At 37.1% G+C, this 72,089-nt stretch overlaps 1 protein-coding gene across 1 annotated transcript; it reads right to left on the reverse strand.

Annotated features, from left to right (window-relative positions):
- Window positions 1–43,951: 43,951 nt before the first annotated feature.
- On the reverse strand, window positions 43,952–53,559 carry SYT4 (synaptotagmin 4). Its single transcript, XM_041469635.1, has 4 exons — window positions 53,126–53,559; window positions 49,578–50,392; window positions 47,892–48,012; window positions 43,952–44,892 (listed from the first exon to the last, which is right to left on the reverse strand). The coding sequence occupies exons 1-4, from the start codon at window positions 53,157–53,159 to the stop codon at window positions 44,585–44,587; spliced, it is 1,278 nt and encodes a 425-aa protein (XP_041325569.1). The 5' UTR covers window positions 53,160–53,559; the 3' UTR covers window positions 43,952–44,584.
- Window positions 53,560–72,089: the final 18,530 nt, after the last annotated feature.

Genomic DNA, 72,089 nt, shown 5'->3' on the forward strand with positions numbered 1-72,089 from the left:
GAGCTCTTCTTCCTGTGATATGGCATGTGGGATTACAGCTGGACCAGGGAGATTTAGATCAGACATCAGGAGACTTTTCCTCACCAAGGTGGTTGTCAAACAGTGGGGCAGCCTGCCCAGAAAAGTGGTCAATGTGCCAAACCTGTCAATGTTTAAGGGTGTTTGGACTCTGCTCTTAACTACCCACTTTAACATTTGGTCAGCACTGAATTGGTCAGACAGTTGGACTGGATGACCTCTTTAGACTCCTTACAACTGAAATAATCTATTTTAATCTAAAGTATTTAAAGGTGAATCCAGACTAACATGTAAGCTGGGACGAGGAATGTGTTTTTGAATAAAATTTCCTGACTAGCCTTAGTGACACATTTAGCAAAGATGTTTGGAGTGATTCACTCTGAAGATCCATTCTTTTGGGACGCATGCTCATTAGCAATGTTACTGTCTAGTGTCATTTCTGGCTGCTGAGAAACAAGGAGTAGGGAAGGTCAGGGAAGTGCAGTGAGTTTTCTGAAGGTAAACAATAATTGGCAGTTTAGGTTTGTTTTTGTTTATTTTTCTCACAGCAACTTTTGCATTGTCTGACTTCATAAATTTCTAAGAATTAGCAGACTCAAATATTGAACAAAACAGGAAAAAGTGTTAAGATATAACTGAGTCTATGTGTAGGAATGTCATTCTCAGGGTACAAGACTTTCACCAGGGCTTTGAAAAATGATGATAAACATCTCCAGAAAAAGAAGAAAAATGTTTTAATTTTCTACCAAAAAAAAAGAAAAATTTAGTAATTGCAAAAATACTTTCTGTAATATTGGCTTAAAACATGAAGCATTAAAAGAATTCTTCCTGAAAGAGGAGGGGTAGAGAACTGCAAGGGGACTGATGATACCAAACACAAAATTTTTAAAAAGCTTTCTTTTTGCTTCCCATTAAGATTTTAATACCTGGTTTCCCATGTTCCGTGTTGAGTGCAAAAGGAAAGACCCTTTCTACTTCACAAAAACGTCACATGGCCTATTTGAGTAACACCATTTTCCATGTGTTTTGAGACTAAACCTGTAATGCACCTTTTTTCTTGATAGCTCATCCAAAGCTGTCCAAATCCAAATAAAACCAAAAAACCAACCCAGTGGAATATCTCTTACCAATAAAATTTTACCAATAAATTGGTTGTGAGTCCACTAGTAATACCTATATTTTTTTGGTCTCTAGGAGAGTAAAAACCTTGACTCTTGCCTTGATTCATGGCTGCCTGACCTTGTGTCAGAAGTCTTTAAGAAGTATTGTATTTTAGTAAAACCCTCAGAGTATAGAAAACTACTTCAGAAAAGCAGTCAGAAAAGCTCAGAGAAATCTGGACAGATCTTAAGCTAGCATAATACCACTTTTACCCTTTAATCTTGTTTTGGAATATGACCAGAAAAAAACAATACAAGCCACTGACTATTACAGGAGGAAATTATAATTACTTTGCAGTTGTATCCTGCTTCTGGAACTACCTCACAGTTTCCACACACACTTAGTTCCAAATTTATGCCATGTTTACATCATGTAATTAAAAACTTATAATAAAGACAAGAGTCAGACAAGTCCATAAATCACATGCCCATGTAGTCCTTTCAAAGTCTGAGCAGTTTTTAAGAATTTCTAGCCAACAGGTGTCTCTGGAATTACCTGAAGTGCTCAGGGACCCAAAAAATATGAGAACATGGCAGGTATAGATTTCAGACAGGAGTTTCATTTTGCATCTGACACTGGAGGCTATGCACCAGTGCTGAGCAGAACCCACAGAGCAGCCAGAGCATATGGGCCTAACATAATGTATGATAAGCCCTGATTTTAAATAACATTCCTCCAGGGTCTAGAAGAGAGCCCTACGGCAACACTCCTATAATGTTTCACTGCCACTTTGGTTTGGCATACAAGGCTGTGTTTATGTCTATTAATCAACACAACAGCAGTAGCAATAATAACTAGAATTTGCAATGGAATTTGGGAGCTCCTTGTGGAAGAAACATCATAGTAAAAGATATCAGAGTTAACTGTGCTTCCTAACCTGCTGCAGTGTGAATGGCAACAGCTATTCCAAATGTCTCAGAAGTGGCAGAAGAAATCTCACTATTCCAACTTTACCTGGCAGAAGGAGTGTGTAGGTTTATTAAGGAAAATATGAAAAAAGTAATTTCTGCCATGGCCTGTGCAGATGTTTCCCACAGTACTTATGCTCATAAATGCTATGGCATGGACAACAAGGTAATCTGAAACTCAACATTTTTGCTTCACCAGGTATTTCTCTTCAGTTTCTTAATTCAATCAGTGTGCTTAAAATCGGCCTATAACACTCAAGAAAGTGTGAAAAATGTCATTATTACTATAACTCATTTTATACAAAGAATGAGTTTTTCCACTATGATTTCAAACCTTTCTGAAATCACATTTCCCATACCATAGAAGAAACACTTCACTCTCAGTTCATTTCATAGAAAAGAGAGGCCCTTCCACCTATTTTGCCAGCACTCTATACCACCCAAAAACACAGAACAAGAAGAGCCAGGGGTGCTATTCCAGGTCCATAGGTCTCCTTAAAGAATGAGGATCATAATTGTGTAACACATATCTTGCAGTGGAACATATTAAAATACTGATTAGTGGCTGCCAAGAGTGGTTCCATTTGTCTTATTGTGACTTCACCACTGCGCAGACAAATGGCACTATTAGGACAGAACTCTGGAGAACACACTTTCATCTTGTTTGTAGGGACCTTAAGCTAAAGATGAGCCCCGGATTCCAGCAAATGGTTTCTAAAGAATTCACATTAGTACTATTAGAAGTTACAGTACCTTACCATAAACTGGCAGAATGAGAAAGAGGATGTCTACCAAAATGGGATAATACTTCAGCCATCTGCCATCTATCCTTGTCAGCATGTAAAATCATTCTCATTTCAGCAAACCTCCAAAAACTTCACCCAGTAATAATACTGCATGCACTTGGAATATTTCTGTAACTTCTGTAGAAATAATTGCCACTCCAGATACAATATTCTACTGGGTCTACATAGCTTTAGTTACAGATTCATGTCTTTCTACCTGCACTGCATCAAAAACCACATTTACACTTACTATAAGCATTTCAGATATGCATAAAAATACTGAACTTCTTAAATCCTCTGTATACTCCTCTCCAGCTTCTCATCCCTTATTTTCCTGAGATAACATGCATTTGTCAGGAAGTTTAGATTTTTATTATCACTAGTAGCATGGATATGAGTGATACAGATGTGATAAGCTGGACATCATGTTCAGCATCATTTCCTTGAGTAGATAACATACATTAAATAACATGATGATAGAAGGCACAAAATGCAACGTGCAGTTGTGGCAAAAATGGTTCAGTGATTGGCATTCCAGCAAAATAAATGCATTACACTTAACCCTCTGAGAGAGAGAACATTCTTACAACCATGAAAGAAACAGGCTCTTCTATGGTTACTGAATCACTATAGTTATTTAAGAAAATAAAATTCTTTCTTAACAAATTATGTTCTAGGCCAGGTTGAGCTTTGAGCAGCCTGGTGTAGTGGAAGATGTCACTCACCATGGCAGGGGGTTGGAAATAGGTGATCCTTAAGGTCCCTTCCAACCCAACCCAATCTCTGATTTTATGAAATATGAAGTGAATATTCAGTAGGTTACTATCCTTCATCTAATGCTTTGTGATTTGGTACAAAAACCTTTTCAAAATTCTGGTCTCAGGTCAGGCTTAAAATATCAAAAATCATGAGATCCCAGATTGTTGGTACCCACTGATGCCTGGGTCAGCATTCATTCCTGTGACTTCCAGTTCTCCCTATGTATCATTTTTAGTAACATCAAACTAAAACAACAAGCCAAGACAGCAACATGCACTTCAGCAGATACTTAGGCAATAAATTCTGAGTGCAGCTCTGAGCAAATAACAGAATCAATAACATGATGGGCTCTTCTCCCATCTCCTACTCTTCTCCAAATTTACTCTGTTAGTGAATTGGTATTTCAGCACATCAGATTCTTGCCTGAGTATTCACACAAGACAACCACCACAATCTAAGCTAGACAATGCAAAAAGGTTTGCAGGATGCATAACTCCTGCCTTTGTATTCCCAGTTCTACTTGCATGCTCTTACTGTGTCCTTTCATGCTTGCTCTGGGCATTTTCATTCCATTGTGTCTTAAACTAAGCCTATAAAACTGTCTTTAGGATGCAGGTATATAAATGTGCTCCCATGCACTTCCCAATCCTTCCAAGCACAGATCTCTTTTTTTTGTGCCTTTGTGCTTAAAGAATTGCAAATGGTAAAGAATGCACATAGGGAAATGATCACTGCAAAATTCTCAGTTCAGTGCCACACAGGTATTCTAGCATCCTTAGATTATCTAGCCCAAAAATCTAAACAACAGAAATGGAACACAAAATGCTTTACAAGACTTTTAAGTGGTTGCTCACTATTGTTGTAGCATTTAATACACTTGGAAAAGTACATCTGCAAGAAATGTGAGATGTATAAAGGATCCAGCTGCTTAAAAGATAAGAATAAAATACTGCTCCATGTATAGGTGGAAAGCTGATGGATTACCATGGGAATTGTAGAGAGAATTAGCTTCAAAGTGTACAAATGAAGAAAAATGTCCCATAGCAAAGCACAACAATATGCACATAAAGCAAGTACCAACTGTTATTGCCCAAGAGACACAACTGGTACTAAATGTTAGTGGAAATGGATCTTTACTTTCTCCTGTAAATCTGAATTCCTAATTAATACAAACTAAAAGCCCAGCAGAATCTTGAGGCTGTGCTTGTAAAGCATCACGGCAGCATCTTTCAGTGCCTGACAAACACACTTATTTTCTGTACAGCACCTTCCACTACAAACAATAACTGCACAGATTTAGAGACCTAATTTCATTTACAGGTGAGAGAGCTTCACATCCTTTTGTTCCAGAAGAGACAAAGCAGGAAAAGCAAAGCTGAGAAGTAACAGAGGACGTGCATTTACTTACACTTTTGTGCTGTTTTCCACAACAGAATTTAGAGATGCTTGCCACATGGACAGCCGTGCTCTAAAACATGACCTTAGGAAGAAGACATGATGCCTCTTTACTAATTCTAGATTACAAAAGGGGATCAGAAGACTAACTCCTTGAGATATTTACACAGCAAAAGAAACATCTCCCTATGCCTTATTTTAAGATTCATAGTATTCTTTTTTTTGTTTTCCCTGTGACCTTAAATGCAACTTTTCCAAATTGATCCTAATACATGTCTAGTGGTGAATACTTAATCTTATTTGAGAATTTATTCACTGCTAACAATAAGCACTGTCTGAGAGTGTCCTTAATTTTCAAATTGCTTCCTGCTATTTTAGTGGAATCTGTACCTGTTTCGATTAGAAGGAATAAATCTACAAAGGTTACAAATGCTGGTGGAGAAAACTGTTACCTATATATTGATGATGTTGCATTCAATTTATTGAACAATCCTGGTGATGTTTGGTAGGGCAATAATTGATCAATGAAAAATAAATCAGCCACGTTCACTAAACTACATGCTCAGGTGTTTCGTGATTGGGCAGCTGATTTTGATTTTCATTTTTGAACACTGACTTAGGAATTGCAAATCTACAGAACTGGGGTTAGTTGCGATCATGATATATGTAGGACAAGCACAGAAGCATGGCAAACTTTTTGTCTTGTCAGCTTCCCTGAGTAATGTTTACAGAGGCATCCTTCACATACACTACCTTCCTACTAACTCTACCAGGGAATAATCCAATAAGCTATGAAAAATCTGCCATTCTGTAAAGGGAGTCAAAACCCATTAAACACCTGTAAGAATAATGTATTTTCATGTAAATTTGGTGGGGGGACAGTGTTGATTTGGGTGTTTTAGTGTTCTCTTGAATTTTGTTTTGTTTTATGGGTTTTTTTAAACAGGAAACTCAAGGTACAGGAAAAAAAATTGAAATATTGTGGGTGGGTTTTTTTTTTTTTTCCTTAGAATAACAAAAGGAAAAAAACCAAAAACAAAACAAAACAAAACAAAAAACAAACAAACAAACAAACAAAAACAAAACGAACAAACAAAAAAAACAAACCACATAAGGGAATTTTGCATTGTCATAAATGGAAATCATTAGTTCTCTTTCTTGATATTTAATAAAGAAAATAAGTTTTTAAAAATATAGTAATTATTATGTAATTATAAAGTTGCCTAATGTATTGTACTTGTTACTAGCAAATGTTCATTACAACTTTTGCATTGGCTGAGCAAACACATTTTAATCTACACAGCTCTTCCTTGTTTGTCAAGAAGAAGCACCCGTCTCTTTGCTTTTAAACTTTCTAATCCTTCTTTTCTTGCTAAAATGCCTTTGTGGTTGTCCTAAAATGGATTTTTCAGGGGTGCTGCCTGGATAAGATATGCTCTTTACAAATGGCCTATTCACTGCGTGGTGAAATCAAGAGGAATTTTTTTTCTCCCATCAGCTTCAGACTTCTGGATAAGAACTGCATTCTCAAAGCACAGTTTGGAGATATATGGAAATCTTATTGACTGCTAGGATTCATGTGACTAATACCCATACACACTGACTTCAACACTTAGGACTAAATCATTGATTTTTTTGCAGCATGCTTGGATTATAAACTGCTGTAGGATTTCAGCACCCCATGTCAAGCCTTATGCCTTAGTATTAGCATATTTTTCTGTCCTTTGTTAAATTAAATAGATTTTTTTTTCTGGCTCTCCAGCTGCTTCAAATTAAAGCTATGATTCCCTCATGGACTTCAGCTTGGTATAGATTTTTTAAAAAATGTCAACAACCTCTTTGCCCTGAAAAGATGAGCTTAGGCAAGATAACCTTTGCACAGACAAAACACCTGTATTTGCTGTGCCTCAGTCCAGAATCATCTGTAAACTGCGCTTAGGAAACCTCACACGTTTTTCTTTTGTTCTAGACCAAAAAAAAACAAAAAAAAACCCAAAAAAAAAACCAAAAAAAACCCAAAAAAAAAACCAAAAAAAACCCAAAAAAAAAACCAAAAAAAACCCAAAAAAAAAACCAAAAAAAACCCAAAAAAAAAACCAAAAAAAACAAACCAAAAAAAACCAACCAAAAACAAACAAAAAAAACCCCAGGAAACACTGTATTTTATTTAAACTGTATAGGAATTTTTAGAGTTTGAAATGATCAATCATTTCCTTTTTATTTTTTTTCCTCTGTTTCTCTATGTAAGAAAAACATAGAGAAAAGTATGATGAAAACAGCCCAAATTTCACCCAAGTTCAGATTGTTAAGTCTCTGAAACCTGGAACATTTTTAACAAATAATAGTTGGCATACTTAAATCTGATATTCAGTCGAATGTTCCCTACTGCCTAGGTATACTCCTCACAGAGAGGTTAATAATAATATAAACCATGAGGGGAATAATCTCATACATTTTTTAAACACTGAAGCAACTGAAGTCTAGCAGCTGTGGATGTTGCAGAAAAAAACATAGTCCGCTCATCCCAAATATTACAACAGAGAAAGCTGTGGCACTGAGGGAAACATGTTCTCATGCACAGACAAATTTTTCTAAATAAAAAAAACTGTCATTAACAGAGAAATAAATTTGGAAAATACTGCCCACACTTACAGTGCTTCCTTAGTTTACAACATCTGCCTCTCAGCAGTGTCAAAAAATAGGTCTGTATGAATAACTTGGGTTTTTTAATTTGGTGGCCAAATCTACAAAGCACAGGAACAGTACTCATATCAGAATAGTTGAATTGTGTTAGAACTGGAAACACTTTCAGGTTGTCCAAAACTAATGTTTTTTTTCCATGATAAATGACACAGTCACAAAGATTTTTAGCACCTGCTAGAAGCAACATGTGTCCCAAAGTCATGCATTCAGCCTTAGTTAACCTCTTTATGATAATCTTGTATGACTTCATCCCATTATCACTGCATCTGACATTAGGGATTTAATTTTTTTGTTTGTTTAGCTTCTTGTTAGGGACATTATCAGTTAGCTTTGCTTTAAAATACCTATTTGACAAAGCTGAAGTATGGATTGCTTTTGATGTCTGCTGGATATGGAAGGAAAATCTTTACAAAATGCTGACGTGCATCTCTGATAACATTGACAAACACAATTTATGTATAAAGATATTCTAAGGAAAACAGACAGGATAAATCACAGGTCATGAATTCTTTTCAGTTTATTTAAAAAGTATACAAAAATAGAAAAAAAAGAAAGGCTATGGAAGGAGTAAGTGCCCAAGCAGTGATTTTAGCCTTCTATCACTTACCTTGTGTTCATGTATATTCCCCCAGGCCACTATAAATAATTAAAATCTAAGAAGTAAATATTAATTCCAGACTTTTTTGCTTTTTTAAGTTTAGCTGAGATTTTAAAAATAAAAAATGAAACTGTAAAGCATCAGTTCAAAGTAAGCTGAGCATCAAAACCTGAATTTTACTACTGGTTTAAGTTGAGGGAGAAAGGAGTCATATTTTACTCTAGTGAATCACTAATACAAAACTTAACTACTAACTATAATAACATTGATGGAAGTATCAAGCATATTTGTGCAATGTTTTACAATTATGAAATAACATTGTACTTACTGAACTTTGATAATAAAACTCCTCCTTTCTGAAAGAAAAGTTCTGGTTCACAAGGCAGCTAGTATTTGCATTCTGTTCTTAAGAATTATATAAAACTATGTCTTTTTGACAAGTGGAACATTTACAAAATATAGTTATAATTTCTTCATGTCCTATATGAAATTACGACTTGAAAGTACCCTGAAAGAGGTTATTAATAATATGCTATGTGAAACTGGATAGGCAAAGAAATCTCTGGATATAATTTTTTGCAAGTAAGAGCCCTAGCCATAAGGTAATTTGTCCTGGATTCAAAATCCACTTGTAACAAGATAAACTAAAGCCAATGGCACTACTTGTGCCCAAAAATACAGTTATCATCCTCTGGTTAAAAATAAAAATATATAACTTAGATGTCAAAATGATTTTCAGCATTTTACATGAACAGCAGAGAACTGTGTGTGAGGGGTTCTGACACAGCATTGATGAAAATAGATAGATAGATGGATAGATAGACAGATGGATAGATAGATAAGTAGATAGATAGACAGATAGATTAAAAATCCTGTGGAGAACAAGTCTAACTTGGTAGTTATAGATCAGAAAGCTCTATTTTGACAATCTGTGAAAATTGCTGCCTTCTAATAAGCAAAGCCCTTTGATCTTCCATGGATCAAGTTTGACCCCAGGAAACAGAGAAGGACAACTATAAACTTTGATCAATATTCCTATCCAGACATTTTGTTTAGATGACCTTATAATCTGTGACACCCCACCCTTAAGGGGAAGGGAACAGGCAAGATTTGTGGATGCTCATGGTTAAAAGGAATGATAAAAGTCAAAGGATTTGTGAAACCTTAAAAATCTTAAAAATATTTTTAAAAAAATCTTAAATAGGTTTTATGAGTAAATTCCACAATTGGCATGGAAATTGGTGTGGTAGTCCCTGACCTCCAGAATAAGTGCACAGCAGTGGGTTTGGATAAAGGGATAGGGTGAAAGGATACAGGGAGGGGGATGAATTAAAGAGGGGGAGAGAGAGAGAATGGAAAGGAAGAGGTCACAACTCCTGGCTCCAGCATCAGTCCAGCTGATGGGATACCCAGAGTCTTTGGGCACATGAACCAGGTTTTGGTGGGACACCTTTCACAGAAAGGTTTCCCTATCCTGAAGATAATGTTCTTGATTTCTAGGCAAATAATTTATCCTGCACAATCCATTGCTACAGACCTTTCTGGAAATGGGTCAGTGGGGTTTGGGGCCTTTGCTGGCCTTGATCCCTACATCACATGCCTTCTTCTTGATTTCATTCCTGCACTGGCATTGCACATGCTGTGCTTATCTCCAGGAGCCAGAACAAGGATGTTTATACCAAAGAAATTATGTCCTCCTCCTGCATGGCTCCTTCTGCAGCATGTTGTTACCAACCATCCGTAGTTGGCTCAACATCCATCTGGCTACTGCTGTTTGAGACACAAAATAACCCCTTCATCCTTTCTAGGCTTCTATATAATTTTTCTGCCTTAGAAGAGAGATGACAATAATGAATAATTTCATACCAGCTCCAGTTGGCTCATGATCACGTGGTTGTCAAAAACAGATTTAGCTACAATACCCTCTGTAGGTGGCTGAAGACAAAAATACAGACCAAATTGTTACAACATGCTGAAATTAGAAGAATCAAGGCTTGATTTTTGTGAGGTATTTTTTGTTTTCAGTTTTCTGTTTAACTTTTGCAATCATTTGGAAATTGTTTCTCTGATAAGCATATTTTTTGCATTTGTATTTGTCAGCTGTATGGGAGCCTGCTGTTACCAAATTATCAAATTAAAGTTTGGAAGAATCCCTGATCCCAGTCTACTTCTGTGAGTTGAAAGTATCCCAGTAAATACTCATGGCCATTAATTTGTAATTTTGGGTAGAAAGACTGTTACTTCAAGCAACAGAAGCAGAACTGACAGATTATTATCTGTCATAAACACAGTAACCTTGGGAAGTTGTAGAGCCATCACAAAGACAACTCAGGATGAAAAAGGATTTGGTATTAATGAGCAGCAGAACACCATCAGTCTTCCTCAGGGATGGACACAGATTAATCTGCTGTTCAGTGGTTCATAGCAACACAGGGAATGTCTACCTTTCTTTACAATAAGAATGCTATCCCTCTACTTTTTAGTAAACACAGATTAACCTCTTCTTTCCTGCAGTGGCAAACTCAGTCTACCCTTCCTAAACTCCAATTACTTCCTTCTAATTTTATTCTATTGTATTTTGTGGCAAAAAAAAAAAAAAAATCACTAAATATGAAAATATGATATTGGATTAATGTTTTACTGTTTCTTTTAAATAGACTAAGCTAATAAATAGAGAACTTATTTTATTTTGATATGAAGAAATGGCAGTTAAATTTTTAAAAATAATTCTCATACAGCTTTTTTTTAAAAGACAAATCTTCCGTTGAACTATTTAACTTATGTCTTCCATGTATCACTTCAAACAGATCCCTTTTGAACACTACTTAATAAGTAACCACATAAAAGTTCATATCATATTTTAAAGTCCAGGAGTATGACTGAAACTCTAAAACTGTTCTTTATCAGTTTTATCTTAAGTTCTTACAATGTTGCTGGCTCAGAGTGGAATTTGGATTTGTCCAAAACTTTCATTAATTTTCCACTGGCAAATAAACCTGGAGCCCTGAGATGTTTCCACGTTATTTCATTGTCATACAAACTTTGTAACATTTAAATTTCCTAAATTTTATTTGACTAATTTTATTTTTATGTTTCTTTCTACCTAAGTAGCCCAGCACTTTTGCTGGCTATTCTAAACTATGTGCATGAGCACAACTCTTTTGCAGAGTTTTCTCAAAAAAGTGTGAATACACTGAATAATTAGCTTTCCCAAGGTGCAAGATGAAACTGAGCTCATGTCTTATTCAGCAGTTATTGTTACTTATTAACACTCAGCTATTTTTTCCATGGTTTCTTTGCTTCTGTACATTTAATTCTAAGAATGCTCTCTATTAAGTAAGCTTCATTTATCCAGTAAATGCAATAACTATGCTTTGTCCGTATTTTTTTAAATATTTTTGCCTATGCAATGCAATAATTTGGAAATTATCATAAAAGAGATAAAAGAAGAAAAGAATAAAAAGAATAAAGAAAAGAAAAGAACAACATCTTAGCAAAAAATGGCACCTATTGCAACTTACAGACTGGGTTCAAAAACACATGGTCTGAACTGAGGATTAACTTTCCTTCATGTTTCCTTCATACATTTCCTTGCATGTTTGGTTTTGGGGATTTTTTTGTTTTGTTTCATTTTGTTCTAGACTTGGGGGTTTTGCTGGTGTTGATGAGATTTTCGTAAGTAAAAATTGTTTTTTACGTTATTTTTTTTAAGGGGAAATATATCTCCCATCCAAATAGACTTAAATATTTAAAGAAAGTACTTCAAAAATTGAACAGTTCTAAGGTGACAAATATGTTTAATAAAAGAAGAAGAAAGGAAATGTGGAGGTGGGATTTATTAAAAATACAAGAAATAATTTTTTTTATTCCAGATTCCCAATTTTAGTCAACATATTGAATAATTTTCCTATTTTTCCTGGTTTTCCTTTATTTTCAAAAGTAAAGTAGGGCTTCAGTGATAATGTGGAAGTTGATTAACTATCAATTGCAGGATTGTTCTTCCATCACAATTTTTTTCTTGATTTAATCTACATTAGACATTTTTGAGAAAGCTCATTTTCTCTGTATAAGATCCTACTATGCCTGGAAGATTTTTTATTTTAACAACTTATGTCTTCCATTTTATATCATCTCTTGAAGGACTACTATGATAAAATAATGTTGTATAATTTAAGTATAAAAATTGCCTTAGAAAGGATGTGTTTTGTACTTTAATAGTCCCTGTGAGTGTCTATAATCATAAATATCCAGCTGAGGTTGAGACCTGTGAGCCTTTGCTATCAGCACAACTGAACAGCATTTATGGTACCCACTGAAGGATGTTTGAAGCACTGACACTCAGAATCTGTGTTCCTGTCACAGACCTCCTGCATAGCATCTTAATATCACTGCTGCTCTTCTCCAACATTAAATGTAGCATTAGATATCACACCCACAAAACAAAAATTATGTCTTTTTTCAAATGTTTGACTTTAATCAAACCTACAATAATTTCATATTTGCTACATGACTACCTGAGGTCTTTAATCTCAGTACCATGTTTATATGCCAATATGATAGAGTAACTAAACTCGTTTAAGCCATTTAAAGCTGTTGAATTGTCAAAATTTAGCTATGTGATGTCATGAGCTCCAACAGCTCCCATAAGGCTCTTAGAGCCTTACAAATCCTTGCACATTATATCTCTACACATAAAATTCTAATAAACATTCCTTTGTCGAGTAGCTCTACAGCAAGTCAGAGTGAAAAACTGCTTAAAGCTGTATTTTCACCTCTTAGAAAAGCTCTACCAAACTTTTATTGTTTCTTACTCTTGTGAGTCAAACCACTATGTGTTATATTCAGTTTGATGGACTCCCCACGAGTTCACTTTAAGCATTTCAATCAGCAATTTCTCCAGGCATAACAGAAATGCCTGTTAAAATATTTATATAACTTTACCACCTCAGTGATAGAGGCAAGAATCTGACTGTAACTGTTAATACAAGAGGAGATTTAACAGACCAGTGTTTCACATCCATGGAGTCTTGTAATGCTTTCTTACAATGGGCTAGAATTATGTCCTGTTTTATTTATAATCTGAAGTAAAATATGCTTCACACTGATAGCACAACTAGAGTTCTAACAGTCAAGGGCTCTTTCTAGTAATTTAACCCTAAAAACAATCCTTTTCTAGGCTTTATTGCCAAAGCTCATGAATGGACTATTCTTTGCTCGCATGGATAACAATCCTGCTAAGAATCACAAAATTCTGACTGTAGTATTAAAATGCTCCTGACATCAGCCACTGGAGCAGCAAATAACCTGAAATTTGCCAAACCCTCTAGACCTGAAAACCTTTTCAGGAATCACTTAGCCATCTATATGCTTGTGGATGACAAGTAATTATTCAGAAATGCATTGTATTTTTGCTTAGAAGTAGCTGAGAGTCAAGGATTTCAGAGCTGCCTGCCAATACTCTTCAACCTTACAAATATCAGTAAATGCAAGAGAAATAAGCTTGTCTTTTTATCTAAATAAAAAAAATAGTCTCAGATGTTGATCTTCTGTTTTGCTTTTCAAAAACTATTTTATTTTTATATTACACAAAGATATCTGTCTCTTCTTCCTTCCTCCTCACCTCTCTTAACAGGAGCATCTTGTCAAAATTCACATCAAGGCATGAGATGAGTGGCTGCTGTATCATATTTCTGTAATCAAAACAGGACTTTGGATGTTGAAATCTCTAAGTTTGCTGTCAGCCCCCTCCTCCAGTCAGCTGAACTCCCTTTGAGCATCCTCCTGATCCTCATTTCCTGAGCAATGTTACTCCCATCCAACAGCCAGTTAAACTCAATCAGTGACCTACCCCCTTAGGCTCCACAGCCCTGCCAGTCCCCACCCCAGCTCCTAACTCACCAGTCCACATCTTGACATTCCAAGTAGAAAGATACTGTGCCAGACTGCCAGAAGCCGTGCTGGTGTCAAGGTGAGCCAGTTTCTTCATCCATCTGCTGTCAACAGATCTAAAAATTTCTACTACACGGGTCTAGCACAATTTGACCCTGGTAAATCCATGGTAGCTGTTCTCAGTCACTTTCCTGTACTTCATGTGCCTAGAAATTAGTTTCCAGAGTCTGAGATGAAACCAATCAACCTCTAGCTCCCTGACTAGGAACTAGACAAGGAATCATTTTTTGTCTTTTTTGGGACATGGCACAAGTCAATGGGCAATTGCTGATGTCTCATCCCTCCCACTTCAAGACTGAATGGATCAGACAGATCAGATATCCACCTGTGCTCACTGACCACAGTGATCATTATTCAGACAGCACAAAATTCACTATTCAGACTGCCCAATTTGATCAACCTGGATTCCAGCTCTTACTCTGGAACCTCAGTCTATGAGGCAGACTTTATAGCAGTCAAAGCTTTTCCTACTGATTAACATATAAACAGATCAGAACTTAACTTTCAGGGAAATTCTGTATTTCTGTGAAATAAAAAAAAAAAAAAAAAAAAAAAAAAAAAAAAAAATTTTTTTCCTTTTTCCCAGGGTTTTCCCAATTCAACATTCAAGGATTCAGTTTTCTGGTTTTCCCCTCCCTAACCTTTTTTTTTTTCTTTGTTGGGGCTGAGTGGTTGCTTCTAAGGAAAGCTAGATGGTTTAGGGGAATTTTTTTTTTTTTTGAAAAAAAAAAAAAAAAAAAAAAAAAAAAGAGAAAAATAACTTCTGTACCTGTATCCAGAGTCTTCACCAGTCTTGTGTACTTCCTCACACTGACAGATCAATGCTATCATTGTCACATTGTCATCACACAATTCTTATACTTTTTTCCCTGCTGTCTATTGAGAGGTTTGGTTTTTTTTCTGTCTCACACAAACCCATTTAATATGCAATCTAAATTTTCAAGATGCAATCTAAATGTTTTGGCCTGTAGTTTCAAATGTCTTCAAATCCTCTTGGGCACATTCATTTGTTTAGAAAATTATAAAACTGCAGTAGACATTTATAAGACTATAGTTCCCATTCATATAATGCCACAATTAACATTTTGGCTAAAAATACACTAGTTCTTTTCTGATGACAAACTCAAATAAATGTCTTCAAGAATGAGAAGAAGAAAAACTCCTTCAAAAATTTTTTTGTTCATTTTTTTTTTCCTCTTTTCTGTGGTTTTACTTAGGTACAGAAGTTTTGATAATCATTATATTTTATCTATTTCATATCATGCCTTTTGCTGTCTTTTAAATTGTACCAGTGACCTGGGACAGCACACAAACTCCAGGAATGTAGATCCTTTTAGATTGATTTGTTCTGTGCTCTCTTTAAATATTGTACCTAAAGAAGCAGTTTTTGTAGTCAAGCCTTATTGGTAAGATACCCAAAAGCTCAGTTTCTTTAGTCATGACACTCTGAATGGTTTATGTGTCTAAGTTTAGGAATTTCCACCAGGACGGTGCTGCTTGTTGGCAAAAGGCACACATATGAATCCTGCCAGTGTCACTACTGCATTAGAAACCAGATGTTGAAAAAAAAACTGTGTTATGGGAGAGGAGGAGTTAATAAGCTTCTGATAATAGGAAGGTAAGTCCTTAGAATTTTCCCACAATAATGGATGCAAGACATAAAAATCTCTGAAAAGATAGGTTGTAGTCTAATTTTTTTTTCAAAGCAAGGGATATGTCAAAGACTTTGGGGGATATATTTTGGACTGTTTTTTTTCTGACGTCACTTTGTTAAATCTTTTAGTATTATTCACATCTTTGCTTGTCACATGTACAAGGATGTTCAACAAAAAAAAGTTGTATGTCCCAAATATGACATCAACTGTAAAATAAGGCTTGTAGGTGTTTTCTGATATCAGAAACACATCTTCCTTTTGATTTGGAAAAAAAACCCAGCTGTATATTTTTCTCCCTGTCACTCTTTTAAGTGAAATAAAATTTTCTGTATGTCTCCCTGATTGCTCAGAATTGATCAAGGTAGGATAAAACAATGACTTTATAAATGGCAATAGGGAAGAAAATGTTGTGAGAGGGATAGAAAGCAGCGTTTGTCTTCTTTATTTTGCATCTCAGCAGTCTTTTTACCTTTTGGATAATCTCAGGTTTTTTTCCATCTTCAGACTTTAAGGAAAAGCTGGGAACATTTGGTTTTAATACACGCTTTTCTGGTTTTCTCCACTCAACAGAAGATCCAAAAAAAAAGGTATTTTTAGCCCTCTGATCATGCATAGCTGGAGTCAGACCCTACCTGGTGGTTAGGTCATGATGCTTCTTGCAATAACACTGGCAGAAAGAAATCAGAATTAATCTACCTGCTAAGCAATGGTTGAACCTCTATTGAAAGTCTGTTTTTCAGAAGATCAACTGAGCTCCACAATCCAAGGAGAAGTGGCAAAGTCCTATTCAGAAATCATGTTACTAAGGCTCATCAAAAATCCAGAATGGGAAACACAGGGAAAATAGTTAATTTCTTGAATACTGTTTGTTTGTAAGGGAAAAATGTGACAACTTATTTCAGACCATGAAAAAAAAAAGCCATGAGGAATCTGACCCATACTTTGCAGAATGATTGAAGTTGTCTTGCTAAAAGTAGCACTTTCAAAACTTATCCAAACCCACAAATATTTCCTGGTGTGATACCATTTATGTGAAGATATAAAACCAAATGTACCCTTTGATTAATACACAGTAAACACAATATCCATTTGTAAATTCATATCTTAATTATAATAAATAATATTTAGTTTATCTAGGAAAAATAAATCCTTAATTTCAGAATAAAACTAAGAAAACTGTATCCAAGTGCAATACCTGAGAAAATTACTTTTTACTAGATTTTCAAAGTTATTTAAACAGGTATTTTGAAAGAAAATGCAGAAACAGACTTACTTGATGCCCTCCTAGAGTACAATGCAAAAAGTATTATTTCCTTAATTGTCTAAATTTCAGAATTACACAGAAATGTGGAAGGCAGGAAAGAAAGGAAAATATCAGGGGGAAAGAAAGCTGTATGGCTTGAGGAAAAAATGCAGAGAAATCTGGAAAGGGATAAGAATGTGTTCCCATTTTGCACCAGCTTTCTTCTGGTCATCCCTAAGGGTTTGATTTTAAAGTGGGATACTTAAAACAGCCTCATCTATACCCTTGTAGGCTTGTAGGTGTCTTTGTGGGTGTAAGTGGACTTAAGAGGGACAAAAATTTCAAAAAACCTGGTTTTGTACTGCAAAGAGATATTAATTCCTGTTGAGTAGAGCCTACTTCACTTAGCCTGATAACATTGTGTTCCTTGGTTGCTAGGAAAAGGGAGAAAAAGAGCTGTCATAAACAAGAAAGCAAGCACCTAGCTTGGTAAGTCAAGATATCATCTCACTTTATGAAGTTACACTGACATCCTGTTCTGGAGTAAAGAAAAAACAATGTCTCTTTCAAACTATGCAGCAATACTGATTTTTTTCCTTTTTTTTTTTTTTTTTTTTTTTAATTTTTAATGGGGTCTTGGCTCTTAAAAATGTAACAACATAGAATATCATTCATTTCAAACAGCTACAGAGTTTAATCATCTGGAATAAACCCAAATAATTTGAAACAAATCCAGTTTATTTAATTCAACCAACAAGATTATTTTGAGTGAAAAGATATGTAGTCATACCAACCAAATCCTTGAGTATTTATCTTTGCTATAGAATCTATACAACTTCTGGTTTATCCTCTAAACTGTGCCTCTAAGAGTATCTTTTTCTTCGTCTTCATTTCTGCCTTTAGGAAAAGACAAAAAATCTGCAAGTTCCAGGTCACACCCAAACACTTCTAAATGCCCTGATACTTGCAGTCACTTCCTTCTTCCTAGCGAGTTTCTCATAGACAGAGATGTGACCTCAAAATCTCCACAGGACACTTAAAAAAATATCCTTAAAATATTTATATAGTTTTTATACATGGACCCAATAATAAAAAGTCAGTTTATGGAAAGTCTTTGCCAAATCTAGAGTGGCCCTGCCAATCTTTGCCTCTGATCACTTCAATTTCATAAAATTTGTCATCTGCAGAAAAACCTTTCAAATGAAGACCATCAAAAGTAGTTATTTTTTGAAATACAAGCCAAAACCTCAATTCTGTTTCGTGAAGTCATTGTATTATGCTGGTCCTTGGCGTGCTAGGTGGTCTTCTAAGCAATCCACTGAGAATCATCCTCTGGTGATTCAATGCCTTTTATATGCAGGATGACTTAAACAGTCCAGTCCAACAATACAGTTTAACTCCCACCAAAAAAAATCACATCTTTCCTGGCAGGCTGGGCAGCTCTCAATGGTACCCCAGCTCCTATTCTCGGTTAAACAGTCAGCAGCCAAGGGTCACAGGATCCAGTAATGCAGCAGGGAACAGGACCACACAGCACTGGAAAGTCAGGAAAACCTGACTTTTTGACTCTCTAATTGACTGGCAGGCTGTATAGAGCAATTCCTAGGAGTTATTGAGTTGTAAGAGTTGAAAGTGCAGTGGGGAAAGATTGGGTACTGCTGTCAGAAGAGAAAATATGTCTTGGGCTGGAGGGAATACTGTATAGAAAAAGGAAAAGGGACGTTTTGGAGGTCTGCCAGTGTGGAGAGCACTGAGTTTAGAAAGCAGAGGAATATTGGCATCAAGGAACCTGTAAGAGAGAGGGGCATACCAAACTGGGTTCTTTTGACTGGTTCTCACCATTCTTTCACAGAAGTTATAGCACAAGCGTCCTACAATAATGGATGGGTGAGATATTAATGCATGTCAGAAAAAAACTCACTTCAAAACAGCAACACTTCAAGTGTTGCTGCATTGGTTGCATTCATCTTACTCATCTCTGAGGGATTTCTGCCAGTGCAACTGTGGAGGCATCTCAAAACTCAGTGAGTGACACCTTGAAAATGTGCAATACACTGTGATTTTTGTTCAAGATAGTGGCCTCTTCAACAGGAAGTTCTTCCATACTCCAGGGGGTGGGTGCAGACTTCTGTATCCCTGTGAACTGTGTCTCTCCCAATCCTTTTTGCATGGCCTCAATAATTTTCCTTGTTCACAAATCTCAGTGTGTTCATCCCTCAGCAGGAGGTTGCTCTTTTTGAGTGAGAAGAGGAAGAAAGCTGAAATCATCAGTGACTCTGACCCTGACAACTACAGCACTCAGTTAACCAGCTTGTTAAGGCTTGTGTGTAATATGGATTGACTGCAAGGGGAATTTCTTCAAGGCTTTTGCCTCAAGGCTTCTTTCTACCAAACAATCACAAAAAAACTCCCCAACAAAACAACAACAACAACAACAACCCACCCAAAAAACAGCAGTTGACAAAAAAAACCCCAACAAACTCTAAGTTTATCGTTAGAATGGAAAAAAAAAGTGGAGAAAAACCCGTGCATAAAGTTACTTTTTCAGGTCCTCTCTTGATAATAGGATATTCCTACCACTTGGGTAGTCAGATCTGTTGACTTTCTGTACATACTAAAAAATGTTGTGACATTTTATATCTCACACTCTGAATGATGGCTGTTTCAAACCAAGGCATCCCACAAGATGAGTCTGAAGCACGCAGCATTTTGTAATATGTTTGCTGCTGCTGTGGCTGCTGTTGCTGAACACATCACATAATTTTACTCACCAAAAGATGTCTCTTTTATTTAGCTGGATTCATGAAGAAGTTGAAAAAGGTTATATGTACAAAATTAAAGAAAATTAAACAAATCTCACCCTGATAATGCAAATCACAATAGGACAGTCAGAAATCAAACCTTTCTCCTTGTCCAGTGGATATCCACTTTGCTCAGGTCTTTGAGACATTTTTCTTCTATGAACAAATAAAGGATATGGAAGCTGCAATTACAGGCTACTTAAAATCATTATATAATTTAATTTCCACTGATTTTTGCCCCCCCAGTGGGTGTTAGTCATGAGAATGTGCATTTCCAATAATTTTCAAGTTCTTTTCTGCCTGCTGAGAGGTCAAAAATGTGTTCTGAGATAATAATACAAAAAAGGAATGGTTTTGTAGTCCACAAGAACATTTTTATCCTCAAGATATGAGACCTCAGAAAGAAAAAAGTAGCATGAGATTGTTATATTTTTATACTATTTTTACACTGTGTTCTATTTATCAAGACAGATGAATTGAAGATCTATATTCATGTGTTAAAACAAAAGACAAATATATCTATTTCTCATAATTGTTGACCATTCTTGGGCTGAAATTATGCATAATAAGCAGAGAATTATGAAAATCCCCACCCAATTTCATGTAAAATATTTCATATGTAATAGATATTTCCTCTCTACTGTACCCTTACAAAATATTACAACAAACATGTATTAAATAATATTAGCTCTTATCCTGAATATGGAAATAAATTTATGGTCTAGTTTTTTGGGGTTTTTTTGGATTGTTTGTTTGGTTTGGTTTGGTTTGGTTTAGGTTTTTTGGTTGGCCTGTTGATTGGTTGCTTTTTTGGTTTTGTTTGTTTGGGGTTTTTTTTTGTTTATTTTTGGTTTTTTTCCAATAAGATAAAGAACTTCTGCAGGATTTAATCTTCAGTTCTGATAAATAGATTGGATATTTTCCATTACTAGAGTTTGAATTTGAATGTTTTGAAAGGCAAATTACTTCTAGGTTTCAGTAGCACTTTGTGCTCCAATATTTATATAAAGGCCATTCACTTAGATGAACACAATTATATTATCAGTGCATAAGAGTATTTAAATTTTCCACCTTAATAACACTTTTGAAACTTCTGTGCCAATACTTTGATTGGGATTTGTGTGGTATTCCTGGTAAATGAGACACAGGTTACATAGAGGTGAAGTACATACAGACTCTTTTATTTACCACATATTTTGGCAAAAAATGAAGAGAAAATTATTTAGAAACTGTTGTCATTTACAGCTTTTGTGCAACACTGAGATTTAGGAAATGTGAGTTCCATATTTAAACCCTTAAATTTCCTCTAAACTTTGTCAGGGGAAGGGTTGGAGTTTATTTGTTATTATTTTTAAATAACTTAAATAATTAATAATTTAATTTCCAAAGCCAGGGAAAAAAAGCAGTTGAGGTCTTTTACAGGAATGATCAGTATTCCTCTTTTCACACAGTTTCCTGGAATAGGTTTCAAAGATAATTTTGCTACATTTTGAGAATTCTGCTGAGAATATACAGCTCCACAATTCAAAGAAATACTCCTCTCAGAAAATGTAGATTTGAGGTGTGCTCCTATCTCCATTGTTTCCCTAGAATGCAGTTAAACAACCAACCCTCAGTACCCACTGCTGTGTGTTTGATTTCCTTTCCTCAAGTAATGACTTTAAAGATTACTTCAGGTCTGTAATTCAACTTGAAAGTGTTTATCTACCTGCATATGAACACGTGGATAAAATAGGAAAGGGCAGCAGAACTTTCTGATCTTTCAGAGGCCGTGAAAACCATGCACTTCTTCCCTTTTGCTCTGGCATTTCATGCTCTCTCTTCCCAAGGATGATGGCATTCACAAGCAAGGATTCATTAGAAGCACATATGTGAATCTGAGTACTCAAATTTACCAGCGGTATAAGATGTAAGAGTCCAGTAGATCTTTATCACTTTCTATTATTCTGACAAATTTCCCTGAGCAACATGAACAGATGTGGAGCAGTTTTGGCATGACAGGGCCAGGTAACGGAACAGCCAAAAATCCGTGTACTGAAATGAGTTGAAATACGGATATCATCTCAAAATGGGGAAACCTCTTACCATTGTCTAAGCTCTTCCAGAATTTATTACAATAATTCCCACTGACTTCAGAGATACCTAGCTGATTAAGGAAGAGCTGATGAATTGAAGGTTTCCCAGCTGCTAAGCTCAGACACAAAGTCACTGATGACTTCAACAGATGGTCCTGCATTTAGGCCATTGAGAACTTTATGAGCCATTTATCCTCCTTCAGGCAGCTCATCATGTGAAATAAGGAACAGAATGATGTACTAATGTGTTTTGTAACCAAATGCTTTGGTCCATGTCTTTCCTGAGTGGCATCCAAATCTCCTCCATCTGAGCAATAGCTATAGATGAAAAATTAGCAGAGTTAAATAAAAAAAAAAAATCAGTGAAACACTTAGAAAAGTATCACAGATGCAGCCTTTTCTCACCTGAAGTAAAGCTAAGTTTGGATGATTTTTATAAAAGGGATGTTATAAAGCTTATGAAGACAACAACTTTCTTTTTCAACTCTATGTTTGTTAAATTACATACTTGCAACAAAGTGATTCACTAAACACCACCTAACTTCAAAATCAGTCCTTGGGTTTGAGCCTGACTACTTTTGTTCTGGCCTAGAGTCAATCAAGGCAAAAGCGTCCAATGCAATTTTCAGAGCATGGGTTTCTTGCTGACATAAGACAAAGCTACTGAGAAAAACTCCAAAACAGTGTGTACCGTTAAAAAAAAAAAAAAAAAAAAAAAAAAAAAAAAAAGTTCCATTTGGAAGGATTTAAGGATTTTATTTATTTCTTAAAGAAAAAAAAATCAATCAAAGTCACTCTCTTTTTGCTCTAAATATACTTAAATCTATATGTGTGTGTCATATGAATATGGGATGTGTTCTAGAAAAATCTGTTGGATCACATCTAGTCTCAGTTCTACCAAAGTGTTCAGTGGGGTTCCCCAAACAGGAAATTTAAATCAGTGACTTGTTTTTCCAAAATACATTTTAGTGTTTATGAGTGGCAGGTCTCTTTGGTATGCAGAAAGGAGGCCTCTGGGTGTCCTGGGACCAGAGAAATTAGAGAGTGTAAACGAAGTCTTCTAAAGCGTTACTAAAAGAGAACTGAAAGAAGGAAGTAAAAATCTTTCTTTTAATTAGTTGATTCTTTATTTGCCACTGTTAATCCAATCATAGTCTGAAATTGTAGTGAGAAATGCAGTGAATTTTTGTCTTCACACCCACCCTTTCCAGGCCAACTCCCTGGGGAAATGAACTATAAAAGTGCACCACATGTAAGGTACTAATTTCCTTCTCATTTTCAGATAAAGTTGAATTTCATCCTCCCTATTTATTTAAAGTTTATTCTTCTAAGCATATATCACAAGCTTACAGACCTGCACCTTTGGACCTAATTTCTGATCTATGGTTTTTTTCAGGCACTTAAGAATGCATTATTATTACAACAATGACAATTTTAGTTCAGAATGACTGTACTGTAATCCTATTGCAATCATATGTGTTGAAAATGTTCAGTTCTGTATAATCACTTGTTGAGCTTATTGTTATTGTTATGGCCTCTGCTGAACCCACTGCAGTGGCTAAGGTTTGATGATACAGAGGCATGAACAACTCTCAGAAACACAACTCTGTGACTTTCAGTGAAACCACAAGAGCTTGTTGGTTGTAGGCAGTAAAATCGTTGGTTTTTAATGCTACATTGAAGTTGCAGGTCAGCATTTCAAGTCTGTATTTTCATAAATAATTCATTTCCTATTATTAAGCGTTTGCAAAGAAAGAAAGAACAATGAAATCAACAGGAGCAGCAACATGTTCCAGTCTTGGATGAAAAAATCCCAGATATTATTCTCTGTCCCTAGAGTATGTCAGTAACAGCGTAACCCTAATCAAAGTTGCTGTGGGATTTCCGACAAACTATTTATTGCTTAATTCTTTTTCCTTTCTGCACCAATAAAATTGTTATTCTAAACATTTGCTATCAAACAATAGAAGCCTGCTGTGAGATCATTCCCACTGATTTAAGGCTGATTATTTTCAATAGCAGCTGTCACTAGGTATTCCACATTCTTAAGCTCTATCATTAGAGAGGAATCACAGCCCCATTTCTGACTGCAGATCATGGCATTCTGGTGACTCAGAGCCTGCTGTGCTAATTTCTACAGAGGCAAAGCAGGAGCTCAGCTTAACAAATAAAAAATCTGTCCAAGTTCTGCTGGTATTTAAGTGAATAGGTGAAGATTATATTTCCCATCATTGTGGGAATGCTGTAATAAAGACTTCCTTGTGGGATCAGGCCCTTGGAAAGAGAGTGATAAAGGTATTAAGTCATAAGTACAAGGAAAGCCCAGTGTCATTCCATTTAGTTAATTTGACTGGGCAACATTAATAGGCCTTGCATTCTACACTCATCATTTCATGGCTTGGACTATATCTCCTGTGCTTGTTCAGAATGCTAAACCTTCTGGTATTCAAATGATCACTAATAATTACATATTCATTAAATGTATGACTTATTTCTTACCACTGTTGTTGAATACAATAATAAATATCTTAACAGTCTACAAGGGGCGCCAGCAGATTACAGGTTGTTATAGCTCCTAGAGTAAAGAATTTATAGTTCAATATAAGTACACACCTTATAAATCCTCACGTAAGTGGGGGAGGAAAGTGCTTTAGTGAAATCATTATGTTTCTGGAATGTAGGAAAGAGTCATTATGCTTCTTGGAAATGTTAATGACCTTATATAGACAATTTTAAAATCACAGAATCTGAAATAAAAGTATGGTTTAGATTGGAAAGGACCTTAAATATCATCTAGTTCCCGTTCCCCTGCCCTGGGCACTTCATTTTAATTATGACAAATAGGTGCATATGCATTATGAAAAAATTCTGAGAAACCATGAAGAAGTAAAAGAAGAAGAAAAATCTGAGTTTTTCCTGAGCCAAAAAGTTTTATAGGACTTTATTTTGCATTAATTACACCTTGTCAGTTGCAAATATACTTTTTCATTTAAAAAATGGCAATACATGACTTTCAGAGAGAAAATTATCATTAGGAGTCAGAGAAGGAATCAAAGACATACATGTCCTGCTATATGAAGCTGTTTGGTTGTGTGGCTGGTGTGGGATATGTACATGCACAATGGATTTTTGTTTTTAGGGAATAGGTAAGATGCAGATCACCTCTGTGATCCATCAACATAACTCTCCTTCTAATGATGAATGCGTTCACTGTGTCCTGGGGGCCCTCATAATGCCAAAATAATGAAAGTGGGAGAAGAGTTTTTTTCACTACGTTTAGCTTTTGATATAAAATCCATAAGGGTTAAGCTAAGGCTATAAAATTGTAGCCTGAAGCCTGAAAGTTTCATGAAGTTACAAACAACTGAGTAAGTGTAGCTTTTGCTGGCTCTCCAGCTGCAATGCTTACCTGGAACAGTATGTTTGTATTTCTTCCTCTGGAAAAAGTTATTGCAGGAACTAAGATGAAGGAAAGAATCAGAAAGTAACTTGCACCCCTTTCTTATTTAGTGTTGTCCATTTCTCCCCAACACACTTATATGTCGAAAGCCAGTAAATTGCTAAATTTGGTGCTGGTTTTTTTGCTTGTCTATTAAAGCCTGTAGGCTGTGAGCAGTGATTTTCAGTCATTTAGTTGTGTATCTCTTTTCTTTGACTTCTAAACAAGAAGCTTGTCAAAACAGTCTCTCTTTCTCATACTTTTTATTATTTCTAGACCATTTCTAGATATTGAGGATGTCTGAGGATTCAATAGGAAAAAAATTAAGTTTTAATATTAAAATTAAAATTTAAGTTTTAATCCTGACTACTCAGAAACTGGGAAGTCATTTGAGTTTACAAGAGTGAATGTTGATTTTTTGTACAAAGGGTGGAACTGCCAAAGGTTTCTCTGCACCAGCTCCTCTGCTACAGCTGATGTGTGATGAAGAGGAAAAATGACCTAATTCCTTGTAAAGAAGAGAAGAATCCCATACAAACTTTTTGAACACTAATTTTTATTTTGTGGAAAAAATAAATGTTATTGCAATGAGATAGGTAAGACCACAATGCGAGTCCTAAGAGAATTAAAAAGTGTGTACTCAACATTCTCCCACTGATTCAAAATAAAAATGGGGAAAAATAAATGGAATACCTTTAAGGGGAATGATGGACCAAAGGAACACTAAGAAATATTCAGATGCATTCTCTCTAGTGAGAGGTTTGAGTGCAACTAAACTGACTGAACTTGGACTATTGATTGATTCCATAGAGAAAACAGTGATTTGACTCAGAAACTGCTGGAATCTCTGAATCACTGTTTTCTCCAGAGACATGTTTATTCTGTGCAGTTCGACACACAATTAGAGAAAACATCAAACACTTAAATGAAACTGCACTAAAGCAGGAAAATAATACTACCTTGCTTAGCCAATATATGAGACACTGCATTGGGAATCTCTTAGGAGTCTCCTGAGCTCTTTGTTGATTCAGCCTAAGTGAGACAAGCAGCAAAGACATAACCTCTCAGCCAAAACTCTGGATTTGGGGCTGTTTACTCAGAAAGTTACAGTGGAATTGTTAACAGCTATGGCAGCAGTGTCTATCCAGCTACAAGGAACACATTTGTGTAATGTTTTTCCCAATCAATTATATAGGATTGTAACCTTCATAGCTCTTTATTTACAAGCATTAAAACCATTCAGAAATATCCTCCACTGAAAGAATTCCTGTGTTTGTTCATCTATCCAAGTGGAGAGGATGGCATGGGGCCAAACACATAATCCGTAATGGGCTCATTTGATGCCAGGCACAGTTTAAGTCATTTTGCAGTTTATATTTCCATTTGAATTTAACATAGCTCCTCTTTGCCATTCCCATGATTTGCTTGGCTGTTATGCAGAGAACATTATAGCTCCGTGAGAATTAAAACCAAAAATGTTACTCTCAACGTAATTAATTAGGAGAGAAAATATTTCTCTGTACAATTTTGATATTCACCTCTGCCCTTAAAACGCACAATTATGGTTTCAAAATGGACTTTTTGTTATTGAAGGGGCTTTTTAGCCCTGGAGCATAGACTAATAGCACACAATAAAAACCACTAAAAAATTTGGAGCAATGCATAAAGTTAAGGAAATATTTTTTCTCTCCACCTTAAAATGAATTTTTGAACAATGTAGACTTTCCTAGTCCTGTATTTTCCTTTTGCCCATTGTCAGTTTAGTTTTGGGGTTTTTTTTGTTTGTTTGTTTGTTTTTTTTCCATTTTTACGGTTAATTCTTAGTAATGGCATAGATGTATACATCAGATCAGTTACAGAATATCTGCCTGAGCATATACATATGAGCCTCTGATCTGGCAATGAAGTCTGACAATCAGATTATGCAACCTCTCAAATTTCCCTCTAAAGGTTATACTAGTACCAATTCCATTTCTGCCTGGAGACCACTGAGAGTTTCTTCAGGTTACATTTGTGTCTTTAGTTGCAGTCTGTGTCACTGTCATATTTTCTGGAAAAATCCCCTTGCCCAGGATTTCTCTCCTTGGAAGCTGAGAAGCCTCAGAGAAAAAGGAAAACAATATTATCTCATTTGCTTCACCTGTGCTCTGTTGCTTTGGAATGTGGTTTGGAGATTGTTTATCCAACATGTGAATTGTTTTCTCTTATTGGCCAATGATGGCCAAGCTGTGTTGGACTCTGAGGAAAGAGTCACAAGTTTTGCTGTAGTATCTTTTAGCCTTCTGTCTGGATCCTTTCTGTATTCTTTAGTATAGTTTAGTATAGTTTTAGTATAGCATCCTTTAATATAATATAGATCATAAAATAATAAATTAACCTTCTGAGAACATGGGTTCAGATCCATCATTCCTTCATCTGGGAACCCCACAAATACAAGAGTCTGGTAACTACAAGTAGAAAGGAATGTTTTGGTTTTTTTTCCTTGCAGGATGGTGGTAGTAAGGTAGATCCATAAGTAAACTAAAGTAGAATAAAGACACAACTCAGAACCCTGAATTTGTTACGGAAATCCATTTTGACTATCACCTTCTGAGGTTAGTTTCTTGCACATCAAATTGCTGCTATAATTAAGTCATTTTGAACATATGGTTTTCAGTGAGCCTATATAAGTTCAGTTTATTCGGATTTCCTAATTTTATTATTGATATGTCTTTTTTAGTGCCATGTAGTACATATTGTTAAATATCTCTAGGTAAAAATAATTATTATGTTAAAAGTATTATTACATTTCAGGTAATAATAACTTATCTGTTTCATTTTTGAGAATAATTTCTCTAGCCAAAGTATACTTTAATTATATCTTCTTTGATCTCCTCTGGAGCAAAGGACGTGGGTCAATAAATATCACTTCCCATCAAAGGCATCCAGGTTCTTCTGCCTGTTGCCTTTAATTTTATCACAACTAAATATGAAGTGCAAGTGGGAAGCTCAAGGACTGCTCAAAGCAGGGAACTCTAATATAGTTTTATGTTACAGGTAAATATAGGTTATCACTTCTACACAGGTTTTACTTTACTTTTTTCTGTTGTAATCCTGATTGCCTGTCAGACACCTGGAGAACATGAGACAACTTTTATTGCTACCTAGTTTCTGAATGTTCTTACTTATAAACTTGAGAACCTTCAAGCTCAACTTTTACTGCTATTCATCCAACTTGTGCAGCGTGGAAGGGGAACAAAGCAAGGCTAGAGGTAGGGACAGGCCATGTTCAGTGGAAAAAAAGACAGACAATTATATGAGAGGAACACTTGGACTACATAATTTCCTTTGTCATCCTAGTTATACTCACAAAAAAACATCTACTCATCCTCAGGAGAGTGCAGACTGCTCTGTGTCAACATGCTTCTTAGTTAACAAAAGGGAACTTCACATCTCTAAACTGGTGCTACTGCAGTACCCATTTTTCCTTTCCAGCACAACCAGAGTGGAAAAAAAAGAGTTTTTTTAAACATTGCTTATCCCAGTTCACCCAGCAATGACAAGAAAGTTGGACACAACTGACCTGAAAAAGTGACATCTTGGCTAGTCCACAGGAAGTAATAAAAAGAGTTAGCTACACCCCTCTCTGATTAAAAGATTAGTTAGTAGCATTTCCATTTATCAGATTATCCTCAATATTTTTGTCTTCTAGTATCAGATACCTGTTTGTTTCACAATCACACTGAAAGGAAAATGCCAATGAAATCAAAGTTTCTGCTTCACTAATGACTGTAATGTCCCCTCCCTGCTAAGAGGAAGATGCTTAAGCATGTCCTTGTAAAATCTCTCATCATTCTTCTATAATAAACAGAATCTTGATGAAGGTAGTCCTTAAAGGGGATCCAGGGCACACTCATTAAAAGGAAATCAAAAACATATAAATAAGGCCCTTCCCTTTGTTACACAATGTCTTCGATCAAAATATATTTCCACATGAATATACATGTTCCAATGAAATTTTAACTCTTTTAATATAAAAAACTACTACATTAATTTTAAGATGTTAATTAACATTCTATAATATTGTATAATGTTCCTATATTCCATAATAATCTTATATTGTGCTTATTAGATATTTTCAAAACTAACTCTGGTTCCTGTACGTTACCTGAATTAACAGTTATTTAGTTTGGGCACCTTTACAGAGATTCACTTGGTCATAATGAGAATAATATCAATACAACTTTTGTTCTTTCAACCTTCTCTTCAGTCAGAATACCACTTCAAACAGACCCTGTTTTCTACATTATTTATTTACACAGTAGAAAAAATTTGAACTGTTCTTAAAAACAATGATAACTCAGAATATCATAGTTTTATTGCTTTCTGTCTTTTTTAATGTTGTCCTTAATTTCCTTTTCAATATATTTTTCTGGAAATTTAATGCAATATTGGTTTTAGATATTGTCAATAGCTATTTTTTAAAGTCAAGAAAATGTTGGTTTTTATTTAATTAAGACAATAAAGTGTTATTTTTCTTACTGAAAGGAACCCAGTGCATTATATCTATATAGCAAATGAGAAAGAGGAAGAGGAAGAGGAAGAGGAAGAGGAAGAGGAAGAAGAGGAGGAAGAGGAAGAAAACCAGCAGATGAAATTGAAAAGTTTGAAAGTTCATTTTAATATGGTGTTTGTGTTTATTTGATAATGAGCTAAGAAAGTGAGTAACTGCATCATGATCATTTTTTGAAGTTCATAAAATAGTGTAGGAGGTTTCCTACACTATTTACCTCTAATATACAATAACTTTTAGGTTAATGAATTATTCTTTCTGAGGATTTGTTGTGAACATAGTAAGGGAGAGAAGTGTCCATTTATTTGTGTAAAATTCACTGATGTTGCCTTTTAATAAATAAGGTCTAATACATTTTAAAATTTTCAGGTAGAAAGACCAGGCATGAGTTTTGTTTACATTTCTTAGCTTGTTCTGCAAGACATTTCTTTTCTTCTATTCAGCTCACATTATCAGACTCTTGAGCATGGCAATCAAGACTCCTTATATTTTCTACCTCGTATAAAGTTTGGAATATTGTGTCAAACTCAAAAACATTGATGTAGCAATCTGGGAATCCAGTTTTATCAGAAGTAACAGCTTAACCCCGTGCACACAGTGTTTCTTCCTGGCAACTGGAGATAACACACAGTACATTGTTAAAGTGCAATTCAGAGAAAATGAACCACAGTCCTTCATTCTGGACTCTAAAACATAGAACATTCTTGAAAATCCAAAAGCATCAACTGGAAAGTTGGCAGTTATTTTTTTGGGCACCCATCTGGTATAGCTCTGCTGGCCTCTAATCAACTCCTTTATGATATATTACTGGAAATGGACAAGTATTACCGTTTTATTACATTGACGAAAGTTGTGTAACAATTTCATGTTAACTCTTATCTTGCAATCCCTGAGGCTCAGAATCCTATTTCATCACTGGGCTGAAATAGGAGAGCAGTGTAAATCTCTTTGTTAAACCATTGGACTTCAAACAGAGAAAAGCTTGTGCTCAGGCATCCCTGAAAACTTTGAGGAATATATCATGTCTCAACCCCTTTTGTGTTTAAGGAGTAGAGGCACAGTTAAGTTTCTTAACCACAGTAGCAAAGTTTGAGTTCAAAGACACAGCTACATAGCAGAGTTACATCTCTAGACCTTGCAAAAAATCTATGTGTGCCCCTAGGAAGCACACCCATTAAAAGAGTGATCTGTGAAGAATAGGGCTGTACATCTTAAAAAACTTGAACTTACCAACAAAATCTCTATGGCTCTTTTCACTACATACTGTACAACATCTAAAAAGGCTTCAATTTAGATGCTGTTTTGTTCCCTTCTACAACACAGTAAAATACATTAACATGAAACAAATGCTCTTGAGAAAACCCTGGAAGCTAACAGGTTCCTTCAGGCTTGTTAATTCCTGCAGGTTGCAGTTAATCTGTTTTTCTTTAAGTGTGTTAAAGTTGCAGAATCAAATTCCTAGCAACAGTTATTCAGAAAATATAATTCCAATTTTACAGGAAAAACATTATTCAGCCTGTTATAATTTGAAACTGGAAAACCATCCAAATTTTCAAATTTTTGCCTCTGCATCATTGACAAGACAAATACATGGTAATTTTATTCAGAATCTCTGAACCAATGTTTTTATAGTGACAATATATCAAGGTTTATTTCCTACTTACTGTGGTATGCAAATGCAACATTGAAAATGGTGTAAAACTTTAATAAATGAATCAAAGCAATGAAGCTGTAGTCAAACACTGATACTGCCTCAGACAATTCTCATTTTTAACAAACAAAATTGTTTCAACAATACTGTTTAAAAAATCCACTTCTGAAAATGTCTTCACGGTGGAAGGAATTGTTTCTCAAAAAGGATTTCTTTTTCCTTTTCACCTGACAGAATCTCATCACTACTTGTTTTGACTAGCTCCATAGATGGATTCTGGTGTAATTCAGCTTTCCAAGCAAAAATGTACGGTGTTCCTGCTCCCACTCTCTCACATAGCACAATGCTGACAGGAGATTCCTTCTCTGGCATTCTTCAGAGCTGCTCAGCAGTCTCTGAGCACAAATCACCTCCAGCTCACTGTCTTGGAGGTGCATGAAAACAGATGCATGTAGAAAACAAACCTGAACTTTAATTTGCAAACAAAACCAATGGCCAAAACTAACAAACCTCAGGGGTGAACACTCCACAATCATATTATATTGACATGTAACAGGATATGAGTTTGCTGCACTGGTCAGAGATATTGCTACTGCACAGACAGAAATGATGGCCCAAAGATGCACACACACTCTGTTAAAGGAGAATAATAGAATCAATTAGGTTGGAAAAGACTTCCAAGATTACCAATTCCAACCTTTTTCTGATCATCACCACCTTGTCAACTAAATCATAGCATTTTATGCCACATTCAGTCCTCTCTTATACACTTCCAGGATGGTGTTTCCACCACCTCCCTGGGCAGCCTGTTCCAGTGCTTGACCACCCTCCAGTAAAGAAATTCTTCCTGGTGTCCAACCTGACCCTCCCCTGGCACAGCTGGAGACCATTTCCCTCCTCCTGTCCCTGTTCCCTGGGAGCACAGCCCGACCCCCCCAGCTGTCCCCTCCTGTCAGGAGCTGTGCAGAGCCACAGGGTCCCCCCTGAGCCTCCTTTTCTCTGGCTCAGCCCCTTCCCAGCTCCCTCAGCTGCTCCTCACCAGACTTGTGCTCCAGTGTCCTCATCTGCTGACTGTGCTCTGGCTGAACATGACTCTTTTTATGTTTGTTGAGAAAATGACCAGCAGCACCTGTCCTGGGCACTGCTTGCAACGGGTAAAATTTACCTTCCCAATTCACAGTCTGGCACCTGTGTGGCTGCTTTAGAGTGAGTTACCTTTCCCCAAGTTTTCTTGTGTTCAGAGCAATTCCTGTACCCTGAAGCCACCAGGAACCTGGAATACAGGCTGATTAATGAGGTTCCAGAAGAGGTTGTGAAAGATAAAATTTTTAGATGTCTTTAATCAGAAGTGAGGAAAAAAATTACAAGTGTGAAGCACAATTGGGGTAATATGTAAGATGAAGATTGCCAGAGAACGTCTGGTTTCAGCTCAGATAGCAAACACCACTTCAAATAATTTGTATTTCATTTAAATTTATTGCACAGAATAAAAGTGACATGATTGCTGCATACTATATCATAATTCGCTCATTCATTCATGATCAGAGGCCACTTTTGGCATTTAACACAAAAGTATGAGGGAAAAAAAAAGAAAAGAAAATTCATATTGTAGACCTAAATAACTTACTGTAAATATTTTAGTTGCATTGACTTTGTCTTGTTTTGTATCAGTTTTATGAACAATATTTCAGAGAGGATTGATATCAAACATTGCCTGCTTTATATAGGTACTATATATTGTAGATTTATGTAAAGGGAAAATTCAGTTAAGTGTCTGTGTGAATGCTATTTTGCAGTGCCATGTATATATAACAAAGTTATTGTCAAGGGGATTGTAGGACAGGCATTATTATTGCATCAGATTTTAATCATAATAATTGGTGTTGGCTGACAGTATAATCTTTTTGCAGATATTTCTTAGCTCTGGGTATCATAACTCTCTTACATTTCTGAGTTGCAAATTATCATTGAGAGGGCAAAAAATGCCAGGCAAGCACAAGCTCTGACTTCATCACTTTCACAACAATTCTTAGCGATACTCATCTACATAGGGCTTGCAAATGTGCTTGCACTGAGGTTTAAAATCACACCGAGAAGTATAAAACATTAACACCTGCTTCTTATTGAGAGCAGATTGACCAATCATCCCTCATGAAAACAGCTAGTTATGGTCAGAATAAAATAGAAATCATCAGATACATGCACCCTGCCCACGTGAGAGTCCCGTGGATAAGTCTCACCATTCACTTGTGCTCTTTTCCCCAGGGATTAAGAATTCTCCTAAATGTAACCAAGCATATAATATTTTATATTTTGGGTCAGTCGAATTCTTGACCCTGGAGATGCGCCATATGTTAATTTACAGGTTACATAACACATTTGTGACAGCCTCTTTAAGTCACCTCTACCTTCAAAAGATCAGATATTTGATTTTCTAAACAAGAAACTCCAAAGCCATAGTGATGTTTTTGTTGGTCAGATTTCTAAAGAGTGTAGTGACAATCGTGAACATAATGGGATTTTACTCCATTCTCTATTCTGAACCAAGGAAGATGATTGAGGGTTTTGGGTTGTGGGGCTACTGTTTTGTGTGTTTTGTTTTTTTCATTTTGTTGGTTTATTGTTTGGGGTTTTATTTTCATAGGTTTTGTGGGATTTACAGTTTTGGGGTTTTTTTTGCTTGTTCGTTTGTTTGTTTATTTATTTGTTTGTGGGAGTTCTCTTGTTTGGCTAGGTTGGGTTTGGTTTGGGTTCTTTTTTTTTATTTGTTATGAATTGACTATTTTCTTAGCTCACAGCACCAATTTATTTTCTTCACCAGAACATTCATTTCAGAATCACAGAACAATTTACCTTGGAAAGGCCTAAGGTCATCAAGTCCAACCATTACCCCAGGACTGCCAAGTCTACTACTAAACATTCTCCCCAAGAGTCATATCTATGTCTGCTTCTAATTCTTATTAATTATTTTTAGGTTTAAGAAGGAGATGATGTAAAGAGATGCCTAAGTACCCAGTGATCTCAGAGGTAGAACATTTGCCTGAAACTGAGGCAGAGTAACAACTTGGACCAGCATTCCTCAATTCATAAATGCATTAATGATTCAATTAATGTAAGAGACATTAAAATACTAATTTTCCAGCTTAAGTTTACTTCTGAATAACTATCTGTTATAGATCATGAATTGTTTGTGAAAATTATTTTCTTTCCAAAATCTATACTGATCTTCTAAACAGGAAAAAAAAAAAAAAACACCAGTCACAATAAAATTTCTGTCCCTAGAATATATTTCTGAGCTTCATGGAGTTTTGGTAAAAGTTTCCACTCAGAGGATTGCCTCCAGTAGAATGCTGTATGAAGCTTGCCTCCATGGGCAAAGAACACAACCTCTTTGGAGAAATGCAGATCTAGCAGGGAGGCATAATTTGTGACAAGATTCTTGCATCCTGCATAAATGTGAATAATGAAAAAATATAAATTGAAACATTAAGTCCATAACAAGACTGATGGCCAAGGTATTGCCTCTCCATGAAGAATAGTCTTATAATACTATTCAGGGTTCACTTCAACCTGCCTTACTTTGAGATTAGGCACAAATCTGCTTCCACCTTAATTGCATTTTTTTAGATTTTATCAGAGATGGATAAACTTCAGTTTGTGAAACCTCAGAACTGCCCCATATCTATGTATCAAGATTTTCCACTGAATATTGAAGGATCATTTCTATCTCAGTCTCTGGCTTTGTAATGTTGGCTGTGAGATGAGAGAGGAAGAAAATAGAAATTTTCTGTTGTCTGTATTACAAGAAGGGGTGCATTTTTAAATTTTTTTTTAGAATCTGTGTGTTAACTGGAAGACAACAGAGTTCATCCAAGCTGACAATAAAGGAACACATGTGATTCAACAAGGAAAGCCTTAAGAGAGATTCAAGACAGGCACAGTTTGACCCACCTAAATGAAATGTTAAGAGGTATTACAGTGTACCACAACTTAATGATGTAGGTCAGACCTACAATATCATCCAATGGTACAAAGATAAAACAAATTAACTACTTTTTTGTTGTTATATTGGACAGCAACAATCCAAACCTAATTCTTGAAGCTTAGTTTCTTGAAGCTTGAAGCTTAGTTTCACAAAATCACACGTGAGGACCATGGTAGTTAATGTTAGACCACAGGCAAATAACCAATGACTAGACATCAGCCAACTTAACAAGAGAACTACTGAGCCTGATTTAAGAAATTGCTCAGTGTGACCAACTGTAATGTGAGAAGATACAAAAAATTCCCAGAGAGTATTGTGGGGAGTACTGGATATCACAAATGGTTAAAGGACAATCATAGTCAGGAAATGTGTACTTTCACAGAGAAGCACTGGAGACTTTTCTAGGAGTGAAGTTTGGCAGTGCCAGCCATGTCCAAGGAGAGGTCTCAATGAAAGCCTGTGAGGATCTGGTTACCTAGGTAACTATATCAGAAATTCAAAATTTGGCTATGGATGTAGCAGAACCATGACTGTGAGAAATGGGTGCAGGGGGAGTAACAAATGTAGGTTTTCTGTTTGGGTGAATAACAAAATGTGTGGGTTGGAAGGGACTTTAAAGATCATCTCACTCCAGCTCCACTCTCATAGCCAGACAACTTCCACTACACTAGATTGCTCAGAGCTTCATCCAACCTGGCCTTGAACACTTCCAGGGATGGGGCAGCCACAGCTTCTCTGGGCAACCCGTGCCAGGCCTCATCACCCTCAAAATAAATATTTTTTCCTAATATCTAATCTAAATCTGCTTTGTTTCAGTTTAAAACCATTCTCTCTTGTTCTTTTACTACATTACTCTGTAAATAGTTTCTCTCTAACTTTCTTTCAGACCCCCTTCAGGTACTGAAAGGCTTCAACTAAGTCACCATGAAACCTTTTTTCCTCCAACCTGAACAATCCCATTTTTCTCAGCCTATCCTCCTAGTCAAAGTTCTCCATCTCTCTGATCGCCTGACGGCTTTTCTCTGGACTCAATCCAACAGGTCGATGTCTTTTTTGTGCTGAGAACTCCAGGGCTGCAGCATTCAAGGTGGGGTCTTATGAAAGCAGAGACACAAAATCACCCACTGAACCTGCTGCCCATGATGCTCTGGATGCAGCCTGGGATATGATTTTCTGGGCTGTGAGTGCCATGACCAGGTCAGCTCCAGCCTCTCATCCACCCAAAGTCCTTCTTGGCAAGGCTGCTCCTGATCAGTTCACACCTATGAAAAGGACATATCAGGGCAGCAAAACTAAGGTAGATTTAGTAGCTACTAGAAAGTAATGCAGTGGTTCAAAAGGCCTGGAGCAGAGCAGTAAACCAAACCTTTTGTTTTGACATACCCCTGGTCAAAATTTCTCTCTTTAAGTCTCCTAACAAAAAATGAAAGCAAAAGGCTTTTCCTGGGTACTAGAGGAACACCTGAGACAAACGGAGCTTCCTGATTGTTATATCAGTCCAGACCTGACAGTATCAGCCTTGGTCTTGCACTTCCTAACAGTGAAACTTTGACAGTTCCTTAGGCAATTTTTCTACAAATAAAGACGTTTAATACTCAACCCTTGCAGACTTTGTTCAAAGGAAAGGCAGCACCAATCATATACAGTGAACATAGTGTGTATCAAAGCAGGCTAAAATAAGGGTATGCTGCTTTCACTGAGTGAATAAGGTGAAAAACAACCAACACAAGTCACAGAATCACTTAGGTTGGAAAAGGTCCCCAAAAACCATCATGTCCAACCTGTGACTGATCCCCACCTTGTCACCCAGTGCAGAGCACTGAGTGACACTTCAAATTAGTTCTTAAAGACCTCCAAGGGGTGGTGACTCCACTGCCTCCCTGGGCAGCCTGTTCCAGTGTTTAACAACCTTTTCTATGAGGGAATTCCTCCTGACATCCAACCTGACCCTCCCTTGGCCCAGCCTGAGGCTGTTCCCTCTCCTCCTGTCCCTGTTCCCTGGGAGCACAGCCCGACCCCCCCAGCTGTCCTCTCCTGTCAGGAGCTGTGCAGAGCCACAAGGTCCCCCCTGAGCCTCCTTTTCTCCAGGCTCAGCCCCTTCCCAGCTCCCTCAGCCCCTCCTCACAGGACTTACAAATATGCATCAAGGGCTAACTGCACCTTGGTTTTGCCTGCTCTGTAAAAGTATCAGGCTTCTATCTCCTTTTCTGCTGACAGCATTTTACTCATCTGCACTTCAAACTGATTTACTTATCTGTACCTTTTATTACTATTTAATATAACTTCTGATTTTAGCCTGGGATAATTCTCTATTGTTACATGCCTTTTTTGTGATTCACATCTACTTTCTTGTCCATATATATCCATTGCAGCATACAGCTCTGAGGGATTTATCTCAAGAAAATGCAGTCCTCAGATCAACACTACAACCCTGGAGAGCAGCAAAAATAATAATTCATAACCAAAGTCATGAAGTTAGTATCTGCTCTTGATGTTGTTAATCTTTATCCCACGATACTGAAAGGAAAATTGAGGCTAGAATACTGTTTATTTGCCCCACAAATCAGTGTACAGAGGCACTTCAGATGCAGGCATTCAGAGGTTTCCCTCTTCAACTAAGAACTTTCATTCACACAATCCTAAAGGCTATTTCATTGAGAGGGTATTATGGAGAAGCAATCAATATGGCAAGTGATATTGTGAAATACTTGTTTCCATAAAAACAGTTGTGTTTTCTGAGCCATGTAAAATATTTACAGCATCTGTCAGAGAAAATTCATGGTTATCCCTGGGGTTGTCTTCAAGACTAAATTAAATATCACAGTCACCATACAGCACCTTTAGCTGGTTAGAAAAAAGAGCTGCAACAGCCATGATACTGTTTTACAATGACACTTTTTCACCCGCAATTTCTAAAGAAAACAGTTTTAATGTGTTTCATTACGCATTTTGAATTTTGCATCTTGGATTTTTTTCTTCTTTTTCTTGGATTTTTTTTTGGTGTGTTTTTGTTTTTGTTCTTTTTTTAGAAATAGAGCCTTTCATAACACAGTATTTCTTACAAGGAAGAATACAGGGACCTTTTTGCAACATTAACTTATATTGCAAACAATCTGTTCTAGTTTAAGTCACAATCCAAAATGTTATGACTCAGAACTCCTGCACGTGACTTCTACCTCAGCCCTGTGTGTGAGCTCGGCTCCAGTAAAAGATGTTTTCAGTAGCATAGCCCTTACCTGTCACCCAGTGGGACCTGGCATTCCTGCATGTTTTGCTTAAACCCAAATTCCACGCCTCAACCTCCACTTACAAAAATGCAAAACCACGTCTTACAGCTCAGTCACCTATAAAAACCCTTCTTGAGAGACTGTCCAAAGAGGAAGAAAACGATTCATTAATGAGTGAAATTTCCTTCACCAGGATGAGAGGAGGCTGAGCATTTTCCAGTAAGACCCAGCCTGTTCTTGACTGACCTAAGAGCATGTTGCTGTCAGAAAGATTCACAGCAAGAAATCCCGCATGATCTTCAGGGTGAATGACATGCAGCTTTTTTAAAGAGAAGCAGTTATACAATTACAGAAACTCTAAAATATGTGGGAGTTACATGGCTGGGGTTGCAGCAGCTTCAGGAGGAGTGAAGAGTGAGGGTGGGCACTGGCACATGCCAGAAACTGGTGAGATTTTCAGTGTCCAGGGGTGGGCCACAAGAACCATTCTCAGCCTGGAGCAAGAGGGTGTGTGTGTTCATAGAGAAGAAAAGGAGGGTGGGAGATACTGGAGACACCATCCTCATGGGGAGGGATGTCCAATCTGCCAACCCGCCCTGGTGATATCTTGGGAAGTCTTGTCCTTGCAAAGAGACCTGGACCCAACCTGTTGCCAAAGTTTTTCCAGCCCTTGGAGTATTGCAGCTCTTCCATCTGGGCATGAACAGTACTGCCAGGGTTTATTCAGAGCCTGTCAAGGGTGACTGCAGAGTGCTGAGGGTAGGGTGAGGTGTGAGGGCCTAAGTCCTGCAGCTGAGACTGAAGGGCTCAAGCAGAAGCTTGGCAGATCTTTCAGGACAGCACCTGATTCTGCTGCTGGTGGTGCAACCAGAGCATTCACACTTGTGACTGCAGGATGTTCTTCAGGTTGTGTAAAGAAGAACACAATGGGAAAACTGGCACAACAATGCAGGCATAGTAAAGCATTTTACTTCTTTCATTTCCATTCTTACTGACTTCAGTCCTTTGTTCTACCTAAATATAAATTTCTTCCACACTGCAACTGTAAACAGTACTACAGTGCTGCTTCTAGACAAAAGTTGTTCAGTTGTGAAGGGATAGAAATATGGAAAAAGCCTGTGAGAACTGGGTAGCAATTTTTGAATTAAGGTAATTGCTCAGGAGTCACCATCAGCAAAAAAATATGTGTCAGTACCAGTTTTAGCAGCCGCAATAATGTTGTGAGTTGTTCAGCACCTCCATGAGACATCATGAAGTATAGCAGCTTACATAGACCATGTTTGAATCTTTTTAGGAATTAAAGAAACGTGTTGTGTATGGCCATCTGTGGTTATGTATTTTTGCCATGTATTAAGTATGTTTTTATCCATGATGCAATAAAACACAATGGGCTTACAGAATAGCATTAGACCTTGGGGACTGTAAAGAGGATATCTGTAAAGAGGATATCTGCAAGGGTTCTTTCAGTGGTCTGTTGCAGCAATTTGAGGTATAAATAGCAATCAGGATATTAGCTTTGAGACTCCCCCTGAGGCACTCCTGCATCATATTTTGAAAACATAAAGACATTCTTGATCAAAACATAAAGACATTCTTGATCTCTGTCCTGAGGAAGTGGGGCTGGAATGTGAACCATGTGAATCACCATTGTTTTAGGAGAACTGTACAATGCAAGGAAGAGAAAATAAGTGCCTGCATGGGATGGAGTAGAGCAGTCTTACACTTGATACCTGTCTTCTGGGCACAGGAGATTTGTCAGAGACAATATGCCAGCTTATAACTGTGGAAGATGTTGTATTTTATGCATCTGGCTAGTGAATCCTGCAATTGATTTCTGCTACAAGGAACAGGGAACTCCTCCAGGTGTTGGAGCTCACAATGGCAGTCATTAAATGGCAGCATGTATCCCAGCTGCATCTTCCTTCCTCTTTCCCAGGCTTCTGTTTCTGTGCCAGTAAATACTCTGATAATCTTAGAGAGAACTAGAGCAAAGTTTGTATTTAGGTATAGCACTTGAATGAATGTTTTCACTACCTCAACTTCCAAACTCACCTGACAAGCTGGAGCCTGACACAACTTCATTGTCTACGAGGAAGTAGTACAGCATGATTGTCCAGGGTAAAAACCACTAGAATTACAGTAATATAATTTGACTTCACTATTTCTCTTTCTACCTAATATATTACAATTCATTCTTGTTTGCATCTGTATATCTGCCCCTATAAGACTTGTATCTTTGTCATGGACAGTGTTTCTGGCTCTAGCCTGAGTGCAGAGTATAATTCAGGACTCATATTCAGCAAGCATCTGGGAATAAAGTACATGTGATGTGCCTGGGTAGTATTTGTCAGAACAAATCTAATCCACCTCTTTGAGAAGAGGAAGACTTTGCAAGTAAAATGCTTTCTGGTAGAAACATGAGAGTAGACCATGAACATAAACAATAGCAGAAATCTTTGGGGAAAAAGAAAGATACATATGTGGGATAATAGGTGGGATGGGATGAACAAAAGCAGCAGTTTATTCTTGTCTTACACACATGGCACAACATACAGAACCAGCACAAATAACTTACAAAGTCTCATACACCATGCTTTCTCTTGAATAGCTTCTATTAAGTTACAACACCATAACGAATCAGGTATTTAATTACGACAGATCTCCAGACATGGATAGTCTCCCATTCAAGGGATTATTATTTTTGTAAGCTACTTAGACAAACATCATTTTTTTTACATGTTTAATACAGTACAGTATCCTTAACAGAGTTCAAGATATTCACAATGAGAATTGAACACTTTATAAAACAGCAGAATTTCTCACCTCAGTACAGGCCTACATTCGCTCTCCTGCCTCTTTCTGGTTTAAAATGTGTTACAAGTCGTCTTTACTCAACTTTTCAAACTGAGAATTGCTTTAAATGAAAAAAAAATCTATTTACAAGGTTTCTTTAGATTTAATAAAAATGTCTTTGCTTCCCTTTCCAATTCCAACTCCCCTACCCCCAACAAAAATTGCCATTTAGCTGGTAGAAATATTTACCCTCAAGCTGCTATAAAAACTACAAAAAAAAAAAAAAAACTACAAAAAAAAAAAAAAAAAGAAATTGGTGACGACTTGTTGGATGCAAAATGAAAAATGATCATCACAGCCCAGCATCAATTCAAAAAGATGAATTGTTATCCCCTAATGTCATATATTGTGTTCATTGGAGACAGATGAAGCCTGTCATCTGATTTTTAGAGATAAGGAACTACTTATGGGCCAGCGTACAAAACCTCCATCTTTTTTATTTGCAAGATGCCCCACTCTTTTCGATGCAATAATTTCCAGCTCAGTTCTTTCCTTTTCAGAAATTGTTACAACTCTGATTGTGTCATACTAAACTCTCCCAGTCTCCATTGGATAAAACCATGTTTCCTCATATCCATGGTCCCAGTGACATTTCTGGGTTGACTCAGGAGAGTTTTGCTCTGTGATTGCACTTCAAACCCCACTCAAACCTGTGGGCATCTTTCATTTGGTGGCTTTGGATTAGCTCTGATTGAATGTGGCTGGTAAACTCTAGCCCTTAAGCAGTTAATCAGCTTTCTAAAGAAATAATCAAAAAAGATTCCTCTCTTTTATACATACAATACGCAATATTTTTACATTTAGCATTATCATAAAAAGCATGTTTATGTTATTTTGAAAATGTATTTTTACAGAAATCTATAAACACTGTTGTATCAAACACATTCTCAAAAACTGGAGAAAATACTGACACAAAACCTGGAAGAGCCTCAATGGAATTCTTCCAGTACTATTTGTCTACTTGCATATTTCATATTTCAGTGTCCTTTCCTGCAAACATAATTTGGCCATATGAGAACAGGTAAAGTAGACAACAAATCCCCAACAGTTTTAAGTAGGACCTAGGTCTGTTGTTTAATGAAAATAGATTGACATTCAATGTATGTTTGGTTTGTTCTAACCTGGCATGCCCATTTTGCTACCTTTACTCACAATGAGCAGTGCCTTATTCCCAAGTAGTCTTGTTTGTTTCAACGGGATTACACATGACAAATGACGTATGCAAAAATACTGAAAATGGTTTTCCACTTTTTTAACCCTTCTTATGTCAACAACGAACATCACTATCTTCTTCTTTATATATATTTTACTTGAAAATGAAGTAGGACTAATATTTGCAAACAATTCTGTATCAGAAGTTAGTGCACAAACTTTAGGAAATAATCTGCTTATAGTTGTGCTATAGTTCTGACAGCTTAAAAACCTATCTGGTGTGACCAAGACTAAATTTCACAGGTCTAAATGCTTTATTTGTACACTTGTTATTGTTACACTGGATATTTCCTCAGCATGGCACAATTTAATTTTAAATAGATATGTGTCACACTGACATGAAATCAGGATGCTTTTTCCCTTACCACCACCATTTTCAGTACAGTCAGTAATGTACATTAATTCATATAGCCAAAGTACTTTCCAAGTACTTTGTCTATAGAATATTGAAGAAATTATAAAGTGAATTTGTTTTCCTCTCCTGCAAAATTTAAAAAATATGTTGGAGTTTGTTTATTGGTACTGACTGTAATAGCTTCTGTTACAGTCCAGGAGGTTAAATACAGTAAGTTAAACAGCAGAATAAGGTTGTCTTCTTTGTCTAACTATTTGTTTATTCTTTAATGAAACTAAAAAAAAAAAAAATCAGATTTTTTTTAGTACTAGTGAAACATTAAAATATAATTGGTGAAAAGAAATTAATTGTAATATCCTGTATGTTACCTCATCTCAACAGAAATTCTTTTGTATGGCTTGAAATGTTTAAAGTGTAATCCTACCTAGAGGAAAAAAATGCAAGCCATATCTAACCCCAAATTCTAGCTATACTGTAACAAGTACAGTCACCCGTAAAGGAGCCCTTTTAACAAAAAAAGTACGCTAACTTATCATTAGTTTGAAGTATGTATCTATTTTGGTCACTGTAATAAAACAAACTAGCTATATAAACTTACTAAAAAAGTCCAAGTGTAATTAATTATATAATATTTTGACACTTAAAAAAATTAGTTTTACACAATATGATATGTAAAGCAAAATACCAAGAACATGTTAATTCTTTGGGATGATCAAAGTATAAGTAAGCAAAACTTACAAATAATGATTAAATTTTCATAAAAGAAGGTTTTTGGTGGAGGGGCAGAAGGAATTTCCCCCCCAGTCACCCTCAATCCCCATGGCTTTTATAGATCCATCCCCTTCCCTAATAAGCCACAGGTGGGTTTTTTTTGGATATATTGTAGTAAGGTTATCTTCTTCTATATATGAGTCACTAATAAGTGACTCTTTCAAAACAGTTTGTTGTTCTTGAGGTTTACAGTGCTTCAGAATTTACAGGCCACTTAAACTGTAGAAGAATATTAATCTGAACTAATTATGTTAAAGTTTAATGAAATAGAAATTCCATTATTTATTGTGAAAATTAAGTTACCTTCTGTTCTGCTAGTTCAATTCAAGTTTATTTCAAACCCCCCACCCCCCTTGAAAAGAAAAAATAAAAAAAAAGAAAAAGTTTTGTTGTTAAAAGCTTGTAATTATACATAGCAAAGAAAAAAAACCTGCTCCTTGCCTATGGAAATATATATAGTTTTTTAAGATCCAACCCCTGTCTAACCTGCTAACCATCACATAACATATGCCATTTGGCAATTTGTCTCCTAGGATATTCACAAATTTCTTTCCAGTGCTCTCCACCTGTTCCTTCTGCTGAAGATCCCAAGGTCAACCGGCCAATGACCTCATTCCTTGACCCCCTATCTGAATCTAAAACCAGAAATTCAATGCTGATATCATCAAGGCCCTCACAAGGAATGTCAAAGACAAACAATTCATTGAACACTGCATTGGGGGTGCACTTCTTCACATGGGTCTTCTTTTTAGAAATTCTCTTCTTGGCATGGTACAGGTTCACTTTGACATAAGGGTCTGCAATGAAAAGAAAGAGCACAGATCAGATATTGAACAGTGTTTAGAAATTCCTTGATGCAACTCATGGTAAATTCCACAATTATCCAACATCATGATGAGTAGTTGTATCAAGTTATTAAAATTGATTCCTCTCATCCAATTTTTAGGTTTTTTCTTTACATCTGAATTAGCCTCTTTAATATCCCTTTATTGTCACCAAAATCGTGTTCAAGGCAAGCAGTGAAGTTTAGGCTGCAACCAAATACAGGTGTTTCCTTCATGAGATAAATTCTGTCCTGCAGTCCATGAAACCAACAACACCTCTACCACATTCAAAGATGGTCTGGAAGTGCACAAAATTCTAAAGGTCTCTGAAAAATATGTAACATTACACATTTATCTGTGACAGAAATTTGCTTTTCACACATTCTACTGGGGTATAATCATCAGCAGTAATCAAACCCATAAAAAGAAAATTTTCAGAAAGGCATGAATAAAATTGGGCTGAGAGAATGAATGTGATATTTCTGCTGGGGTCCTATAGAAGCCAATTCATCTGACTAAATTGAGGCTACCAATTGTTGTTGAACAAACTTGACACTAAACTTTAAATGTAAGAGTATGTTTGCTGTTAGAATGTGTATCTGTCTTTACACCTGTGCTGTACTACTGTTGAATATGGGAAGAGAAAATGTCCATATGTTTAGCTGCCAACCAACTTTGACTGTTTGCATTCATCACAATTATTTAATTGTTGTGAGGTTCCCTTGCTATTGTCTTAAATAATGGACATATTTATTCTTTCAGAGGAGACATTTTAAAAGTCAAGCCTTTCAATTATCTTGGCATTTATTCAGTGAAATTGTGGGCCTGTTTCCAGGTTCTCATGGTGCAGTGATGTAGTACAAAATCTTCTCTACTGAACCCAGTCAAACACGATAGTTTATGCAAACAATTAACCAAGTTAATCATCAAGAACTCCTGAATACTTTTTTAAAAGAAGTAACAGTAAAACTGAACAGAATTTATACATTTTATGCCACAGTTATCAGACTGAAAGCGTTGGATGAGTACAAGTTATGTTATTCCTTGAACTTACAATAATCTGACATAGGGGGGGTGTAATGGGGTACCTCTTCACTTTCATATCTATTACCATAATGAGCATTTCAAAAGCAGGGCTTAAAAAGAACACTCCCTGGCTTTGAAATTATTGTATGCCATACAAGAATTAGAAATATCAAAATCAATATCAATCAGTGGATTCATACTGCTTTCCATTTCTTTTTAGAGGAAGTTTTCTGTTACCTTTGACCAGCTACATGATAAGGCTAGAGAGTTCCACTTGATTTTATTAGGATAGCAAAGGTCACTCAGAACCAGTGACCATGGAAATCAAGGAGATTGTGAAAATTGATGAGTTTCTGAGTATAAAAAATTTCCCTCTTCTCAAGGAGGTTGAATTGTGGAAATGTTTATTTTATCCCATAGAAACACCACTTCACCCTCCTCCTTTTCCAAGATTAATGCTGGGATGAGGAGAAAGTCACAGAGGAAATTTGGAGTGTCCTGAGTGCAGTATGCTACTGACATCCAAATATCTATATCAAATATCTGGGGCCTTATTGACGAACAGAAAGTAATGAAAAACTGTTTACATGGAGTAGGAGTCCAGGTGCAACATGGCTGCCCGCAGAAATATTGCTTTCCCATTGTAGTCAGCAAGGCTCTCCCAGGGGATGCAAGAAATGCAAACAAACTTTATAGGTTTACTTGTAAGAGCTGCAGTAAAATATGGGTGTTCCATAGGGTCCAAGTGGATGCTGTGACTGTGGCAATTTTTTACCAAGTTATTTTCCCATCTGGGTAAACATCAGGCAGGTCTGTTGAGATCAGCTGGTTGTCACGCTGTCTCTATGAAGCCACCACTATCTCCTGTGACTTTGGGGTTGATTTTTAAAAATAAATATCCTCTCTTTTAGTCAAGTAAATTGTTGGTCTCAATATACATCTTCTCTCCTTCTGATATGTGAACAAAATTTAGATCAAAAGGAAGATTAAATGGAACTTGATGAGGGTTACCTATTGGTTTGTTGCATTGGATTCAGGATAGGCTAACTTTCCAGGCGAATTGTAGTATGAAAAATAGAAAAGCTGTATTATTGGCTGCAGTGATAATTATTCAGTGTTTCCCAAAACTACTTCCTCCTCTTCTTCTTCTTTTATAATATTGAGTGAAATGAAAGACTGTAAGTTCTATAAAGAAGCAGCAGCAGATGTGGTACTACAGCCCTTTTTTGTGTACTGTTGTTTTTGCGTGGCAGTCTTATGTACAGGACATTAAATTTTATATTGTTATTATGTTATATAGCCTTAATGTCTCTTCTATGTGCAATTCTAGAATTGGCTTCAGAGGAGGTTCCACTGAATGAGAAATGGCAGCAGACAAGGAGAAGAGAGGATAAAACCTGATCCTTCTTAGTGCACCCCAAGTTTGGCTCACAATAAACCACACGTGTCATGCTGCAGCATCCTCCCCGCACTGGCACAGCTCACCTTTTCACCTTGCCAAAAAAATATTAGTGCTCAGTGGCTAAATTCAACACAGAGGAAAAAGGCTGCTTTTCTTCTGAGATAAATTATATGATGATCTCACTCAATACTGATCTTCTACAAATAAACTCATTTTTTGTCATAAATAAAAGCTTTTGGTATCTGCAAACAACATCCCACGCTTATGGCAGATGGGTTCTGTTCAAGACAATCATAAAACTCATTGGTTTCCACTCCTAACAGATGTCACCTTTTTTTGATGTGATTGAAGAACAAATTTGTAAAATACATACTCTGGAAATAAAGCATTGACCTAGATATGAATGAAATGAATAGGCTGTAAATAGCAGAAACACCATTTCTGCATGTCTGGAATATTTTTAGTCTTTGAAATGCTGCATTTCAGCTGTCTTTTGTAATTTTGTTTTATATTCTTAGAGCATATTCATTATTAAAACCATTACCTGATAATCCCGACACATCAGATTTAGGTAGGTGCCTGGCTTTTAGAACAACGACAGTTAGTGTGTTTGTTGTAGATTGATAACAGAGAGAGACCAGCAATTCTCCACGACCAGATGATTTCTGAGGAAATTAAAGGAAAAACAGAAAAAAAAAAAAAGGAATAAAACTGTTTATAAGCATTTATATTGACCAAGCTTTAAACCAGAGTTAAAAAGGTTTATGAAATGTCACAGAAGTGTATGCTCTGAAGCTGTCTAAAAGGACATACCATATATAGCTATTCTGATTTACATAGTGATTATAATTTCCCTCTATATTAGTTATATAACTTTTCCTATGATTGGTTATCAGACTAAATAAAATTAAAAAATAAGTGCACAATATAAGTTGACATAACATCACTATCTTTGGAAAGTAGAAATGAAATCCTAAGGAAAAAATACCTCAGCTAAAAAAAGAAACTTATCCTAAGCAAAGCAAAATTCCATGAAGACATAATGGGGAGAAAAAATCTAGTTCAAGTAAAGAAAAAATATTTGCTAAGGTATTTTAAACAGGAAGGATTCAAACTGTCAGTGAAATCTTATCAATTGACACTCTTTAAAGCAGTATAATATACATGAAATAAAGGTGAGATAAAAGATTTTCTCTATCACTATTTGATTTGAATTTGCAGGAGTAGTTTATTTCAAATGGAGAAGGAAGGTAAGGGAGACAAGAGAAGACAGTACCTTATATACCAGAAAATTCAATAGCTTATTAAAAAAAAGATCAGTGACATACTTATATTTGTTGTCATATAGTGATAGAATTGCAAAATAACAGTATTAGCTATAGGTATGTTGCCTAGTAGACATTTGTTTTATTTGCCAATATGCTTGTCACTTGAAACCAATCATGTTGAACGTCAATACACATTCCATTTCCTCAGCAGAGATATAAGAGTGTGTGTGTGATGCCTGTGCATTTCTGTGGTTCAGCTGGGGTGGTTGTAAATGACCCTTGAATTCTGAACTGAGACAACACAGCATTAAATATTTTTGTCCCATTAAATTCAGGAAGTTTTGTTGGTAACTCCACAAAGTCTATGGCTTCACCCTTACTACCTCTAGTAAAGCTGCAGCCTCTTTCAATCCATGAGAGACAAGATGGTGACAGCACCAACATGCAAGAACATGCTACAACATCAACAATATCGTCTCTAGCAGGTCCCACTTCCCTAATTAAAGAGCACTTACATTCCTTAAGAATGTGCTACACAACTCATGCAGTTGATATTTCCATTGACTGCAGTAAGATTTAAGAAAGGATGATGTCAAATATAAAAGGGGGCAGAGGAGAAAGGGAATAATACATAAATATTTTTATTCTTTCATTTTAAAGCAGTTAAAAGCAAATCAGTGGGGATTGAGTCTGCTTGAGCTAACTGTAATTCGTCCACTCAAACCTGCTGGACCAGATGAATAAGAAATTAGAACTTAGGGCATTAGCAATTTCTTTGCTTGTAATTTTTTTTTTTTTATTGCATTTGTGTAATGGTTTCTTCACACTGCCATTAGGAAAGCATCTTAGGAATTGCATTATGAGCTTTTTGGTTTTTCTTTCCAAGATGGCAGCAGCATTACACAAGAATCATAGCTAACCCTATAACAACATTTTCAAACTCTGAATAAAAAAGATGTTACCCTAACATTTCTTTTGATGATCTCTCTGTCCATTAGCAGCCTTCCTTCCGAGAGTTCAATTCCAGCGAGGGGGATGAGGACTTCGCCAATGACATCATCTCTGGAAAATCTGTCAAAGCTCAAGATCATGAAGTGAAGCGTTAAGTCTTGAATTTGGCTGTAGGGGATCCCATAAAATGTGAAAGTTTCATCGAAAGCTGGATCTAAGGTTTTTCTCAGCACTCTGGTTTTCACCTTGTGCTTTTTCTCAGGCAGGATTGTCATTTTGATGTAGGGATCAGAAGTCATTGACTGTTCATCCATTGCTGGCAGCCCACGAGCTTCTTTGATGTTCACTACAAATGCCTTTTTCTCAAAGTTGTACTCTAAGGAGAAAAAGAGAGTTCCTAGCTTGTCTTGTTTATCTTCAGATGACAGAGAAGTGATGGATTTTAAGCTATCAGGGGATACCGAATCTTTCTTCCTTTCTGCAAAGTGTTTAGGAGATGAATTTTCAAGATCAGGAGACCCCTGCATCTTTGTGTTTGTTTTGGGGAAATTGCCATTTAGATCTCTCTTCTCCAGGTCAAGATGGAGAGAGTTCTTTGGCATTGCTGATTTGTTCTTTGCTTCACTTTTATCATCTGCTCCAAACTTCTTCTTGCTGTTGAGATTCTCAGGGTAAATATCAACCCCCTTCAGAACATGGACAAACTTGTATGGAGGGGTCTTATTGGACTTGGAAGATTTGCGTTGGCAGCAGATCCAGGCAAAGAGGGAGACAGAGAAGACAAGGCCAAATGCACTAAAGATCCCAACCACTGCAGGAATTTCATCTGCAAATTAAATAAATAGCAACAAGCACATAAGCGGCAGTACCTTGAATTCTGCATGATATTTAATAAAGCAATAATTTAGTAAAACAAACTGATATAAGATGGTGATATCAGCAGGATTGACAGACTGGAAGTGCTCGGCATTGTACACATTGCTCGCCACCTGCAGGCACCAGTATGTAGTCCCACTCCAAGGCATGCTTGTTATGCTAGTATTTTTCCATACACGGAGAGTTAGGGAGGAAAATACTATTCCCATCCTAATAATAATCACTGTTCATAATTTCTCTACTGTCTCAACCCTCTGTGTGTAGTTTCTGAGCTTATATGTCTGTGAATAATACCAGCTCTCAGCTGTTTTCAGCTTTGAGTTTATGGAGGTTTGTTGGTTAGCTAAAACACACTCTGAAATATATATCACCTATAGATACATTATCTGCTTTCCATAGTGTTTCCTAGAATACTTTGTGCAGTCAATTAGCTATTTTTTATGGTCTGTTCCCAAAATTGCCTGTAGGTACCTCTTGAAAGGACTAAGTTTAATTGGAGGTTATAGCACTCAACAGTTTCACTGGGATTTTCAATACTTTGCAGGAGGAAGTCTATCAGGAAAATTTCAAATAATTTTATAGCAAATGTCTTTTCCAGATGGATGTGATATTAGGTAGAACATGTGAGTTCAGGCTGAAAAAATCATGTTAAGTTTATCAATGATAACCACTAAGCTTTACGCTTAAGACACTGAAAAAAGGCTTATGGGGAGTTTACAGAAAGGGTCAGTACTTCTTAGAAGTACATAAGAAAAAACATTGTAACATAATTCTCTACAGTTTAACATGAATTCTATACTTACACTGAATAAAGAGAAACCTGGGCAAGTGCTACAACCTCCTTTGCCAAGTGGATATATTATTTACATAAGGAGTATCATTAGCCCCTCAAAGCATGCATTGAAGGGTAAATGAGCACAGCTAATTAGAAATCCAATTTTGCCCATAAGTAACATTACTAAGTGAGTTTAAACCTCCCACAATGTAACAATCAGAGCTTAACCTTTATTCCATGCAACAGTGGACATACAATGGAATATTAATGTCGTGACATTATTTATGCATAAAGGCAATTATGTAACAGTTCTGTTTCTCTCTGGTCATTCTGGACGAGTAAAGAAGAACTATCCCTCTGTATTATGAAATCAGCTTCATGCGGTCAAAAGCTGAGCAGATAAATGTGCTGCCAATACACCTTTGCTTTTTAGTGTGATGATTCAGAAAAAAAAATCCACAACAATACTATCAGACCAAAGTAGAACATTATGTCTAATGTTCCAGCTCAGAAAAGATCAGGCCTGGATATTAATTTTTTTATGACAACTTTCCTGACACCTACAAGCTGTACTAGTCTATATACTTAATTACAGGAAATTAATGAAATTACTGACAACCATATACATAATCAAAAAGTATTTTTCCTAACTTAAGCACATGGTTTTAAGTTTCAAGAATTCTCTGGGCTGCAGAATTTTAAATACACATGGTATAAAATACAGAGCTAAAAGTAATTGGAAACTAATCAGATTACTTTAATATCTTTTAGGAATGGCTTGTACATTTACAATACTTTCTCATGCGATAATAGACTTTTCATAGTAATGGATATTATGTTCTACTTTAATTCTACGACTACTGAAAGTAGTTGTATAATCAATTTGATATTTAAAATATTAATTAACTTTCTTAAGTAAGTAATTAGACAAGCATGATGTCACAAGTGTGGTTAGAAACCCCAAGTGGGTGGAATAGGAAAGAAGATGAAATGGTAACTAAAATGGTTTTATGTTTACAACTAATTGTGTCACAAAGTGAATTTCTTGCTTTTGTCCTAATCAATTGGTTAACATTCAAGGCAGTGCATTAATAGAAAAAATCACCTACTGATTCTGGGGGAAGTTATTATTCCAGTTATGTGATATAAATCTGGAGTCTCTTAACTAAGTCAGTGGAATGATCCTTGAATCAAACCACTGCTAAAGCAAACCCAGTGTAGGTTAGAGTCAATATTTGTAAAGCAGAGTTTGGAAATGTTCCTTCTTACTGCTTTTCTCACTAAAGCAACTTGTGTATGCATTTTATAAGTGCACATACACGACTGCTTCTGAAACTTCTGGTACCTCACTACATCCAGGGCATAGAAATGACAAAACTGAAAAGTTCATTGTCATCTTTGTTATTCTCATTGAAACTGGGTTGGTTAAGATGCAGCTGTTCAGCTAAAAACACTGAAATCCTGTATTTTCATCTTCCTAGCAATGTCCTTTCACTTTAAGTAATGATTGACCTACAATAAGAATAAAAGGAATGACAATTATTTGAATGACTTGAACAAAGATTTTGTCTGTGGCATTTACATCACGTAACTCTTGCTGCACATTACTTTAGCACAGACACAGAAAACAGCACCAAACCTCTCTCATCCAAAACCGCACCTACAAAAATCTCTTTATCTCTTGCCGTACTTTACCAGGGAGGACGAACGGGGAGGGAGGGAACAGAGATTAGGGAAAGAAGACAAATCCACACAACTTCTGAGACCTGAAGAGAACTGGGGGGAAAACCAGGTCCCTCCCAACAAGCTTCGTGCTAGGAGGCACCGGGAGGCTCAGCAGAGGCTGCTCTTCTCGCAGGGAGGGGAGCATCGCCCGGCCTCGGGTGCGGGGAGCCGGGACGCGCTTACCGAACTGCTGGCGGCTGTCCGCTATCGGAGCCATGATGGTGGCGAGCGCTGTCCGCGGTGCTGGAGCCGCTGTCCGCGGTGCTGGAGCCGCTGTCCGCGGTGCTGGAGCCGCTGTCCGCGGTGCTGGAGCCGCTGTCCGGGATGCGGGAGCCGCCTCCCCGGATGCCAAGCGACCCGCCCGGGGCACTGAGCTCACTGCCCTGCTGTCCCCTGGCTCTCACGGCTCCGGGAAACCGTCTTTGACAGCGCAGTTAAAAAAAAAAAAAAAAAAATTACAAAGAGAGGAAACAACAACAAAAACCACCCAAAACCCGGAGACACAGGCAGTGGGGACAGTGGAGGAGGAGGCTGCGACGGGACTGGAGGAGAGGGGGGAGGGGAACCTTCGGTCCTCCCCTTTGCACACTGATTTGCAACCCCCTTCCTGTTTTGGCTCTTCTGAGTAGCTCCGCTCTGAGACTGAGTACGTGGTTGAAACCCAAATTGACGCAATCCTGACGCTACAGGGCTGAAATCAGCACCTTTCCCGCCTCCCTCCCCCCCTCCCTAGCCACCACACCCTCCCTCCCTTCCTCTCTGTCTCTCTCTCTCCCTTCCTACACCCTCCTCCTCCCCCTCTCCTCGTCCCTGTCTTGGGATTGAACACACACTCATCGATTATTTTAACTGCCTTGCTGCAGGTTATGAGCTCCCCCCACACCCCTCCACCGGACACAGACAGTGAAATGGAAATGTCTGTGATTCAGTGCACTCTCTGAAAGACATGGGTGTGCCTCTTTTGCCAGGGTAAGATCTATTAATTTGCTTAATTAACTATCAGCTGTGCATGTTACAACAACAACGCGAAAGAGTTGTCAACCTGAGAGAGTCCAGACACCTCGGCTCCAGCTGCAGGACACACGTTTTTCCTATGACTGACGTGATGCATTTACTGAATTTGAGTCACGAAAACTCCGGATGTGACTTGTCCCTGTGCCTCCTCCCTGCCTCCTCCCAGCATCCACCCCCATATAAACAGCCCCCAGTTTGGAAATCCTCTTGATCTTCCTGCAGGTCTGGGAAAGAGATGACTTTACTTCTAGATTTTACTGGTTTAAACATGTTGTCTCCCAGTGTGAACTGAGAATGTGGTGGGGAGTCAGTGAAAGTGTGTCAGAGAGGAGGAATGTGGGGGGAGCAGGACAAGAAAGCAGGACTGCCTGTAACTAGAATGTCTACAGTGTATAATAAACCAAGATAACTCCTCGCAAAGCAGAGCTGCAAAAGCCAGCACCTGGCATCTGACTCCTCCTGGATTCAAATGGAAGTATAGCTGCCAGGTTTGGAGATAATTCTTCTGCATAAATGTGAAACAGGTGTTCCTTCTCTAAATAGCAAAATCCAGATGCAGACATTGTCTGGCATGACCCTAGTCCATGGTCAGTCACTTGAAAGCTGTAACTTTGCCCCATTTCAAAGCACATTCTTCCTTCTGAGTGAAGTCAGTGAAGCTCCTGGGATTTTAGAAAAATTAAAGTAGGAAGATAATGGAATCTTAGAATACCTTGAATTTGAAGTGACTTGTAAAGATCATCAAAGTCCAACTCCTGGCCCTGAGCAGAGCACCCCAAGAATGCCACAGTGTGCCTGAAAGCATTGTCAAAATGCTTCTTGAGCTTTGCCAGGTTTGGTTCTGTGACTACTGCCCTGAGGAGCCTGTTGCAGTGCCCAACCACTATTTGGGGGAAGAGCCTTTTCCAAACATCAAGCATAAACCTCCATGACTAAGCTTCAGGTAATTTCCTCATGTCCTGTCACTGGTCACCACAGAGAAGTGATCAGTGCCTGCCCTTCTGCTGCTTCTCATGAGAAACATACAGAATGTATATACAGTTGTATATATGGTAATGTTGTTCCCCCTCAGCCTCCCCTTTTTCAGCTGAACAGATGGAGGGTCCTCATACTTCTCATACTGTTTCACCTCTGGATCCTCTACCATCCTCACAGCCCTCCTTTGGACACCCTGTAAGACCTTTGTCTCTCCCCTATACTGTGGCACCAAAACTGCTCGTAGTATTCAAGGTGAGGCAGCCCCAGCCCAGAGCAGAGTGGGACAATCCCCTCCCTTGCCTGGCTGGTGATGCTGGGCCTGATGTCCCCAGGACAGGGATGTCCCTCCTGGCTGCCAGGGCACTGCTGACTCAAGTTCCACTTGCCACTGACCAGGACCTCCAGGTCAGAAAAACTGGTTTCCATGGCACCACTTTCCAGGACCTCATTCCCCACTCTCTCCATACACCCAGGGTTGCCCTATCATGGGTAGAAATCTGGCACTTTCCCTTGCTGAACTTCTTACAGTTGGTGATTTCCCATCTCTGTCATTTGTCAAGGTCTCTCTTCAGATCCTCTCTGCCACTGAGGAAGTCAACAGCTCCTCCCAATTTAGTATCATTGGCAAACTTAGACTCTCTAAGAGGCAACAGGGCAAGCTGGTGTAAAAACACAGTTGAATTAAGTGTCTGGCATATCATGGGTCTTGGGAATCCATTGGTTAATATTGTTTTTGTTTATCTGCTTCTGCTATACCTTCAGCAACTGGCCCAAAACTCTTGCAGGAAGAGCTACACCCACTACCCTCATTATCATTAGATCCTACTCCTTTTAATAAAGGAGTATAGCTTGCCACCTGTTCTCTTACAAACACCTGGGGTGCAATGAGTTTGGGTATAAGAAGACTGAAGAAACTGTTGTAGAGCTCTTTTTTTGGTGTTTTGGCAGCATAATTTGATTTGGAATCTTCGGATTCACGTGTTGGCACAAATCCAAGCAAACCTGGCTCAGTTTCTTTATTCTTTCTGGCAATCCTCATTCCCTTATCCCTGCTATCCACTTCTCTTCCCCTGTTGAAAATCTTGCTCAAAATTTGCAGACACTGAAAGCAATCACATTTGATTTTAGACTACATTCCAAGTATACGAACCTCCACACTTGACTGAAATAAACAAAATCTTTAAAAAATTTGGATTTAAACACATATAACTGGATTATTGGATTATTGTAAATTACTATGTCTGGACTTTAAAAACAAAGGACTGAGAATCAATATGTGGTATATCCAGGTAGTGCATTTATCCTGCTTGAGCTGGGATAAGGTGAGCATAAATATTATGTTGACACTTGAATTATTGTCAGTAATTATTGAATCTTTTTTTTTTTTTTTTTTTTTTTTTTTTTTTTTTTTTTTTTTCTTTTTCTTTTTTTTTTTTTTTTTTGTTAAGCAAATCCAAGACTTCCTTTGTCGAAATATACATCCTGTAGAGACCACACGGAATTATAAAAATGATTGATTCTGGTTTTCTTCTGTTTAGTTCCTCATATGTCCCAGGGATATATAAAAAGCTTTTACACAATATGTACTTTATTTTAATAATTCACAGGGATAATTCCCTTTAGCATTCAGTGTTTTATTTTTTTTTTCTTTTCTTTTTCTTTTCTGGGACAATGCTGATGAAATGGGGAAAGTGTATGTCCTTTTATTTCTTTTTTTTCTGCTTTTCAGAAATTCGTGACAGCTCATGGTAGGTTTTAGATACCAGTTAAGACTTGAGTGGTGTTGTGCGTCATACAAACATAGAGTAGAAAGCCTTTCCTTTCATCTCAGTTTTGTGCATGTGTATCACTTTAATAAAGGTAACATAAAAAATGTTTCATGACATCAAGTCTCTGTCTTTAGAAACTTGGACCTGCCAAGACTGTGTATATACAGAAGCACATGTAAACATATCTATAGATATGAAAAAAAAAAAGTAATTTTATCTCTTTATTGCTTTGGTCAGCAAAATAGCAAATAAATATTTTTTACGTCACACATGAACCTTCTACATTTAATACAGGACTCCGCTTAATGGAACAGAGTGTTCATCACGGAAAATACTTGAGGGGGAGGTGGAGCACTGAGCTGCTGACACATCTCGAGACAGACACACGTTCACTGCCTGCGTTGTGCAAGCACCATCTAGTGTACGTCTCAGAGCCATCAGCAATAGATGACAAACCCGCAACCCTGTAGGTACTACAAGCACAAGGATACACAGCCAGCCCACTGCTGATTCATTGCACTTCTAACAAGTGTCCAGAGAGGAAATCGTGTGAACCCAGTGTGTTTCTTAACCAATTAAGTGATGGCCTTTCTGTCCTGCAAAACAGTAATGACTCTTCATTTCTGCAGCTGTAAGTTCTTCACATTTCCCTCTGTTCTAAGGCAGCATTGTGTATATTCCCTCCACACAGTCTGCAACAAGCTCTGCAGTACAAACTTAGGCTAGGAACTCACTGCCCAGGTAATATTCCCTTTCTTTTTCCTGCAAACAACGATCTCAAACTCTTCCAGCTCAGAGACAGAACATTAAAAGGAGCTGAATGAGATTTTGCCTGCACTGAATCAAAATGGATTGATCATCTGGAAAATATCACAGTATGTGACCTGGCTGACTGTATGACAACAGGATCTTCTGTGGTCTGAAAACCAGATCACTGGTGCACATGCATGCGCAGAGCATCCTCCTGCTACTCCAAGAAGAGGGAGTGTGGTTGCTAAGTGACAGAGATTGTACACTTCCCAAAGCAGAGAGTCCCCAAACTCACACATAGGGCTGGAAAAGCCCCCTCCCCACCCCCAGCACCTGCAAATGAATTGTCGCTGTTTTTCAGATCCCCACACCTATGTGTGAAGAAAACATAATCCTTTCCATTTAGGAAACAAAAAAATCCCAAGTTAATTTAAACAATTGTCCCCCCTCACCCCCCCAAAGTCAGCCAACACTTAAAAATAAAACTCAGAGATTTATGTGTATGAGGTGAAGCTGAGAAGATAGCCCTTTTCCATCTCTGTAGAATGTTTCCCTGGAGCTTAAAGACATTTTCACATTTTCAAATATAGCATATAATTTTGAGTTCTGCAGTTGCCAGGTGCCAAACTACAGACATTAATTAATGCTATTCAGCACCTATGAAAATCAAGCCTTCCAGCCATGCTTACAAAATAAAACCTCACCAAGAATACCGATACTAGTCCCTGGTTTTGGGAAGTGAAGAACATTCAACACTCTGAAAGTCAAACAACTTCAAAGGGATCTACAAAAGATTTAGGTAGTCATACGCTGCTTAATTTCCACTTCAGTTAGCTCCACAATTAGACAGTAGAAGGGTGCCAGCATCCCTCCCTGTCTCATCTCTCAGCATTTGACACTTCTTAAATGTCTAAAGGCAACTTTTTGTGTGCCACACACACACAGTCCTGGACTTATCACCTGAAAACTCACCTTGCTACCTATTTGGCCCTATGACATATTTACCTAGGTTGTTACTGAATTCACCTTCATGCATTTTAATGTTCAGTGCTACAGTGAAATACATGGTTCCAGTTTCTGCTGTAGAATGTACATTTCCTGGGCTGTATTTACCATTCCCATGTGGCTGCACTGGATACCACAGAGCTTCTTAAATGGCAAGAGATATGGATTTTGGTAACTGAATCATCCTCTAGCACTAATCATCCTCTAGCACTAATCATGCACTAAATTTCAGGCCAGCAAATCTAGAGATTAACTTTTCCCTCTCCGGGACTTGGTTGAATTGCTTCTGAACATGTACCTAGAGTCATTAAAAGGCAGAACTAGTGAATACAAGGATGAACAGGACACCACTACAGGCCTGGACCAGCAGCAGATGATGTGGTAGAAGTACCTGATACAATGCTTGTTCTAGACAACTGGCCTCAAATTTCATTATACTATGTCATTTAAGCAGCTGAGGAAATCCTCTAACTTGTTGGGGTCCGCTTCCTTCTGTAAATGTACCATTCACACCCAAGAAGCTCTCATTTCCTCATACACAGGTTCTTCTTCTTTAGATGGATCGAAGTCAAGCCACCAAACCCTTTTGGCAACATTCCAGGGTTTCCGAGCCCCCCAGGGGCCACCCTGGTGCCTCTGCACATCTCTAGTGGTGTGCTGAGATCCCACACTAACTTATCTACAGATGTGTAGAAGTATACATTAATGCTTTCAACATGAGATTCAGTAATGCCCCAGAGATCACTGGAGTAGTTGCCCAGAGAAGTTGTGGATACCCCAAACCTGAATGTCTTCAATGCCAGGTTGGATGATGTTTGATATGGTAGTTTTAGGTCTGACCTCCATTCTTAAGGCCATGTGAGGAGTTTACAGTTGCATTTTCCCATTAGAGAGAAAATAAACCAAGTCTTTTTCTTCTTCATAATGGCACTGTATAGACCAGTGTCTTGACAGAATTGTAAGACTGAAGGATATAATTTCAATAATTTAGCAGTGATTTTCATATTGAGGAAGCAACATTGGTTATTTGATTGGTTATTTGATTTTATTTGACAAGGTTCTTCCATGGAAAAGCAGTATTTCCATGCCTTCAGAATTTGGGCAGCTTGCACAATGTTTTGCTGAGCATACAACCAAATTTATTTTGTTTTCCTTTTTTCTCATGTTAAGATATCTCTGCAATTCTACATGACAGATGAAGAAAGGGAAAAAGAAAAACACTCATTCTTGCCATCAATTTTTTTTTTTTCAGATTGATTTCAATCCATACATACTGGAACTCACAATTTTTCCAAAGTGACTCAAAATCAGGTCTCTGGGGGTTACTGGCACATTTGTGTTATGAGGTGTCAAGAAATGGACCTTGGTTTTGGAGGCAGCAGCTACTAATAATTCCTATGATATTTCTTACTTTGTTTTTATTTTTAAGATAATTTTTTCCAGGAAATAGATAATGTCAGTTGACAGTTTCACTTTGTTAACAGCTAGATTCTGCTGGTTTTAATGTACTAAGGTTCATGTGTGAGCTGATAAAACTACTGTGCCTGTATCTATTTTATAGGCTCTGCACTCTAGGTGAGTCAGAACAACTCTCACACTTTCAGCCAGGTCTATAAATACCTCAGCAGACAGAATACTCTTTCATATTAGTAGCCTCTGCCTGTAGAAAAAAAGAAAATTTCATTTCCTCTTCAAGTAAAAGTTTTGATAACAACAGTGCTGAAAATAGGACACAGAACCATAACCTTATTTTTGTCATGGATCTCTTTTGCCTCTTACTTAGCAGTTGAAGTATACCTCAAATAAAGAAAAAGGGTTTTATTAGAGAAGAACAGGCTGAAATTTTGGAGAAGTATTATGGCATTAGAAAGCTCAAATTAATTTTAAGCTCTTACCTAATTCATTCAGATTTCTTTAGAAATTTCATCCTTAAGTAACAAACAGGCCTTTTATGTTTTTTATTTAATTAATAAATACAAGAGCTGAAAACTATGCAAACCCAGGTGTTTAAGGCTTAAATCTCACCTAACGCCAGTTTTATGAACATTAATATAAAATTCAAACCTTCAGGTCTCTCATGGACTTATGTTTAAGACTGTGAACCTCTTGAGAAACCTTTGAATAATAAGAAAGACTTCCTGTAAGAGGTTTTCTTTTCTGACCATGCTCAGAAATGCTTGTCCTGGTATGTGAAGAAGTGAGGCAGTTAGTTCCTTTCTTAGCACTTGTTTTGCATCCATTCCTCAGACATGACTGATGGAGCAGGCATCAGGAAAAAAAAAAAAAAAAAACAAAAAAACAAGGCATATAGAGCATCCCTTTTCCTTCTAGGACATCAGAGATTGGAGCATTCTACCATGACCAGGTTCAAATCTTTCATGTACTCCTATTTCTTGTGGAAATATCCTGAACAACACTCTTCCAAATTAGAAACATACCTAATGATATTTTTCCAATGTAATAATATACTGGGTCAGAAAATAAATATGCAGCATGAACACAGGGTTTAGATCAATCCTCTAAGGATGTAGATGCATTTTCTCATCTTCATTCCAAGCAGTTCTCTGTGATAGCACCAATGGCAGCTGAATATTACATGTGCAAATGCTTCTCTCTGGCAGGAGGTTCAATCTTTAAAGGCTCAAACATTGGAGAAATTCTCTGAAACTCAGACTAAAGGCCCTGCACTACAGAGGGGATTTAGCAAGGACAATAATGCAATATATACCAATTTCACTCTTAAGGCTGGTCTTTGTCTTGGCTCCAAAGATTACATGGTACAATTCAGCAAAGGTATTACTGTTAACATTTACAGAGTTTAATTGTGGAAATGCTGCAACACTTACTATTCTGCACAGATGAAACACTCATAAGGTATAGGAAACTGGAGTCACAGTAAAAAAGAGAGGAAGGGAAGAAGAAAGAGGATTTTTATCTTTAAAAACTCCATAAAAATCCATATCTACAAGTAAATATTTCATCCCAAATATTGTGCACTTAGTGTGTGTCTTCATCAGATGTGAAAGCTCTGACTGAAGTTCTTAAAGCTAGCATACCTCAATTCAAGCATACAAATTAATATTACAATGTGTGGAGCTTAGTTTTTAAAGATCAAGTACTTCCAAAATTCATTGAAAATCTGATACCATACTGTTACATATTGCTCTCTCTTCCAAGTGATATTTCCCTGACACAGTGTGTGCTCTTTGGGCAAGAGAAACACATCAAGTAAAAAATTGAAAAACAGTGTCAGTAAAATCTCAGTTTTTTAAGGTGGGGCTTCTGGAACCACTACAGAAATAAATGGAAATTGTAGATGAAAACCAAGTGCACCATCCAGATGAAAGCATTTATGAGAAGTACTTTCATTTAACTAAATTTAGCATTAGGATTTCTGAGCCAAATTATTTCTACCTCAGTGCTATGAAGATTGAAGTATATGAGCTCTAGTGATCATCTTGGAGCTCTTTGTTTTTTAGCCATGAGAATCTGCCAAATGGTGAGGGGTTCAATTTTTCATTGCTGGAAGGAAGTGGGTGCCTTCCTCTGTTATGTCTCTGTTTCTTCCCACTATACATCCTGTAGGCTGATGGGTCCAAACCATTCACATATTAACCAGTAAGATAGAGAAATGAAGATTTACTCTTCAATACATCTGTAGAATTATCTGAAATGTGACTATGATAAAATCTGAAGCCTGAATTTGGACAAATTTCACTGCAAGCTAATTGAAAAGCAGAACACAAGGAGGGAGGGAGAAGGAAAGAAAGGAAGAAAAGAGGTTGTTCAGCTCTGCAGCACAGCAAGGATGAAAAAATTAATAATGTAGTGATGCAAGCAGTTGACAATCCAAGAGAGGAATCTACGACTACAATTCTGCTCCACTGAATTTCTGCTTAATATGGTATGCATCACATCTCAAGAGCTGCTTTTGTTAGGGATTCTTGAGAAAATGAAGAGTGCTTGATACAGCTTTCATGCCATGCAGATAAGTTTAAAGAAGCCAACTGCTGTAATATTAGAAAAAAAAAAAAAAAGGAAGACAAACAAAATAGGAAAGGAATATTCCACTCATTTTATGTTGAAATCTAGACAGAGTTTGAATTGCTGAAAGTTATAATCGAAGTTATTTTCCAGTATTTTCTCACAAGATTTTGGGTTAAGAAAGTAATTATCTCAGATGCAAAGACATATTGTTAGGAAAGAGAACAATATATTTCATTTAAATAAACAAGAAGTAGCAGAAATAAGTATGCATTTTTTGTTGTTTTTCATTTTCATAAGTAGCAGATTAAAAATATCTTCTACTGTGATGTTTTTGATGCCCAGTGTTTCAGTGGGCCATCTACTTTATGTTTCTGACTAGAGAGATACATATGTTTCTGATTAGAGAGATTTTTAAAGTCTCCTAAATTTTTCAGTATTAAAAATAACAGTTCAAATAATATTTTTGAATTTTCTCATTAGATCATAAGAACTGGAAATATTCATAGGCTTACACAGGTTCCCTGATTTTTTTTTTTTTTTCAATGGGATTAATACAATTAGATCCTATATTAATGGAATTTAATGAGGAAATTTTTTAATACTCCTCTTGGACTTTAACTACACAGAAGTTTCTTAGAAAATCTTGCTCATTACTGTACTCAGTATTCAGGCATGTTAGACTCTGGATTATTATGCAGTGGATTTGCTTGTCTTGTGCATGCTTACACCCTTCAAAATACTTTATGAGATTACATCAACCCACAGGAACTTCAGCTCATTCTAGGTGCTGCAAGATGTCCCACAAACCGACACTTTAAGAAAAGATCAATATTTCAGTGGAATGAACTAGCTGAAAAAACACAATGGACATTTTGATTACAGGCACAAAATATGATGATACACAACAAAACAATCAAAATCTCTAATTAGGTATATGACACATATTGAGGATTACACATCAGTACAGACCAACCTTGGCCCTCCAGCCTCATCTTACTTGCTTGGCTCTTTGATGGAAAGCTTCTCTTTCCAATTAAAGTAATGGAAGCTTGTTCTCTGCCTAATTGGCCATCTGTACATGAATTCAGCTTGGCATGGTTTCCCTAAGGAAATTCAATAGAAACTGGGTTGTCTCTATCTTTCTGGAAAACAACGTGACACAAAAAATGTACTTCCTGTTGCTCATAATGGAAGTCTTACCCTCAGCGATCTCCTCTTTCCAACGGCAATCCAGTTAAATAAATGAAAAATGACAGTACAATTGTCTAATGTAAAATCTGTTTACAGAGATGGATCTGACGGCAGCATGCAATATTTGAGCATCCACAGGAAACTTGAAAAAAAAGTATTCTTAGAATTATTTAAATGCAAGGATGTGACCACAGATTGTTACTTTTAGATGATACTAACAGGACAGAATTAACTTTATGGCGGTCACAGGAGTGAAAATCATGACTAAGGACATGAAGAAGACAGAGGAGTGAAGCTGTGCTTAGAATTTGGCTGTATGATCTGGTAAGAACAGAAAGGTTATAGTTATGAGTTTTACCTCAGCAAATAGTCACAATCTCCAGCTGGTACCATTGTGGCTGACTGTGATACTAGGGACACCATTTCCATCCCACCACCAAACTATGCAATGGTTTTCTTTGAGGACTAGTTAATTAATTTGTTTGAGAAATCACTGGAAACTAAAAAGCAAAACACATGTTCAGAATCTGCTAATTCTTAATATCTTACTAAGTATCCCACTTCAGCAAGGTCGCAAGTAGTTAAAAGTAAACATGTTTTTTTAGAACTGTATTCCTACACCTCTGCTTCTAAATTTCACCCAAATGTCAGTTCAAGAACCCTAATGTTTTCTTAAATGCCTGCAAGAAAAATTCAGGCCATGAGTCTCCCCTAATTCAGTGTCCCACACCAGTCCCAGAGGACTCGTGTTTTCAGAGTTCTTAGTACTATATTGTAGTCTGTGTGTTTTTAAAGCACAAGCCCTAGTTACTTCAGCCTGGTTGCCAGAACTCAGTTCCACTGCATTTTGTGTTTGAAATCATACTTAGATGATTGAAGTGATGAGTCCACCATCACGTAAGAAAGCTGTGGCAGATTCAGTGAGGAAGTTTTCTGGGGCAGCAATCAAATTTCTTAATACTGAAAGTGTCCAACATTTTAGTCTGATTTCCTAAGGGGCTGAACCTGATGTGATGGCATCACTTCTGTCTCTGTGACTGATTCTTTCTGTCGGTCCTCTTTCTCACAATAACTCTGGATCCCTCTGGCTAATATCAGCCAAACTGGAGAGATGAGAAGAAATCTTAAATATTTTAAATTACGCATGACTGAGATGTACAAAAATGCAGCCTAAGGATTACATGTGCCTGCTGAACAATTCACATTCTGACTGACCAACTGAGCAGTTGAGAGGCAAATAACCAATCACCCCATTCACTGCACTCCCTGTAGTGCCTCCTGTCCAACAGACAGGCCAAAGAGAAATAGGAACTTGGAAAATTCTAGGGAAGGGTTTGGGAAGGAAGCAGATGGGCTCTGGCAAGTAGGATGCATAGGGAAGAAATGGTAAAGGTTTTGTGATGGAGGAACCAAAAAGGCAGACAGAAGTTCTGCCTTGTATTCTGAAGGAATGAAGGAATGAAGGAATGCTTGTCGTATCTTTTAACTCATAAGAATGTTGCTCTAGAATGAATGGCCAGAGAGAGGTAGCAGCGCAGGCAGAACATGTCAGTGAGGAAAAAAATGGATAATAAACTTACCCATTTTCAGAAATCACAAAAGTCACTTAGAATTTGCTGTTGTTAGAGATGTCAAAAGCACAGGAAGAGGAAGGAAACAGAGTGTGTTCTTCATTGCACATTAGGAAAAGGATTTGTCCCCAAGTGGACTTTTTCCACCAGGAGTATGTCCGAAATGCATGAAATCTGTTTATCAAAGCTTTCATGGTATCTATTCCTCCTGTTTTTCTTCAGGTGTACAAATGTATGAGTTCACTTTACAACCTTCAATAATTCTGTTTACAAGCTCACTAATCATCAGTCTATCCATACATTGCAAACAGAACTTCATTTAAGTTATCAGATTATATTTTTTCCTTCCCAGTGTAATACTTTGTTTAGTATTTATTCCCCTTTCAGCATTTGAGGTGGAATCCTACTAACAGCAGTCTGCATTATTCCATGAGCCTGATCCCTAGGATACTTCAGCTTTCTGGAACGGATAGGGAACCCATGTACATAATTCCATCATTAAATATTTCCCAGTGTGGGACTGAATTTACGTGGCTCAGTTGGTTTACTAAGGCCACATCCCTGCCAAATGCACAACTTGTATTACAACACACAGATGTGAAAAGAAAATGATTGCATTATTATGGTTTTAACTGTGAGTTTCCTCAGAACAAAATAGACTATTATTTCTCTAGTTTGCTCATAATAGGAGGTATTAGAGCTGTTTTGGCTAAAAAACTTCAACAATATTTTGAGTGGACTAGTTATGTGTACAGTCTGTGCACAAAGCGCCACATGTATATAAAGTTTTTTTGTCCTCAGAATTATGGGCTTGTAAAGTAGTGAGCAGCTGTAAACAAGATCTTAAAAGAAGTAATGTCAATTGAACTTTTTAGCAGATTACTAAGCAGTTCTGGACAATAATATCAGCTTATTAGAAAAGGTGGCAATTAATTTGGCAAATTTTTTCTGGCAATTTTTTTTTTTGTTTGTTTGCATAGTAGAGCTATTGCAAAGCAATACAAAAATTCAAGCTAACAGCAAACAACATCTGATTGAAGATTTCTAGTTTTATTAACTGTGTGATGACACATGCTACACTTTGGGCACTTTCCTTTTCCAAGTACTTTGTGAACATTAACCCCTGTGGGATTCTACCAGCAACACATAAAGAAGTATCAATGAGTCAGCTTTCTTCAACATAATTTGTCATTTTCAACATCCTAGAAATCTGAGATGTACATAACACAGCACTCTGCTATTTTGGAGTGAAGCTGGAGGTATAGGTACATAAACCTCTAGTACATCTAGAATGACAAATCACAATTTGACAATTATGGTTAAGTACCCACATTGTGTCTAGCAGTAAAGTTAAATTATCTCATATCCTGAGCAACAACAGCTTCTTTCAGAAATGCATTTGGCTGTTGAAACTACTGCTGATTTGCACTGGTCATCTTAGGAGCTGAACTGATTTTTTAAAAAATTGACAGTTCCTGTTCTAATAACAAAACCTGTGGAAGAGAACCTAAGTGATTGGAAGTGTGAGTTGAGTAAAAGAAATTTAAATGATGTATTTTTATAGTGGTTTTTTTTTTGCCAATGTCTCAGACTGAAACTCATCTTCTGATTTCCAGTGTTGAGTGATGAAGAGTCTATATTATGTAATGACTCACACTATACTTCAGGCACACTATTTTTCCGAATACTTCCCTAGAGCTAACACTTCTGGGACTCTATTAGCAACAAGTAAACTAGTTTAAGAGCTGTTCTGTAAAACAGAATGGGGCCTTTCAAAGACTAATGAAACTCACTCTCCTTCAGTAACCTCTGTCTGACAAGACTCTCTTCCCAATTTTTACCTTCTCAGAACTATTCAGGGGCAGTTTATCAAAGCATAAAAAAAATGTAAATAAGAATTTGAAAATGACTCACTTCTAGATGCAGATTTCAAAAAGACAACCTAGCATGTACTTGCAAATGAGACAAACTGTAGCCAAAGGATATTTGAGTGGTTTGAAATCTTCTCTTGCTGATCAATAGTCACAGAAAAAAGCTCATGGGATTCTGGAAACAGAGGAAAACAGTCCCTAAGGCCTGGAACGAACAGATTAATAATGTCTGAACAGGGGCATCAGAGGATCTGCACTTTGAAAACGTGATATTTGTGGTCATACTACAGTGACCTCAGTGGCTGGAGTGGAAAGAGTGAATCACCAGAGATTGCTCATCATCATCATCACCATCATCATCATCATCATCATCCCTTTGTTTGAGAGTGTGCCAAACCTTTGTGCAGGACAGCAGCATGACTAATAGCAATCACCATAAGAAAATATGTCATCACCTTGTACAGCCTGCCAAAGGGTAAACACAGCTTCAAAGAGCACTTTTTTTTTTCTTCTATACTTCCTGAAGACAGTATTCTATTTAAAGAGAGTGAGAATGACCTTGGGGACACAGTTTTGAAAAAAGATCAGGCCTGCCACAGACTGATTAACAAGTATAAGCTGCACTTGCATTCAAACTTGGATCTTCAAGTGGCTCTCACACAAACTTCAGAGTACCCCACTGTTTTCATTTTATGTTTTCCAAATGGATGGAAATTATTTTGTGTTTTCTACAGATCAGCTGGGAGATGCCATCTTTTTGCTTAATGTGCAACATAATATATCATATATAAACAAATATAAGCTACTTTCTGTTAGTCTGTTAGTCATCTAAATGAAAATGTTCCTTCTATTTACTAGGAATCTTATTTGTTCTGGGGATCCGTTGATATTTATGGAATCAATATGTAATTTGGTATCAGTGTATTTAATCATAATCAGCCTGAGTGCACTGTTTAGCTGAACATATAAAATGTACTATAATGACTTTAAAATGTTTAATTTAAGAATCTCTGCCTCTGTGCATATGAATCAGAGACCTGTGTTTAATTATTGATAGCAATTAGAGCACAGAAGCAGACAAACAGCATCTGGTGACAGGAATAATTTCACAGCCTAGCCCCTATCCAGCGTCTCGTTTGGAACCAATGTAAATGCATCACAGATTGATTCCTAGCAATCTATGAATTCATACTGTGGTTTCTAAACAACCCTTTGGAACCTGTCTCTCATTTTAGAAGTCCTAATAGGTTTATACATCTATGTGTGGAACAGATGTGGCACAGGGGTACGGTTGGTCAGGTTTCTTAATGTAATCAGAATCAGAAAATTATACCTAAACTACTTCTCTATTTTCTCTCATGCTGTCTTGTGAATGCTAAAACTTTAATTATGTATAGGAATCTGATCCTCAGATTTAGGGAATTAAAGCACAAAACCATTCTGGTAAATGCTAAATGTGAACTTTTAAGAGAAAATTGCCAAATACTGCAAACTAAGTTACAAACTATTTTAAGAGAAAAGATTTTGATTCTGTATGTACTGAAACCTAAGGAAACCTCTTAAATAAAGAACTTACCTCATAGCTAAATTGCCTATGATTCACAGGGCTACATTGCCTGTCAACCATGAATAACCTGAAAAGATGCCACACCTTTTAAAACATGTAATGAAACCGAAAGTTTCAAATCATTATATATAGATATAATTTGTCTACATTGTCTAGAATCTAATAAATTAAAGAAGGAGCCATCAAATTTTTATGGTGTTTTTTCAATCCTCAAATATTCTCAGGGAGGCACAGACCCCTTGAGAGTGAAAAAAAAGTTGTCTGTTCTTTCCATTTTTTGAGCAGCTCTTAGAAAGGTGCCTTGAATATTCATGGAAACAGGCCAAGAAACCCCACTAGAACCAGGAATATGTTACCACTAGTTTTTTCCACTAGCGCTAAGAAGCTGCTTTTGGTCAGTCTGAAATGGAGTTAATTTCCTGCATAGCAGCCCTCTCAGTGCTGTGCTGTGCATTGGTACCTGCCAAGGTATTGATGACACACCTTTGCTTTGGCTACTCTGAGCAGTGCTGGCAACATCCCCCCCCTGCCACAAGGCTGGAGGTGATCAAGGTCCTGGGACAAGACACAGCCAGGAATGCTGACCCAACAGACCACTTGGTTTCAGCTCAGCAATGGAAGTTTATTATCTTTAAAGAGGATAAGGATGCATCCCTTATTACAATATTTCTTGTCTGGAGTAGCTGCCACGCACACTGAATCCTGGGAAGCTGCTGGACATTCCCTGCTGAAGGCAAGCAGAGAATGAATCTTTTGTCTTCCTTTGCTATGTTTTATTAAAAGCTTGTGTTTTATTAAACTGCCTTTATCTTGACTCATATAATTTTTTTCCAACATATTTTCTCCTCTCTGGACAGATGAGGAAGGGAGTGATGGAGTGGCTGGTTGGGCACTCCATCCAGAGCCAAGCCACCAGAGAAGTAACCAGGTAAAAATCTGCTGTGTCTTTCAAGGAGAGTCTAGCTCCCCACCATAATGGGTCTGCATTATACAGCAACACTTATCATGCAAGAATTTTCATCACACAGAAGTTGTCTTGAGAGTCTAGGCAAGGTTTTGAAGTGGTTGTTAAAATTCATCAAAACCATTAGGGCTTATACCTGAGTGTTTCTTCTCCCTCATACATGCTGAGACATACTGTCACCTGTGCTGGTTTTACTAATCATCTTGCTTAATCTCCCTGAACATTGGTTCAGAGGTCAGGCTGTGAAAAGCTGTCATTCTGTATCACTCTCCTTTGTAGGCAAGCAGGTAGAAAGGAAAAACAGGAACTTATTATTTTAAGTAAAACTGCACAGAAAGCAAGAACAGCACAGAATTATTTTTTTCCATTAAGCAAGATGGAAAGAGGTAAAGAATCATGACTCATGGACTGGCAGTGCCTTCCAGTCAGAGCTAAGAAAAATTATTAGTCTGATTCAAAAAATATAAATATTAATGTGACCTCAAAAAGGTGATCAGAAGGCTGAATCTGCTCTCTTATTAAGAAAGGCTGTGAAGGTTGGGGTTGTTGAGCCAGGGTAAGAGGGCGCAGCAGGGAAATGTTCTGGTGATCTTCCAGTTCCTGGAGGGGCTACAAAAAAGATGAGGAAGGACTTTTCAAAAGGGTATGTAGAATAGAATAAGGGGTGATGACTTTAAACTGACAGACTGTGTTGAGATTAAATACTAAGACGAAATTCTTCCCTTTGAGGGTGGTGAGGCCCTGGCACAGGTTGCCCAGAGCAGCTGTGGCTGCCCCATCCCTGGAAGTGTCCCAGGCCAGGCTTGGAGCACCCTGGGATAGTGGAAGGTGTCCTTGCCCATGGCAGGGGGTGGGACTGGATGATCCATATGGTCCCTTTTAAACCCAACAATTTTATGATTTTATAAAACAGGTATTGTTCCTGTAGAAACCATGGTTTTTCCAATTTACCCGAAGAAATATAAATTAAACTACTCTTGTTCTGAAAGCACTGGTGTTCACTCTTATGGGGAGGGCAGTGGAGAGAGAAGATGAAGCTCTCTTTACAACATCAGAAGAAAAATCACACCTTCTAAAGGACCCATTTATATGGTGACAAACACATCAGCAGTGGGGTTCTTCTCTCTGTAGAAGGCAGACAATTCTTAGTGTCATTGTACATTGAGTAACCACCACAAAACTGAAGTGTTTTAATATTTTAATGGCTTACAGGAGGAGGAGAGAAAGGAAAAGAACATTCTTCCATCAAGATAAAGGAAATACAACTTTTTTTATTTGGGTAGTAAGCAGTGCTGCGTCAGATGAAGATGTAGTTCAGATAAATGGATAAATAGTTATATTTGGAAAGGAATTAAAGAAATGGTAGACAGGTGATTTGAGGAAATACCCTTTTTTTCCAATATTTGGTAAAAAAAACTGCATGCCCTAAACTTATACCTAGCAAACAATGCTGCCCTAAAATGTAAGACAATTTCCTCCCTGAGCAATTCTGTACCTCATACTTCTTTCTCTCTCTATGATGGCTGAAGGGGGCAAATAATGCTTATTTCATATTATAATAGCTTGGATAAGATAGATGTAGTGAAAATAATGCTGGTATTTCTGTGTTGAGAGGAGAAAAAGAAAAAAGTTAGAGTGATCACACATAAAAGCTTCAGAAATGCACCCTGGGAAATCAATATGTGGGACAAGTGATTTCCAGTATTTATATATATCTGAACATTTTAGACATTATGGTATTTTAAAAGAAATGCATCAATGAATGACAAATACCTTAATAAAAATTAAAAAAAAAAAGAAGCAAAACCTAGCAAAACCATCTTCATTAACATATTAGTAGAATTTCAAGTTTCTTCTTGTATTACATAATTCTCATGATGTGCTATGTCCTGGAGTTGTATGTGCTAATGGGTATTTTATATCTTTTATGTACATTCTATGAAAAACACTTATTTATTTTTAAACAATTAAATAAAAATTGAATTCATACTTGTGTTACTTCCACATAAAAAGATTTTCTTTGAATTCTTTTTTTCTAAAATAGATATTTTCTGGATGCTGCTAAATGCCGTAATTTGGAAAATTCACCTTTCAGAAATAGCCCACAATAAAATGATTTATATACTTACTACAGGAGACTTTTTTGAATTGCTACTTTATTCAATACTCTTTCTGGTTTTGGTTAAATTTTCACTGTGGCAAATTTACACTGCTCAAAATAATCAAAACCAGCTCCTTTTGCAGTTAGATTATAAGCAAATAAGGTATCTTCAGCTAAAAAATAAACAAAAAACCTAGCCAATCAGTACTCATATCTTCAGGCCTGGCTTTTTACCTTAAGCTCTGACACAGAAGATAGCTTGTTCACCAAAACATTTTTGCTTTGTTTTTTGAGTTCATTAAGAAGATATTTCCTCTACCTACCTGCTCAACAGCTGCATTTCCTGGAATCTTCAACCCCACCTGAAAGTCACCCTTGG

This window comes from Pyrgilauda ruficollis, unplaced genomic scaffold (genome assembly GCF_017590135.1).
Source record: "Pyrgilauda ruficollis isolate IOZ18807 unplaced genomic scaffold, ASM1759013v1 scaffold104, whole genome shotgun sequence".
NCBI lineage: Eukaryota > Metazoa > Chordata > Aves > Passeriformes > Passeridae > Pyrgilauda > Pyrgilauda ruficollis.

Bases quoted from the DNA above. Each gene is read 5' to 3' on its own strand.
- SYT4 (XM_041469635.1), bottom strand. From the start codon at position 53,159: ATGGCTCCGATAGCGGACAGCCGCCAGCAGTTCG. The intron at 50,393-53,125 runs GTAAGCGCGTCC...TTTAATTTGCAG, and splicing joins GGACAGCCGCCAGCAGTTCG to ATGAAATTCCTGCAGTGGTT. The intron at 48,013-49,577 runs GTAACATCTTTT...TAATTTCCTCAG, and splicing joins TCATCAAAAGAAATGTTAGG to AAATCATCTGGTCGTGGAGA.